Consider the following 71,559-nt stretch of genomic DNA (forward strand, 5'->3'; position numbering starts at 1 on the left):
CCTGGAGCCCAGGGCTTCCTGGTTTTAAAAGTCCTAGGCCTAAGCCTAACAGTAACCATAGGAAGGGAAATCGGCCGGGTATTAGGGTTCTTCCTAAGGAAAAAGCCGTGAAAGCAGCCATGTTGTGGCACTTCTGCACTCCCTTTGGGATGCCTTTGGCAGATGCAGTAATCCTGGAACTCAGGGCTTCCTGGTTAAAAAACTCCAAGCCCTAGGCTGAACCCTAACCCTAACCCTAGGCAGATAAATCAGCCTAGGTATAGGGATGGTGCCAAGGATAAAGCTGTGAAAGCTGCGATGTTGTTGCACTTTTGTACTCCCCTTGGGATGCCTTTCACAGCTGCCAGGTGCCTGGAGCTCAGGGCTTGCTGGTTTAAAACTCTCTAAACCTAGGCGTAACCGTAACCCTAACCCTAACACTGGACATTTAAATCAGCCAGTTTTTAGGAATTATCCCAAGGAAAAAGCTGTGGAGACAGCCATGTTGTGGCACTTTTGCACTCCCTTTTGGATGCCTTTCACAGCTCCAGTGTGCCTGGAACTCAGGGCTTCCTGATTTTAAAAATCCTAGCCCTAGGCCGAACCCCAACCCTTAGACGAGAAAGGCAAATCAGCCAGGAATTAGGCATGTCCCCAAGGAAAAAGCTGTGGAGGCAGGCATGTTGTGTCACTTCTGCGCTCATCTTGGGTAGTCCTTCGCAGCTGCTGTGTTCTTGGAACTCAGGGCTTTCTGCTTAAAAGACCCTACCCTAGGCGTAACTCTAACCCTAGGAAGGTAAATCAGCCTATGGTTACGGATGGTCTCATGGAAATATCAGTGGTGGCAGCCAAGTTGTGTCACTTTTGCGCTCCCCTTGGGATGCCTTTCTCAGCTGCAGTGTGCCTGGAGCCCAGGGCTTCATGGTTTTAAAAGTCCTAGGCCTAAGCCTAACAGTAACCCTGGGAAGGTAAATCAGCCGGGTATTAGTTTTCTTCTAAGGAAAAAGCCATGAAAGCAGCCATGTTGAGGCACTTCTGCTCTCCCTATGGGATGCCTATGGCAGCTGCCGTGTGCCTGGAGCTCAGAGCTTGCTGGTTTAAAAAGCTCTACAGATAGGCGTAACCCTAACCCTAACTCGAACACTGGTCATTTAAATCAGCCTGGGTTTAGGAATTATCCCAACGAAAAAGCTGTGGAGACAGCCATGTTGTGGCACTTCTGTACGCCCCTTGGGATGCCTTTCACAGCTGCAGTGTACTTGGAGCACAGGGCTTCCTGGTTTAGAATCCACTACTTTATCACTAACTGTAGGCTTCTAAATCAGCCTTCGTTTCGGGATGGTCCCAAGGAAAAAGCTCTGGACACAGCCGAGTTGTGGCACATTTGCTTTTCCCTTGGGATGCCTTTGGCAGCTGCAGTGCCCCTGGAACTCAAGGCTTCCTGTTTGAAAACATCCTATCCCTAGGCTGAACCCTAACCCTAACCCAAGGCAGATAAATCAGCCTAGGTATAGGGGTGTTCCCAAGGAAAAAAGCGCTGGAGGGAGCATGTTGAGGACATTTTTGCTGCCCTTGGGAAGCCTTTCGCAGCTGCACTGGGTCTGGAGCTCAGGGTTTACTGATTTAAAAACCCTCTCCCTTGGCGTGACCATAGCTGCAACTGGAGGCAAGTAAATCAGCCTAGGGTCCATGATGGTCCCAAGAAAAAAGCGCTGGATGCAGCCATGTTGTGGCACTTTTGCGCTCCTCTTGGGTAGTCCTTCGCAGCTGCTGTGTTCTTGGAACTCAGGGCTTTCTTGTTAAAAAAACACTAACCCTAGGCATAACTCTAACCCTAACCCTAGGAAGGAAAATCAGACTATGGTTCAGGATGGTCTCATGAGAATAGCAGCAGAGGGAGCAAAGTTTTGTCACTTTTGCGGCCTTCTTCGGATGCCTTGAACAGCTGCAGTGTGCCTGGAGCTAAGGGCTTCCTGGTTTTAAAAGTCCTAGGCCTAAGCCTAACAGTAACCCTAGGAAGGTAAATCAGCCGGGTATTAGGGTTCTTCCTAGGGAAAAAGCATTGAAAGCAGCCATGTTGTGGCACTTCTGCGCTCCCTTTGGGATGCCTTTGGCAGATGCAGTTGTCCTGGAACTCAGGGCTTCCTGGTTAAAAAAATCCTAGCCCTAGGCTGAACCCTAACCCTAACCCTAGGCAGATAAATCAGCCTAGGTATAGGGATGGTGCCAAGGAAAAAGCTGTGAAAGCTGCCATGTTGTTTCGCTTTTGTACTCCCCTTGGGATGCCTTTCATAGCTGTTGTGTGCCTGGAGCTCAGGGCTTCCTGGTTTAAAAAACCATGTCCATAGCTGAGACTGGAGGCAGGTAATTCAGCCTAGGTTTAGCATTGATGCCAATAAAAACGTGTGGAGGCAGCAATTTTCTAGCAATTTTGCGCTCCCCTAGGGATGCCTTTCACAGCTGCATTGTGCCTGGATCTCAGAGTTTGCTGGTTTTAAAAGCTCTACACCTAGGCTTAACCCTAACCCTAACCCGAACACTGGTCATTTAAATGAGCCTGGGTTTAGGAATTATCCCAAGGAAAAAGCTGTGGAGACAGCCATGTTGTGGCACTTTTGCACTCCCTTTTGGATGCCTTTCACAGCTCCAGTGTGCCTGGAAATCAGGGCTTCCTGATTTTAAAAATCCTAGCCCTAGGCCGAACCCCAACCCTAAGACGAGAAAGGCAAATCAGCCAGGAATTAGGCATGTCCCCAAGGAAAAAGCTGTGGCGGCAGGCAGGTTTTGGTACTTTTGCGCTCTTCTTGGGTAGTCCTTTGCAGCTGCTGTGTTCTTGGAACTCAGGGCTTTCTGGTTAATATAACCCTTACCCTAGGCCTAACTCTAACCCTAACCCTAGGAAGGAGTATCAGCCTATGGTTCAGGATGGTCTCATGGAAATATCAGTGGTGGCAGCGAAGTTATGTCACTTTTGCGCTCCCCTTGGGATGCCTTTTGCAGCTGCAGTGTGCCTGGAGCAAAGGGCTTCCTGGTTTTAAATCCTAGGCCTAAGCCTAACAGTAACCCTCGTAAGGTACATCAGCCGCGTATTAGGGTTCTTCCTAAGGAAAAAGCCGTGAAAGCAGCCATGTTGTGGCACTACTGCGCTCTCTTTGGGATGCCTTTATCAGCTGCAATAAGCCTGGAACTCAGGGCTTCCTGTTTGGAAAAATCCTATCCCTAGGCTGAACCCTGACCCTAACCCTAGGCAGATAAATAAGCCTAGGTATAGGGAGGTTCCCAAGGAAAAAAGCGCAGGAGGGAGCATGTTGAGGCAGATTTTCGCTGCCCTTAGGAAACCTTTGGCAGCTGCACTGGGTCTGGAGCTTGGGGTTTACTGATTTAAAAACACTATCCCATGGCGTGACCATAGCTGCAACTGGAGGCAAGTAAATCAGCCTAGGGTCCATGATGGTCCCAAGGAAAAAGCGCTGGAGGCAGCCATGTTGTGGCACTTTTCCGCTCCTCTTTGGTAGTCCTTCACAGCTGCTGTGTTCTTGGAACTCAGGGCTTTCTGCTTAAAAAAACACTAACCCTAGGTGTAACTCTAACCCTAACCCTAGGAAGGAAAATCAGCCTATGATTCGGGATGGTCTAATGAGAATAGCAGCAGAGGCAGCCAAGTTTTGTAACTTCTGCGGCCCTCTTGGGATGCATTTAAGAGCTGCAGTGTGCCTGGAGCACAGGGCTTCCTGGTTTTAAAAGTCCTAGGCCTAATCCTAACAGTAACCCTGGGAAGGTAATTCGGCCACTCATTAGGCTTCTTGCCAAGGAAAAAGCCGTGAAAACAGCCTTGTTGTGGCACTTCTGCGCTCCCTTTTGGATGCCTTTGGCAGATGCAGTAAGCCTGGAATTCAGGGCTTCCTTGTTAAAAAATCCTAGCCCTAGTCTGAACCCTAAACCTATCCCCAGGAAGGAAAATCAGCCTAAGTAAATGGATGGTGCAACGTCTAGAACACGATGGGAGATATTTTCTGTGATGGCAAAGTTTTTCCTTGCCAGACATAGTGGAAAAGCTTTCTGCTAAGATGTAGACTACAAAAGAGGCTTAACAAGAATGTACGATGCTCTCCGGAGCTAAGAGCCGCTCCCGGGCGTCTTTCGGCCACAACCCCGTTAAAAAGAGCACTGTGAGCGGTAAAATCATCTTTCCGCGAAGAAGCCGCCTCTTAGCCTCCAGGAGCCGGAGAGAGTGGCAGCTTCGGACAGGTGAAGAAGGAAGCTGTACAACATTGGGATTGTGTGGCGATCTTGCCAACTGATAGAAAACAGTACCTTTGCACTCTCCTGACTTTTCCAATCACATGAACATTCAATTGGAAGCTGTTTTGGACAACTTTTCTTTTCCTCATGCCAAGCACTTGGCTGACTTCCGTGCAATGTCTAGAACAAGATGGGACATGTTTTCTGTGCTGGCGCAGTTTGTCCTAGCCAGACATAGTGGAAAAGCTTTCTGTTAGGATGTAGACCACAAAAGACGCTAAAGATGATTGTATGACGCTGTCGGGTGATAAGCGCCGCTCCAGGGCGTCTTTCTGCAGAAGCCGCGCTAAGGAGAGCACTGTGAGCGGCACAATCGTCTTTGCGCGAAGAAGCCGCTTCTTCACCTCCGGGAGCCGGAGAGAGCGGCAGCGTCGGAAAGGTGAAGAAGGAAGCTGTACAACAATGGGATTGTGTGCGCAGCTTGCCAACTGATAGAAAACAGTACCTTTGCACTCTCCTGACTTTTCCAATCACCTGAATATTCGATTGGAATCTCTTTTGGACAGCTTTTCTTTTCTTCCTGCTAAATATTTGGCAGACCTCCGTGCAACATCTAGAACCCAATGGGAGATGTTTTCTGTGCTGGCACAGTTTTTCCTAGTCAGACATCGTGGCAAAGCTTTTTGCTAAGATGTATATCACAAAGACGCTAAAGACGAAGGTACAATGCTCTCCGGAGCTAAGTGCCGCTCCTTGTCGTCTTTCTGCAGAAGCCGCGCTCAGCAGAGCACTGTGAGCGGCACCATGGTCTTTTTGCGAAGAAGCCGCTTCTTGGGCTCCACGAGGTGGACAGAGCGGCAGCTTAGGAAGGGTGAAGAAAGAAGCTGTACAACATTGGGATTGTGTGTGCAGCTTGCCAACTGCTAGAAAACAGTACCTTTGCACTCTCCTGACTTTTCCAATCACATGAACATTTGATTGGAAGCTGTTTTGGACAGATTTCTTTTCGTCCTGCCCAAAACTTGGCAGAACTCTCTGCAACGTCTAGAACACGATGGGAGATGTTTTCTGTGCTGGCAAAGTTTTTCCTTGCCAGACATAGTGGAAAAGCTTTCTGCTAAGATGTAGACTACAAAAGAGGCTTAACAAGAATGTACGATGCTCTCCGGAGGTAAGAGCCGCTTCCGGGCGTCTTTCAGCAGAATCCACGCTAAGGAGAGCACAGTGAGCAGCACAATCGTCTTTGCGCGAAGAAGCCGCTTCTTCGCCTCCGCGAGCCGGAGAGAGCGGCATCTTCGGAAAGGTGAAGAAGGAAGCTGTACAACACTGGGATTGTGTGCACAGCTTGCCAACCGATAGAAAACAGTACCTTTGCACTCTCCTGACTTTTCCAATCACATGAACATTCGATTGGAAGCTGTTTTGGACAACTTTTCTTTTCTCCCTGCCAAACACTTGCCAGACCTCTGTGCAATATCTACAACACGCTGGGAGTTGTTTTCTGTGCCGGCACAGTTTTTCTAGCCACACATATTGGAAAAGCTTTCTGCTAAGATGTAGACGCGAAGAGACACTAAAGACGAAGGTACGATGCTCTCTGGAGCTAAGAGCCGCTCCCGGGCGTCTTTCGGCAGAACCCACGCTGCGGAGAGCACTGTGAGCGGCACCATCGTCTTGGCGCAAAGAGGGCACTTCTTCACCTCCGGGAGCCAGAGAGTGCAGCATCTTCGGAAAGGTGAAGAAGGAACATGCACAACACTGGGATTGTATGAGCATCTTGCCAACTGATAGAAAACAGTACCTTACCACTCTCCTGCCTTCTCCATTCACGTGAATATTTGATTGGAAGCATTTTGCACAACTTTCTTTCTCTTTTTCAAAACACTCGGCAGACCTCTCTTCAACTTCTAGAACACGATGGGAGATGTTTTCTGTGCCGGCACAGTTTCTCGTTGCCAGACATAGTGGAAAAGTTTTTTGCTGAGATGTAGATGAGAAGAGACGCTGAAGACGAAGGCACGATGCTCTCCGGAGCTAAGCGCCGCTCCCGGCCGTCTTTTGGGAGAATCCGCCCTGCGGAGAGCACTGTGACCGGCACCATCGTCTTGGCGCAAAGAAGGTGCTTCTTCGCCTCCGGGAGCCAGAGAGTGCTGCAGCTTCGGAAAGGTGAAGAAGGAAGCTGCACAACACTGGGATTGTGTGCGCAGCTTGCCAACTGATAGAAAACAGTACCTTTTTGTTCTCCTGCGTTTCCCGTTCACTTGAATATTTGATTGGAAGCTGTTTTCGACAACTTTCTAGCTCTTCCTGCAAAACACTCGGCAGACATCCCTTTAACTTCTAGAACATGATGGGAGATGTTTTCTGTGCTGCACGGTGTCTCCGTGCCAGACATAGTGTAAAAGCCTTTTGCTGAGATGCAGACGACAAGAGACGCTAAAGATGAAGGTACGATGCTCTCCGGAGCTGAGCGCCGCTCCCGGGTGTCTTTCTGCAGAAGCCTCGCTAAGGCGAGCACTGTGACCGGTACAATCGTCTTTTCGCCAAGAAGCCGCTTCTTCGCCTCCGGGAGCCGGAGAGAGCGGCAGCATGAGAAAGGTGAAGAAGGAAGCTGTACAACACTGGGATTGTGTGCACAGCTTGCCAACCAATAAAAAAGCCCCACTCCTCCCACTGGCAGTTCAACAGCCTAATTAGTGTCAATCAACCGCAATTAGCTTGTTAATAATCATTTGTGACCTAGCAATCAATCCCCATGGAATTCCCATAGGGGATCATGGGGATATCGGTGATCAATAACCCTCCCAAACCCCCCCAACCAGGCCACTTTCCTGCTCTTAATTAGCATTAATAACTCATTAGTGGCACTCATTAGCCTCAATTAACATTAATTAGCTCATTAATAATCGTTAATAACGCTGCAATCAATCCCCATGGAATTCCCATAGGGGATCATTGCGATATCAGTGGTCAACAACCCTCCCCTCCCCAAACCCCCCCAACCAGGCAACTTTCCCGCTCTTAATTAGCATTAATAACTAATTAGTGGCACTCATTAGCCTCAATTAACATTAATTAGCTCGTTAATAATTGTTAATGACCCCGCAGTCAATCCCCATGGAATTCCCATAGAGGATCATAGGGATATCGGTGATCAATAACCTTCCCCAAACCCCCCAACCAGGCCACTTTCCCCACTCTTAATTAGCCTTAATTGGTTCATTAATAGCCTGAATTACAGTTATTAACATTAATTAGTTCATTATTAGCCTTTAATAAATCTCTCATCAATCAATCGTTAATTCCGATAACGGATCAATAAAATATTGGTGATCAATAACCCTCCCCAAAGCCCCAGCGCACTTTTCCCCTCCCAATTAGCATTAATAATTCATTAATACCACTCCTTAGCCTTGATTAAAATTGATTAGCTCATTAATAATCGTTAATAACCCCCAATCAATCTGAACTAATTCTAATAAGGCATCAATAAAATATGGGTGATCAATAACCCCGATCCCACCCCCGTGACCCTTTTCCACTCCTAATGAGCCCTAATTGCTTCATTAAAACCCCTCATTAGGCTTAATTAGTTAATTGATAGCCCTCACTGCCCTCAATTAGCATTAATTAATTAATCAATAACCCGCCAATCATTCAATCAATCAATCAATCAATAATCAATTCTGACATTGGAGGGATCAAACGCCAGTGACCAATAACCCTTCCCTGCCTCTCCGGCCTCATTAGCGCTAATTAGCGCTCATTAGCTACTTAATTGTCATTAACAACCGTTAATAATCACTGACGGCAAGGATCAGTGGTTATTGATCGATTATCGGTTACTGATTATCGATCGGTTATCGGTGATCAATACGTCACCCGGGGCATTGATCAGTACTGATCGGTTATTGATCAGTTATCGATTATCGATCAGTTATTGATTATTGATCGATTATTGGTTATTGATTATCAATCTGTTATCGTTGATCAATACGTCACCCGGGGCATTGATCAGTACTGATCAGTTATTGATCAGTTATCGATTATCGATCAGTTAGTGGTTATTGATTACCGATCAATACTCACGTGACGACAGCATTGGGGTTTTTCTCGACGGCGTAGAGCCGCACGCGGGTCCCCGCCTGCTGCGCTGCCCTCAGCACGGCCGACACCAGCGGGCCCCGCCCGGCGCCCAGCACCATCAGAACCCTGCAGGAACGGGGCAAAAACACCCAAAATCGAGAAAATTCACCCCAAAAGCGGGGTGGGGACGCAAAAAACAACACCCCGAAAAAATCCCAGCAAAAAGAAACCCCAAAATTAGGAAAATTCACCCCAAAAGCGGGGCAGGGACGCAAAAAAATCCCCCAAAAGAATCCCAGCATAAAAACCCCCAAAAATCTTCAAAATCCACTCCAAAATCCACCCCAAAATCCACCCAAAAATTTCCAAAACCGTCAAAATTCACCCCAAAGCCACCAAATTCACCCCAAAATTCACCCAAAAGCCTCCAAAATCCCCCCAAAAGTCTTCAAAATTCACCCAAAAATCGGGTCAGGGACACAAAAAAACCCAAAAAAATCCCAGCGAAAAGAAACCCCAAATCCCAAAAAATCCACCCCAAAATCCCCCCCAAAAATACCCAAAAATCTTCAAAATCCACCCAAAATTCACCCCAAAATCAACAAAATTCACCCCAAAATCCCCCTAAAAATACCCAAAACCACCAAAATTCACCTAAAAATTCACCCAAAAACCCCCAAAAAATCCAAGCAAAAAAAATAACAACCAAATTCCAAAAATTCACCCCAAGAAATCCCCCGAAATTCAACCCAAATTGATCCCAAAATAGGCAAAATTCACCCCAAAATCGGGTCAGGGACGCAAAACCCCCCCCAAAAAAATCCCAGCAAAAAAAACCCCAAAATTCATCAAAATCCACCCCAAAATCCACCCCCAAAAATCTTCAAAATCCACCCCAAAATCCCCCCCAAAAATACCCAAAACCATCAAAATTCACCCCAAAACCAACTAATTCACCCCAAAATTCACCCAAAAGCCTCCAAAATCCACCCAAAAATTTTCAAAATTCACCCCAAAATCGGGTCAGGGACGCAAAAAAAGCCCAAAAATTCCCAGCAAAAAAAACCCCAAAATTGTGAAAATGCACCCCAAAATCGGGTCAGGGACACAAAAAAAAAAACAAAAAAAATCCCAGCGAAAAGAAACCCCAAATCCCAAAAAATCCACCCCAAAATCCCCCCCAAAAATACCCAAAAATCTTCAAAATCCACCCAAAATCCACCCCAAAATCCCCCTAAAAATACCCAAAACCACCAAAATTCACCCAAAAACCCCCAAAAAATCCAAGCAAAAAAAATAACAACCAAATCCCAAAAATTCACCCCAAGAAATCCCCCGAAATTCAACCCAAATTGATCCCAAAATAGGCAAAATTCACCCCAAAATCGGGTCAGGGACGCAAAACCCCCCCCCAAAAAATCCCAGCAAAAAAAAACCCAAAATTCATCAAAATCCACCCCAAAATCCACCCCCAAAAATCTTCAAAATCCACCCCAAAATCCCCCCCCAAAATACCCAAAACCACCAAAATTCACCTAAAAATTCACCCAAAAACCCCCAAAAAATCCAAGCAAAAAAAATAACAACCAAATCCCAAAAATTCACCCCAAGAAATCCCCTGAAATTCAACCCAAATTGATCCCAAAATTGTCAAAATTCACCCCAAAATCGGGTCAGGAACGCAAAAAACCCCCCCAAAAAATCCCAGCAAAAAAACCCCCAAAATTCATCAAAATCCACCCCAAAATCCCCCCAAAATCCCCAAAACCATCAACATTCACCCCAAAACCACCAATTTCACACCAAAATTCACCCAAAAGCCTCCAAAATCCACCCAAAAATTTTCAAAATTCACCCAAAAATCGGGTCAGGGATGCAAAAAAGCCCAAAAATCCCAGCAAAAAAACACCCAAATGCCAAAAATTCACCCCAAAAATCCCCCCAAAAATCCCCCGAAATTCAACCCAAATTGATCCCAAAATTGGCAAAATTCACCCCAAAATCGGGTCAGGAATGCAAAAAACCCCCCCAAAAAAATCCCAGCAAAAAAACCCCCAAAATTCATCAAAATCCACCCCAAAATCCACCCCCAAAAATCTTCAAAATCTACCCCAAAATCCCCCCAAAATACCCAAAACCATCAAAATTCACCCCAAAACCACCAAATTCACCCCAAAATTCACCCAAAAGCCTCCAAAATCCCCCCAAAAATCTTCAAAATTCACCCCAAAATCGGGTCAGGGACGCAAAAAACCCCAAAAATATCCCAGCAAAAAAACCCCAAAATTCCTCAAAATCCATCCTAAAATCCACCCCCAAAAATGTTCAAAATTCACCCCAAAATCCACCCCAAAAATTCCCTGAAATCTTCTGTGGTGGTTTGACCAGAAAGAAGTAGGAATTCTGGGATGTTCTGGTCAAACCAATGGGTGCTTGGATTTTGATATTGGCACCTGGGGTAGCCAGTGGGTTTTACGACACACCTCCGAGAACACCCTGGGGTTAAAAGCAGAGCTTCGGCCCTGGGAGGCTCTCTTGGGACTTCGAGGGACGGAGGTCAGAGCTCTCCCCTGTTCAGCCGCTGCCGCTGGGCGGGGGAGGGGCAGCCATGCGGTAGGCCTGGGCCTGGACAGAGATGGGAGTGAGGAGGCCTTGGATGATGGAAGGGTGGAGGAAGAGCCCCAAGAGACATCGGACAGCCTTTCCCCCCCGCCCCCCGGAGACAGAGAGAGAGAGAGAGAGAGAGTGCAGCCTGTGTCGTTACCTTGAAATTCAGTAAATATGTGCTGGCAGCAGGCAGCCCAGCTGAGGAGATGGGGGGGGGGGGGGGGTGTGCAGCCAGGAGTCCAGCCGCCTGGAGGAGTTTTTAACCCCTTTTGGACAATGAAAACCCTACAGAACATTAACCCTTCCTAGATGTGTGATAAGAGTGAAGGAGGACGAAGGAAATGAACCAGTGATGGGGGTCTGGACCGGAGAGAGAGAGAGTGAGAGATGTTGAAAGAAGGGAGAAGATGGAGTGGCATTTTATGCTGGACTCTTTTGTGTAGCCATGGACAGAGCTATGTTTCCGTGAGATACAGAGACTGAGTCCAGGGGGAGAAATGTCCCAGTGCCAGAGAAGATTCAGTGTGGGTACCCCTCGGCCCCAGGGGGTATATAAAATATGGGGGGGACGGATGTCCCAAAGGTGAGAAGGTGAGATACTGTGTTTTTCTGGAACTGGACAAAGCATCCTTAAAAAAAGACAACCCTGGAAACAGCCCTGATCCCTGTTCGGTGGTGAGAGCACCGGAACAAGGACGGAAAAGGCCACCACGACACACAGAAGGACTCCCTCTCCTCTTGAGGAGCTGAAAGTCTGAGCAATCTGAAGGGTGGTGTTGGACCTAGAATTGGTGATTTTGGAGGATGTATTGTATTGGGAATTTAGGGGGGAGGAGGAGGAGAGTGTTTTTGTGAGGTTTTCATTTTCCTTGTTGTTTTTTTCTTTTGTGTGTAGTTTAGTAATTGTTTGTGTGTAGCTTAGTTAATAAGATTTTCTTTATGTTAAGTTTGGAGCCTGCTTTGCTTATTCCTGGTCACATCTCACAGCAGACACCGGGGAGAAGGTGTACCCATGAGGCTCTGGCTTTGCCAGGCCCAAACCATAACATCTTCATAATCCACCCCAAAATCACCAAAATTCACCCCAAAATCCCCCCGAAAAATACCCAAACCCTTCAAAATTCACCCCAAAATCCAACACAGGTATTGACCAAAATCCAACCCAAAAATACCAAAAAATGACCCAAAATTCACCCCAATATCGGCTCCAGCACCCCCAAAACCCAAACCTCAAAAATGGGAAAATTCACCCCAAAAATGGAAAATTCACCCCAAAAATGGGAACCACTGGGACAGATTTTGGGGTGAATTTGGGGGATTTTGGGGTGGATTTTTGGATGGATTTTAGGGTGAATTTTAGGGTGAATTTTGGGGTGAATTTTGGGGCATTTTGGGGTGCACTTTGCGGTGAATTTGAGGGATTTTGGGGTGAAATTTGGGGTGAATATTGGGGTGAATTTGCGGGACTTTGGGGTGAATATTGGGGTGAATTTGGGGCGAATGTTGGGGTGAATTTTGGTGATTTCGGGGCGAATGTTGGGGTGAACTTGGGGGATTTTGGGGTGAATTTTGGGGTGAATTTGGGGGATTTTGGGGTGAATTTTGGGGCATGTTAGGGTGAATTTTTGGGTGAATTTGGGGGATTTTGGGGTGAATTTTGGGGGATTTTGGGATGAAATTTGGGGTAAATTTGGGGCATTTTGGGCACTCACTGCACGTTGGTCTCGCCCTCCGCCTCGGGCACTCGGTCCTGCAGGCACTTGAAGATGCCCTGAAATCATGCAAATTTATGCAAATTTATGCAAAGACACACCAATTTATGCAAAACAGGGGCACGGCATCACCCAAACCACCCCCACTGGCCCTAACCCAGACAGTGGGCGTGGCCATGCTAATGAGAGCAGCAGCCACAACCACCATTCAGCCAATTAAAAAAACAAATCTATGCAAATGAGGAGCTCTTTTATGCAAATCGCAGCTACATTATGCAAATTAGGGGTGCTTCGATGCAAATTACGCATATATATAGCTTAAATGGACTCTAAAAGAGGCGTGGCTATGCAAATTAGGACCATTTTAGGCAAATCAGGGACCTTAATGTAAATTAAGATCATACCACAGCAAATAGCGCTGCGGTATGTAACTATAATAATTAATATGCAAATAAGGTCATGAATATGGAAATAAGGACTGTCACGTGCTTGCATTTAATGGTGTTTATGCAAATTAAAGCAGTAATTATGCAAGTCACCTGTTAAATTATGCAAATTAAAAGAAAACCACACAAAAAGCTGACTAAATTATGCAAGTCAACAATTAAATTATGCAAATCACTCACAAATACATGCAAAATAAACACATTATGCAAATCAGCAATTAAGGTATTCAAACCTATAACTAATCAATAATTAACACAAATCAACACCGATTAAATAATGCTAAATACCCCCTAATTTATACAAGTAATTATAATAATTAAAAATTAAAAAAAAATTTAAAAAGCATTAAATATGAATATAAAATAATAATAACAAATTATTTTATTAATATTATAATAATAAATATTCTATTTTTATTTTACCGCAATATCGATTATTGCGCCGCCGATTAATTCAGCATTGGTTAATTTGCATAAATCAGTGATTCATTTATGCAAAATTTTTTTCATAAATCAGTGATTCTGTTATGCAAATTAAGGCTGAGTTGGATCCAAGGAGATGAATGAGAAGGGAGGCGCCCATGCAAATTAGCTGCATTAATATGCAAATGAGGGGAAAAGAGGGCGGAGCAAAGGGGGAAGGAAGGGGTGGGGTATGCAGATGAGATGCAAATGAGGGGGCGGTACCTGTTGGTATTGGCAGTATTTGATTGGATCCTTCTCGAAGACCTCGTAGGTCTGAGCTGTACAACACTGGGATTGTGTGCGCAGCTTGCCAACTAATAAAAAACAGTACCTTACTAATCTCCTGCCTTCTCCATTCACGTGAATATTTGATTGGAAGCATTTTGCACAACTTTCTTTCTCTTTTTGCAAAACACTCGGCAGACCTCCGTGTAACTTCTAGAACACGATGGGAGATGTTTTCTGTGCCGGCACAGTTTCTCGTTGCCAGACATAGTGGAAAAGCTTTTTGCTGAGATGTAGACGAGAAGAGACGCTGAAGACGAAGGTACGATGCTCTCCGGAGCTAAGCGCCGCTCCTGGCCGTCTTTCGGCAGAAGCCTCGCTAAGGCGAGCACTGTGACCGGTACAATCGTCTTTTCGCCAAGAAGCCGCTTCTTCACCTCTGGGAGGCGGAGAGAGCGGCAGCATCAGAAAGGTGAAGAAGGAAGCTGTACAACACTGGGATTGTGTGCACAGCTTGCCAACCAATAAAAAAGCCCCACTCTTCCCACTGGCAGTTCTCCAGCCTAATTAGCGGCAATCAACAGCAATTAGCTCGTTAATAATCGTTAATGACCCGGCAATCAATCCCCATGGAATTCCCATAGGGGATCATTGGGATATCGGTGATCAATAACCCTCCCCAAACCCCCCCAACCAGGCCACTTTCCTGCTCTTAATTAGCATTAATAACTCATTAGTGGCACTCATTAGCCTCAATTAACATTAATTAGCTCGTTAATAATTGTTAATAATGCTGCAATCAATGCCCATGGAATTCCCATAGGGGATCATTGGGATATCGGTGATCAATAACCCTCCCCAAACCCCCCAACCAGGCCACTTTCCCCACTCTTAATTAGCCTTAATTGGTTCATTAATAGCCTGAATTACAGTTATTAACATTAATTAGTTCATTATTAGCCTTTAATAAATCTCTCATCAATCAATCGTTAATTCCGATAACGGATCAATAAAATATTGGTGATCAATAACCCTCCCCAAAGCCCCAGTGCACTTTTCCCCTCCCAATTAGCATTAATAATTCATTAATACCACTCTTTAGCCTCGATTAAAATTGATTAGCTCATTAATAATCGTTAATAACCCCCAATCAATCTGAACTAATTATAATAAGGCATCAATAAAATATGGGTGATCAATAACCCCCATCCCACCCATGTGACCCTTCTCCACTCCTAATGAGCCTTAATTGCTTCATTAAAACCCCTCATTAGGCTTAATTAGTTAATTGATAGCCCTCACTGCCCTCAATTAGCATTAATTAATTAATCAATAACCCGCCAATCATTCAATCAATCAATCAATAATCAATTCTGACATTGGAGGGATCAAACGCCAGTGATCAATAACCCCCCCCTCCCGCCTCTCCGGCCTCATTAGCGCTAATTAGCGCTCATTAGCTCCTTAATTGTCATTAACAACCGTTAATAATCACTGACGGCAAGGATCAGCGGTTATTGATCGATTATCAGTTACTGATTATCGATCGGTTATCGGTGATCAATACGTCACCCAGGGCATTGATCAGTACTGATCGGTTATTGATCAGTTATCGATTATCGATCAGTTATTGATTATTGCTTGATTATCGGTTATTGATTATCAATCGGTTATCAGTGATCAATACGTCACCTGGGGCATTGATCAGTAGTGATCGGTTATTGATCAGTTATCGATTATCGATCAGTTATTGACTATTGATCAGTTATCGGTTATTGATTATCGATCAGTTATCGGTGATCAATACTTCCGTGATGACGGCGTTAGGGTACTTCTCGACGGCGTAGAGCCGCACGCGGGGCATTGATCAGTACTGACCACCTATTGATCCGTTATCGGTTATCGATCAGTTATTGATTATTGATCAGTTATTGGTTCTTGATCGGTGATCAATACTCACGTGACGACGGCGTTGGGGTTCTTCTCGACGGCGTAGAGCCGCACGCGGGTCCCCGCCTGCCGCGCCGCCCTAAGCACGGCCGACACCAACGGGCCCCGCCCAGCGCCCAGCGCCATCACCACTCTGCGGGAACGGGGCAAAACCACCCAAAATTGGGAAAATTCACGCCAAAAGCAGGGCGGGGCCGCAAAAAACAACACCCCGAAAAAGTCCCAGCAAAAAGAAACCCCAAAATTAGGAAAATTCACCCCAAAAGCGGGGCGGGGGACGCAAAAATAAACCCCGAAAAAATCCCAGCAAAAAAACCCCCAAAATTCATCAAAATCCACCCCAAAATCCACCCCAAAAATCTTCAAAATTCACCCCAAAATCCACCCAAAAATCCACAAAAAAACCACCCAAAAATTTCCAAAACCCTCAAAATTCACCACAAAACTACCAAATTCACACCAAAATTCACCAAAAAGCCTCCAAAATCCCCCCAAAAATGTTCAAAATTCACCCTAAAATCGGGTCAGGGACGCAAAAAAAGCCAAAAAAATTCCCAGCATAAAAACCCCCAAAATTGTGAAAATTCACCCCAAAATCGTGTCAGGGACACAAAAAAAAAAAAAAAAAACCCCAAAAAATCTCAGCGAAAAGAAACTCCAAATCCCAAAAAATCCACCCCAAAATCCCCCCCAAAAATATCCAAAAATCTTCAAAATCCACACAAAATCCACCCCAAAATCACCAAAATTCACCTCAAAATCCCCCTAAAAATACCCAAAACCACCAAAATTCACCCAAAAACTCCCAAAAAATCCAAACAAAAAAAACCCCAACCAAATCCCAAAAATTCACCCAAGAAATCCCCTGAAATTCAACCCAAATTTATCCCAAAATTGTCAAAATTCACCCCAAAATCGGGTCAGGGATGCAAAAAACACGCAAAAAAAAAATCCCAGCAAAAATCCCCAAAATTCATCAAAATCCACCCCAAAACTCTTCAAAATCCACCCCAAAATCCCCCCCAAAAATACCCAAAACCATCAAAATTCACCCCAAAACCAACTAATTCACCCCAAAATTCACCCAAAAGCCTCCAAAATCCACCCAAAAATATTCAAAATTCACCCCAAAATCGGGTCAGGGACGCAAAAAAAGCCCAAAATTCCCAGCAAAAAAACACCCAAATGCCAAAAATTCACCCCAAAAATCCCCCCAAAAATCCCCCGAAATTCAACCCAAATTGATCCCAAAATTGGCAAAATTCACCCCAAAATCGGGTCAGGAACGCAAAAACCCCCCCCAAAAAATCCCAGCTAAAAACCCCCCAAAATTCATCAAAATCCACCACAAAATCCACCCGAAAAATCTTCAAAATCTACGCCAAAATCCACCCAAAATACCCAAAACCATCAAAATTCACCCCAAAACCACCAAATTCACCCCAAAATTCACCCAAAAGCCTCCAAAATCCCCCCAAAAATCTTCAAAATTCACCCCAAAATCGGGTCAGGGACGCAAAAAACCCCAAAAAAAATCCCAGCAAAAAAACCCCAAAATTCATCAAAATCCACCCCCAAAAATCTTCAAAATTCACCCCAAAATTGGGTCAGGGACGCAAAAACAGCCCAAAAATTCCGAGCAAAAAAACCCCCAAAATTGTGAAAATTTACCCCAAAAATCCCCCAAAAAATCCCCTGAATTTCAACCCAAATTGATCCCAAAATTGGCAAAATTCACCCCAATATCAGGTCAGGGAGGCAAAAAACCCCAAAAAAATCCCAGCAAACAAACCCCAAAATTCACCCCAAAATCCACCCCCAAAAATCTTCAAAATTCACCCCAAAATCCACCCCAAAAATCTTCAAAATCCACCCCAAAATCCACTCCAAAATCCACCCCAAAAATCTTCAAAATCCACCCCAAAAATCTTCAAAATTCACCCAAAATCCACCTCAAAATCCACCCCAAAAATCTTCAAAATTCACCCCAAAATCCACCCAAAATCCACCCTAAAATCCCCCCCAAAATTTCCCAAAAATCTTCAAAATCCAACCCAAAATCCCCCCCAAAATCAACAAAATTCACCCCAAAATCCCCCCAAACATACCCAGAAATCTTCAAAATCCACCCAAAATCCACTCAAAAATTTCCAAAACCAACAAAATTCACCCCAAAACCACCAAATTCACCACAAAATTCACCCAAAAGCCTCCAAAATCCCCCCAAAAATCTTCAAAATTCACCCCAAAATCGGATCAGTAACGCAAAAAACCCCCAAAAAAATCCCAGCAAAAAAACCCCAAAATTCCTCAAAATCCATCCTAAAATCCACCCCCAAAAATGTTCAAAATTCACCCCAAAATCCACCCCAAAAATTCCCTGAAATCTTCATAATCCACCCCCAAATCCACCCCCAAATCCACCCCAAAATCACCAAAATTCACCCCAAAATCCCCCCGAAAAATATCCAAACCCTTCAAAATTCACCCCAAAATCCAACGCAGGTATTGACCAAAATCCAACCCAAAAATACCAAAAAATGACCCAAAATTCACCCAAAATTCACCCCAAAATCGGCTCCAGCACCCCCAAAACCCAAACCTCAAAAATTCACCCCAAAAATAGAAAATTCACCCCAAAAATGGGAACCACTGGGGCAGATTTTGGGGTGAATTTGGGGGATTTTGGGGTGGATTTTTGGATGGATTTTAGGGTGAATTTTGGGGCATTTTGGGGTGAATTTTGGGGTGAATTTGGGGGTTTTTCGACGGAAGGAGACCCGGACATCAATTTGATCATCACAGGCCCCTAAAGTAGCTAACACTCTCTGGTTTGCTGGATTGGTGTTTTGCAAGGCACACTGCTTCAATAGCGCCCCCTTCATGTAGTCTGCAACACCAGCCCAATCTATGGCAGTAGCTGCTCTATCAATAACATTTCCAAATGATTCTTCCCTTCCTTGCTTAATACCCATATAAGCCGGTAACCCTCCTGGCTCTTTAACCATGTCTATTGCAGCACGCACTAACCACATAGACTCTCTAAGTTTATCAGCTCCCGATATCGTCTGTGCCTCTGTACGCAAATACACCCCTAAGCCCATCAGCTCCTCTACTGTCACTCCATGTAATGGGTCTCCCTGGGCTCGTTGTACAGCAACCGACTCATTTACCAACGCTTGCCAATGTGCGTTAAACAATAACTGCTGATGCTGAGTGAATATCAACCGAACTATTCCTCTTAAATCATTAGGACATAAAACCTGAGTATTAAAAAGATAATCTAACATTTGCCTAACAGGTTCACTTTTTACTCCAAACTGACTAACCGTAGAACATAGCTGAGTTAACAGTTTCCAATCTAAGGGAGTATATTCTGCTATATTATGCGTAAGGTTCCCCTGTGCATCATACTGTGGTGTGTATGTGACCGGACATGCAAGACTAGAAGCTATTTCCACCGCTTCACCATCCCCCATTTGCATTACTTCTTTCGCCAAAGCAGCCCAAGCTTCCCTCCTTTGTTTAGCCATCTCCCCCCATGGATCACGGTGTGCCCCTGGGATGGGATCTGGCTCTTTAAGGGTGCTATGCTGCTGGCGCTTCGGTGCAGACACCGAGTTTTCGTACGGGGAAGGCAGTGAAGCAGAGGCTGGCTCGAGCGGGGGAATCAGGGGCCCCCCCGCTGGAGCTGACAGTGAAACCGGAGCCGGCTCGAGCGGAGCCGGCCTGCAGGGGCGAATCGACCCCCCCGCTGGAGCCGGCTCGGGCGGGGGAAAGGGCCCCCCCCCCCCGCCGAAGCTGTAACCGGAGCCGGCTCGCACGGGGGAAGCGGCGGAGGCAAGGCTGGCGGCGGAGGCGAAGCTGGCTTGCTCCCACCCCCACCATCTGACCCGCCTGAAGCTGGTGGCGGAGCCAAAGCTGGTTTGCTCTTACCCCCACCATCCGACTCGCCCTCCCCCTCTGACAGGAAAGGTGCAGACAGTTCCACTGCGCCTATAGGAAAATCCTCCACACCACTTTGCTGGGGACTCTTATGCATAAGTACCTTAGTTACAGAAGGTGCCAGGGGATCATCCTCACGACCATACCCTATATTCCTCTTATGAGCTTCTGTCGCCCTTTCTGCTGCCTTTCTCTCAGAGACCTGCTGAAGTAACGTGTTATACACCACCCGCCATAACTTCCCGAATTTCTTTGCTGACTTATCATCGTCTAACACTGTATCCCACAATATTTCCCCAAACTTCTTCCACTCTGCTAGCTCATGAACTGTATGAGGATTAGAAAAGATACCCTTAGCATGGCCATAAGCTAATAACCCTGGTAACTCCTTTTTTAAATCTATCCCTTTTATCTCTTGCCACTCTAAATATGGGGCGAATAAATCATATGCCGCTTGCCTATCCATACCTATTAATCAGCGCGCGCTGTTGCAGCTCTCCAGGCTCCGGCGGACACGTATTGGCTTAAGTCACCGTTGTGAACCTTAAGGGTGCTTCAAATTCCGGCACCGTCCCGGCTGCAAGGACCCAAACCCAACTTCCTCGACCATGGCGTAATCCCTTTTTCTTTTAATTCGAGAAAAAGGGCAGAGATTCGGTTATGCCCGCATTCTCCACCATTTGTCGACGGAAGGAGACCCAGACATCCGTTTGATCATCACAGGCCCAATTTTATTGATCAGTACGGCGGGTTAAATACAGTTCATAATGAGCTTCATACATATTGCAAAAATTGAGCTCAGGATTGGTCAGTTACATATCAGCACCTACGCCTACTTCTGCATTCCTATGGTTCTACTTTTGATACTTTTCACATATTCTCAGGATATATTCAGGACTAATCTCTACTCCCTTTCCTCATGTTGCAGCAAGGTCACTGCTGACCTTTCCTTTTAGCTTGCTGACTGCTGGCTTTTCTCCTTCAGCTTAACCAGCGGCATTATTTCAGCGTGGCCTTTCTCAGCTAACCAATTATTAATAATACTCTCCACATTCAATCACTTAACACCTCTTTGCATTCTCCTCCTGAGGAATTAGATCTTTTTGGAAGTTCAAACGCCAGTATATCTAACACTACAGCTAGCGGATGGTTTAGCTTCAAATTTTCGGCTGCTCAGAATTTAAACCAACCTAAAGAAACATGGGCCACACTAGATTCATCCCTGAATGTGAGTGAATTCTCTCCACAGCATTACAGTCAATGTAACGGCACAAATATCACGGCACCAATGAAATTACCCACAGGAATATTTTTGATTTGTGGAGACAGGGCGTGGAATGGTATACCAGCTAAACCACAGGGTGGACCCTGTTTTTTGGGAAAATTGTCACTGTTTCACCCTAATGTGTCCTTGCTAATGCAGCTGAGTCAAAATTCAAACAGGAAAAAACGTAGCATACATGACTTAGACTGCAGCCAGATAGGAGATCCACAGTTTTGGGGTACATTCAAACAGGGGTTTGGGGTGAATTTTGGGGCATTTTAGGGTGAATTTTGGGGTGAATTTTGGGGTGAATTTGGGGTGAATTTTGGGGTGAATTTGCGCGATTTTGGGGTGAATTTTGGGGTGAATTTTGGGGCATTTTGTGGTGAATTTTGGGGCATTTGAGGGTGAATTTTGGGGTGAATTTTGGTGATTTTGGGGCGAATGTTGGGGTGAATTTGGGGGATTTTGGGGTGAATTTTGGAGCATGTTAGGGTGAATTTTGGGCTGAATTTGGGGGATTTTGGGGTGAATTTTGGGGCATGTTAGGGTGAATTTTTGGGTGAATTTGGGGGATTTTGGGGTGAATTTTGGGGGATTTTGGGATGAAATTTGGGGTAAATTTGGGGCATTTTGGGCACTCACTGCACGTTGGTCTCGCCCTCCGCCTCGGGCACTCGGTCCTGCAGGCACTTGAAGATGCCCTGAAATCATGTAAATTTATGCAAATTTATGCAAAGACACACCAATTTATGCAAATCAGGGGCACGGCATCACACAAACCACCCCCACCGGCCCTAACCCAGACAGTGGGCGTGGCCATGCCAATGAGAGCAGCGGCCACACCCACCAAAGCCTCATTCAGCCAATTAAAAAAATGAATCTATGCAAATGAGGAGCTCCGTTATGCAAATCGCAGCTACATTATGCAAATTAGGGGTGCTTCGATGCAAATTACGCATATATATAGCTTAAATGGACTCTAAAAGAGGTGTGGCTATGCAAATTAGGACCATTTTAGGCAAATCAGGGACTTTAATGCAAATGAAGATCATACCACAGCAAATAGCGCTGCGGTATGTAACTATAATAATTAATATGCAAATAAGGTCATGAATATGGAAATAAGGACTGTCACGTGCTTGCATTTAATGGTGTTTATGCAAATTAAAGCAGTAATTATGCAAGTAATCTGTTAAATTATGCAAATTAAAAGAAAACCACACAAAAAGCTGACTAAATTATGCAAATCACCAATTAAATTATGCAAATCACTCACAAATACATGCAAAATAAACACATTATGCAAATCAGCAATTAAGGTATTCAAATCTATAACTAATCAATAATTAACACAATCAACACCGATCAAATAATGCTAATTACCCCCTAATTTATACAAGTAATTATAATAATAAAAATTTTAAAAATTTAAAAAAGCAATAAATATAAATATAAAATAATAATAACAAATTATTTTATTAATAATATAATAATAAATATTCTATTTCTTATTTTACCGCAATATCGATTATTGCGCCGCCGATTAATTCAGCATTGGTTAATTTGTATAAATCAGTGATTCATTTATGCAAAATTTTTTTCATATCACGGTGATTCATTTATGCAAATTAAGGCTGAGTTGGATCCAAGGCGATGAATGAGAAGGGAGGCGCCCATGCAAATTAGCCGCATGAATATGCAAATGAGGGGAAAAGAGGGCGGAGCGAAGGGGGGAGGAAGGGGTGGGGTATGCAGATGAGATGCAAATGAGGGGGCGGTACCTGCTGGTATTGGCAGTATTTGATTTGATCCTTCTCGAAGACCTCGTAGGTCTGAGACTCCAGGTTGTCCATCAGGGGCTGCCGAGACCCAAAATCCGCGGAATTCACCCCAAAATTCACCCCAGAAATGGGCAAAAAGTCACCCAGAATTCACCAAAAAATTCCCAAAAATTCACCCCAAAAACTACCCTAAAAATGGAGAAATTCGCCCAAAATTTCACCCAAAATTCCACCCAAAATTTCCCCAAAATTCCCCCAAAAATCGACACCAAAATTTCCCAAACTGTCCCCAAAATTCCTCCAAAAATTGACACAAAAATTTCTCAAATTTCCCCCGAAATTCCCCCCAAAATTCCTGCCAATATTTCCCCAAAAATTGACACAAAAATTTCCCTAATTTCCCCCAAAATTCCCCCCAAGATTTCCCCAAAATTGACACCAAAATTTCCTAAATTTTCCCCAAAATTCCCAAAAACTTTCCCCAAAAATTGCTCAAAAAAATCCCAAAATTCTTCCAAAGTTCTGGAGGGACTGGGCGGGACTAGTTTATACTGGTTTATACTGGTTTGTACTGGGAGGGACTGGGATCAAACTGGGATGTACTGGGAGGGACTGGTTTATACTGGTTTGTACTGGGAGGGGACTGGTTTATACTGGTTTGTACTGGGAGGGACTGGTTTATACTGGTTTGTACTGGGAGGTTACTGGGATGGACTGGGATGAACTGGGATCAAACTGGGATCAAACTGGGATGGACTGGGATGAACTGGGATCAAACTGGGATGAACTGGGATGGACTGGGATGAACTGGGATCAAACTGGGATGAACTGGGATGGACTGGGATGAACTGGGATCAAACTGGGGTGAACTGGGATGGACTGGGATGAACTGGGATGGACTGGGATCAAACTGGGATGGACTGGGATGAACTGGGATGGACTGGGAGTTACTGGTTTGGGGTTTTTGGTTACTGGGAGTTACTGGTTTGGGGTCAGGGCTTACTGGGGGGTTACTGGTTTGAACTGGGACGGGTTTTGGGGTTACTGGGAGTTACTGGGAGTTACTGGTTTGGGGTTTTGGGGTTACTGGGATGGACTGGGATGGACTGGGAGGTTACTGGGATGAACTGGGATGAACTGGGATGGACTGGGATGGACTGGGATGGGTTTTGGGGTCACTGGTTTGAGGTTTTCCCTTACTGGGTTGGGGTTTTTTGTAACTGGGAGTTACTGGTTTGGGGTCAGGGCTTACTGGGCTGTACTGGGATGGACTGGGAGGGACTGGGATCAAACTGGGATGGACTGGGATGAACTGGGATGGACTGGGAGTTACTGGTTTGGGGTTTTTGGTTACTGGGAGTTACTGGTTTGGGGTCAGGGCTTACTGGGGGGTTACTGGTTTGAACTGGGACGGGTTTTGGGGTTACTGGGAGTTACTGGGAGTTACTGGTTTGGGGTTTTTGGTTACTGGTTTGAACTGGGATGGACTGGGATGGACTGGGACGGGTTTTGGGGTTACTGGGAGTTACTGGTTTGGGGTCAGGGGTTCCCAGTGGGTTACTGGTTTGAACTGGGCTGTACTGGGATGAACTGGGATGGACTGGGATGAACTGGGATGGGTTTTGGGGTCACTGGTTTGAGGTTTTCCCTTACTGGTTTGGGGTTTTTTGTAACTGGGGGGTTACTGGGATGAACTGGGGGGTTACTGGGATGAACTGGTCCATACTGGTCTCACCTGGAGCGGGCTCTGCAGGTAATCCTGGGTACTGGGAGTTACTGGTTTGGGGTTTTTGGTTACTGGGGAGTTACTGGGCTGCACTGGGGGGTTACTGGGATGAACTGGGATGAACTGGTCCATACTGGTCTCACCTGCAGCGGGCTCTGCAGGTAATCCTCGTAGCCCCTGGCATAGAGCTCGTAGGCCGAGGGCGGCGGCCGGTGCTGGCCCAGGTGCTCCAGGTACTGCAGGTACGCGGCCAGGGGGTGCCCGCCGTGCCAGGGGCTGCCCTGCACCACGATCTGCACGTCCAGCTGCGGGGGAAACCAGTACAAACCAGTACAGACCAGTACAAACCAGTACAGACCAGTACAAACCAGTATGGGCACAAACAACAGAAAAAAACCCCAAAAAAATCCCCCAAAAATCCCAGTTTTTCACCATTTTTTGCCCATTTTTTGCCACTTTAAAGCCCCAAATCCACTCCCAGCTCATCCCAATCCCAGTACAAACCAGTACAAACCAGTACGGACCAATATGCTTACAAAAAGCAGAATAAACCCCGAAAAAATCCCCAAAAAATCCCAGTTTTTCACCATTTTTTGCCCATTTTTTGCCATTTTAAAGCCCCAAATCCGCTCCCAGCTCATCCCAATCCCAGTATAAATCAGTATAGACCAGTATAAACCAGTATGGTTACAAAAAAGAGAAAAAACCCCAAAAAGTCCCCCCAAAATCCCATTTTTGGCAATTTTTCGCCATTTTAAAGCCCAAAATCCGCTCCCAGTTCATCCCAATCGCAGTACAAACCAGTATAAAACCAGTATGGAGCAAAATATCCCAAAAAAACCCCCGAAAAAATCCCGAAAAAATCCCATTTTTTTTTCCCACCATTTTCCAGTCATTTTTTCACCGTTTTATCCCCATTTTTGGTCATTTTTTCATCATTTTTTCACAGTTTTTTCTCCATTTTTCCCCATTTTTTGGTCACTTTTTCACCATTTTCCCCCCAATTTTTTGGTCACTTTTCACCATTTTCCCCCCATTTTTTGGTCACTTTTTCACCATTTTACCCCCATTTTTTGGTCATTCTTTTCACCATTTTTCCCCCGGTTTTGGTCATTTTTTTCACCATTTTTTCCCCGGTTTTGGTCATTTTTTTCACCATTTTCCCCCCATTTTTGGGCATTTTTTTCACCATTCCCCCCCCCCATTTTTGGTCATTTCTTTCACCTTTTTTTCCCCCGTTTTTGGTCTTTTTTTTTACCATTTTCCCCCCATTTTTGGTCATTTTTTCCCTATTTCCCCCCATTTTTTCCCATTCCCCCCCCCCCCATTTTTTGGTCATTTTTTCATCGTCTTTTCCCCTTTATTTTGGTCATTTTTTCCCCCCCATTTTTTGGTCATTTTTTCACCCTTTTTTCCCCATTTTTTTGGTCATTTTTTTCCCCCCATTTTTTGGTCATTTTTTCACCGTTTTTACCCATTTTTTGGTCTTCCCCCCCCCCCCCCCTCCCCCCCCCCATTTTGTGGTCATTTTTTCACCGTTTTTTTCCCCTTTTTTTGGTCATTTTTCCCCCCTTTTTTTTGGTCATTTTTTCCCCCATTTTTTCGCTCATTTCTTTGCCATTTTTCCCCCATTTTTTCCCCACATTTCCCCCATTTTTAACCCTTCAAGTCCCATTTTTCTGGGTCATTTCCTCACTGTTTCTCCCCGTTTTTTCACCGTTTTTCGCTGTTTCTTCGCCCTTTTCCCCCATTTCCCGCCCTCCCGGTCCCTCCCAGTACAAACCAGTACAAACCAGTACAAACCAGTACAAACCAGTACCTTGAGCAGCTGTCCCAGCAGGCGCTGGTGGCCCCGGCCCAGCACTGGGAACCCTTTCTTGTTGGTGAGGAAGAGGCAGGTGGGGAGGAAGGCCGCGCGCACAAGTTCGCCCAGCCAGCGCGCCAGGGCCTCGGGGGACGGCAGGTCCGGCCCGATCTCCAGCGCTGGAAACCAGTACAGACCAGTACAGACCAGTATGGACCAGTACAGACCAGTACAGACCAGTATGGACCAATAACGATAAAAAAAAACCCAAAAAAATCCCATTTCCCCACCAATTTTTTGCCCATTTTTCATGATTTTAAAGCCCCAAATCTGCTCCCAGCTCATCCCAATCCCAGTATGGACCAGTACAAACCAGTATGGGCCAGTACGAACCAAAAAAGCAGAAAAAAACCCAAAAAGAATCCCATTTTACACTCATTTTTAGCCATTTTAGAGCCCCAAATCCACTCCCAGTTCATCCCAATCCCAGTATAAACCAGTACAAACCAGTACAAACCAGTACAAATTGGTACAAACCAGTACAAACCAGTATGGACAAGTACAACCCCCCTAGGTGAAGCCACACCCATTCTGGTTTAAGCCCCACCCCACTCCTGTAGGCCCCGCCCATTTCCCGGTTAGCCCCGCCCCTTACCCAGCGCCACCCATTTGTTGTAGTGCATGCTAAGCCCCGCCCATCTGGGCCAAGCCCCCGCCCCTTTTTGCCAAGCCCCGCCCCTTACCCAGTGCCACCCGTCAAGCAGGGTGCGGAAGTTGTGCCACCTGTGGGGAACGGCCCACAACAGCCCCAATTCACCCCAAATTCACCCCAAAATTCTCCCCAAAATTAACCCCAAAATGCCCCAAATTCACCCCAAAATTAACCCCAAAACAGCCAAAATTCACCCCAAAATCCATCCAAAAATATCCAGAATTCACCCCAAAATTCACCTCAAAACAGCCAAAATTCACCCCAAAATTCACCCCAAAATAGCCAAAATTCACCCCCAAAATCCACCCCAAATTCACCAAAATTCACCCCAAAATCCACCTGAAATTCACCCCAAAATTCACCCCAAAACAGCCCAAATTCACCCCAAAATTCACCCCAAAATCCATCCAAAAATATCCAGAATTCACCCCAAAAATCCACCCCAAATTCACCAAAATTCACCCTAAAATTCACCCCAAAATTCACCCCAAATTCACCCCAAAATTCACCCCAAAACAGCCCCAATTCACCCAAAATTCACCCCAAAACAGCCCAAATTCACACGAAACTCACCCCAAAATTCACCCCAAAACAGCCAAAATACACCCCCAAATTCACCCCAAAATAGCCAAAATTCACCCCAAAATCCACCTGAAATTCACCCCAAAATTAACCCTAAAATAGCCCAACTTCACCCCAAAATTCACCTCAAAATCCACCCAAAAATATCCGGAATTCGCCCCAAAATTCACCCCAAAATTCACCCCAAAACAGCCAAAATTCACCCCAAAAATCCACCCCAAATTCATCAAAATTCACCCCAAAATCCACCTCAAATTCACCCCAAAATTCACCCCAAAATACCCAAAATTCACACCAAAATTCACCTCAAAACAGCCCAAATTCGCCCCAAAATTCACCCCAAATTCACCCCAAAATCCCCTGATTTCCCCCCCAAATTCCCTTTTTTCCCCCCAAATCCCCATTTTTATTCAAAATCCCCATTTTTATCCCCAAAATCCCAAGTTTTTTTCCAAAACGCCCTTTTGGTTTTTTCCCTCTACATTCCCAAATTTTCTCCAAATTTTCCTTTTCCTCTCCCCAAAAACTCCCAACTTTTCCCCAAAATTTCCATTTACCCCCCAAATTTCCCCTTTTTTTCCCCCCAAACCCCCAAATCCCTCCCCCAAATTCCCATTTTGCCCAAAATTTCTCATTTTTTCCCCAAAATTTCCCGTTTTTTCTCCCCAAAAATCCCCAAATTTTTCCCCGATTTTCAGTTTTTTCCCCCCAAAACTCCTGTTTTTCCCCCAAATTTCCACTTCTTCTCCCCAAATCCCCAAATCCCGGCCCCAAATTCCCATTTTGCCCAAAATTTCTAATTTTTTCCCCAAAATTTCCCCTTTTTTTTCCCCAAAATTTCCCATTTTTTCTCCCCAAAAATGCCCAAATTTCTCCCCGACTTCCACTTTTTTTCCCCCCAAAACTCCCATTTTTACCCCAAATTTCCACTTTTTTTCCCCCCAAACCCCCGAATCCCGGCCCCAAATTCCCGTTTTGCCCAAAATTTCTCATTTTTCCCCAAAATTTCCCCGTTTTTTGCCCAAATTCGCCGTTTTTTGCCCCGTTCCCCCTCACCACTCCCACGTGTTCTCCTCGTCGCCGCCGGTGGGCGGGGCCTCGTTGGCGATGACGTCATCGCGGCCGTCCTCCGGCGGGACCAGCGGGACCTGGACCCAGAACTGCCAAGAAAAACCAGTTTAAACCAGTTTAAACCAGTACAAACCAGTATAAACCAGTACAAACCCGTAAGGACCAGTAAAAGCAGAAAAAAACCCACCAAAAATCCCATTTTTTCACCATTTTGTGCCCATTTTTGAGCCCCAAATCCACTCCCAGTTCATCCCAATCCCAGTATGGACCAGTACAAACCAGTACAAACCAGTAAGGACCAGTACAAACCAGTATAAACCAGTACAAACCAGTAAGGACCAGTAAAAGCAGGAAAAAAACCCCAAAATATCCCATTTTTGCCCATTTTTTGCCCATTTTTCGCCATTCTAGAGTCCCAAATCCACTCCCAGTTCATCCCAATCCCAGTGTAAACCAGTACAAACCAGTAAGGACCAGTAAAAGCAGAAAAAAAACCACCAAAAATCCCATTTTTTCACTCTTTATTGCCCATTTTTTGCCCATTTTGCACCACTTTAAAGCCCCCAAATCCACTCCCAGTTCATCCCAGTTCATCCCAGTAGAAACCAGTCCAACCCAGTAACCCCAAATCCCATTTTAACCCTTTCCCCCGCATTTTCCACCCTATTTTCCCCATTTTTCACCAATTTTCACCCAATTTTCACCATTTTTTCCCCATTTTCCCTCTCCCAGTCCCTCCCAGTACAAACCAGTCCAACCCAGTAACCCCATTTCCCATTTCCCCCATTTTTAACCCTTTCCCCCCTATTTTTAATCCCATTTTCCCCATTTTCCACCGATTTTTACCCAGTTTTCACCGTTTTTCCCCGTTTTTTCCCCATTTTCCCCCTCCCAGTCCCTCCCAGTACAAACCAGTAACCCCATTTCCCATTTCCCCAATTTTTCCCATTTTTAACCCTGTTTTCCCCATTTCCCGCCACACTTTCCCCATTTTCTGCCATATTTTCCCATTTTTTTCACAAATTTTCACCCAATTTTCACCATTTTTTCCCATTTTTCCCATTTTTTCCCCATTTTTCCTCTCCCAGTCCCTCCCAGTACAAACCAGTCCAACCCAGTAACCCCATTTCCCATTTCCCCCATTTTTAACCCTTTCTCCCCCATTTTCCACCATATTTTCCCCATTTTTTCACTGATTTTCGCCGTTTTTTCACCGTTTTTCCCCATTTTCTTACCTTCCCAGTACAAACCAGTCCAAACCAGTAACCCCATTTCCCATTTCCCATTTCCCACATTTTTAACCCTGTTTTCCCCATTTCCCACCACACTTTCCCCATTTTTTGCCATATTTTCCCATTTTTTTCACCGATTTTCACCCAATTTTCACCGTTTTTTCCCATTTTTCCCCCATTTTCCCCCTCCCAGTCCCTCCCAGTACAAACCAGTAACCCCATTTCCCATTTTCCCCATTTTTAACCCTATTTCCCACCACACTTTCCCCATTTTTTGCCATATTTCCCCATTTTTTCACCCAATTTTCACCATTTTTCCCCATTTTTCCCCCATTTTCCCCCTCCCAGTCCCTCCCAGTATAAACCAGTACAAACCAGTGACCCCATTTCCCATTTCCCCCATTTTTAACCCTTTCCCCCCCATTTTCTACCATATTTTCCCCATTTTTTCACCGATTTTCACCGTTTTTTCACCGGTTTTCCCCATTTTTTCCCCGTTTCCTCACCCTCCCAGTCCAAACCAGTATGGCCAGTTACCTGTGTGGCGTGGTGGCCGCTGTGCAGGTGGGCACTGAGCCCCTGGGCCAGGTTGGGGATGTGGCTGCCCCTGAGCGGCACCAGGTGAGTGGCCAGGCCCAGGTAAGCGCCGAAATCCAACTCCTGCCGCAGGGCCTGGCCCCCAAAAACGCCAAAATTACACCCAAAACCCAGAATTTATCAAATTCACAACGTTCATTAAACACCCCGCAAAATTTCCTCAAAATTTCCCCCAAAAATCTGGGGAAAATTCAAAAAATTCCCCAAAAAATTCCCCAAAATTCTCTCAAAATCTCACCCAAAAATAATAAAAAAAAAAACCTAAAAAATTCCTAAAATAATTCCCAAAAAAAATCCCAAAAAAATCCCCAAAAATTCCCAAAAAATTCCAACAAATTCAACCCAAAACCCAGAATTTATAAAATTCACAACGTTCATAAAAGAATCCCGCAAAATTTCCTCATAATTCCCCCCGAAAAATCTGGTAATTCCTCAAAAATTCCCCACTCTCCTCCCCTTTCCAATCCCATGAACATTTGTTTGGAAGCTATTTTGGACAACTTTTTTTCTCTTCTTGCAAAACACTCGGCAGACCTCCCTGCAACTTCTAGAGCACGATGAGAAATATTTTATGTGCCAGCACAGTTTCTCCTTGCCAGACAGTGGAAAAGCTTTTGCTAAGTTGTAGACGAGAAGAGATGCTAAAGACGAAACTATAATGCTCTCCGGAGGTAAGCGCCGTTCCTGGGCGCCTTTCATGGAAGCCACGCTGCGGAGAGCACTGTGACCGGTACAATTGTCTTGGCGCGAAGAAGGCGCTTCTTTGCCTCCGGGAGCCGGAGAGAGCGGCAGCTTTGGAAAGGTGAAGAAGGAAGCTGCACAACACTGGGATTATGTGCACATCTTGCCATGTGATAGAGAACAGTATTTTACCTTTCTACTGCCTTTTCCAATCTGCTTTAGAAGGAAATAAATTTAAACCTGATCTCCGCACAGAGTGTCACTAATTTCTGTTAATTTATAATACAAAATACATTTAGGAAATGTTGGAAGTTAGTATTTTGGGAAAGAAATTGCAGTTCCACAGAACATTCCATTTAACAGAGGTTCTTGGAATGATTTATTTTGTACCTGCTGTCACTGCAATCAGTTGGTGTTTCGGCCTTGAAATGTGCACTTGCCCTTCTATAAAGCACTGTTTCATTTGCCTTTCAGTGGTATGAGTCTTGATAAATTGGAGAAGAGCCCAAGAGAAATTTATCATCCTGAGCTACAAAAGGTCAGAAGTTACTTTTTTTGGTTTGGTTCTTTTTCTTTATAATTTTCTGGAAATAAAAGTAATTAAGTATAGATACTACCGGGTTTTTTTCTTCCAGTAGCAAATGATAATAACAGTAGCAGTAGTAATAATAATAATAGAAATGTAATACTACTTAAACTGTCTTTACCCATTGAATTGGCCATTTCAAATCAAAACTTCTAAACACAAATCAAACCATCATCCTTATAGAATCTCTAGTAGGAGTGGACTACAGATCCTGGTTTTGTTGACAGGATTTATTGGTTCTGGAAGAACAAGAGGGAAGTACAAGCCTAACTACTCCTAGCTCACAGACCCATCCAGTGAATACAGCTTTGTATTTTGATGGGCTTATGATGACTTTGAAATCAATTGCTCATTGCAGAAAAAAATTAATGTTTTTTTTTATGTGACAGCAGAAATAACTTTAGGCACCAACTTAATAATAACAGATTACCAATTTAAGTTCATAATTTTATGCTATACTATCAAAGTTTAAAGGTAAATTTTTACATATTTGGAGATGGTATAAAGCGTCTGTTCCAATGTGTAGGATGTATGCAAAGATACGTACATACCTGGAAGTCCTTAGAGGAAACAAAATTTTACATCTGTTGTTTGACTGTTTATCATATTATATTTGGTTTTATTTCCCAGGGATCGGTGAATTTTAACTTTGGAGTCCTCTATGCTAAGGATGGTCAACTTACAGATGTTCAGTAATGGTGAGTTTTTCACATTCTCCTTAATTGCTTTGTTCATCTGCATTAAAAAAAAAGAAGAGTAAAAAAAAAAAAATGTTTATTATTTTTTACCCTGTTATACCTGTTTCGTCAGTATTTGCTGGAGCTCTGCTTACCGAAGCTCTGGGTTCCTTCTGTCCCACTGGGAGTTGCCCAGTTTGGTTGCATCTGGTGAAATTCACCCTGAGACCTTACAGAAGTAGCTCAAACTACGTGAGAGCTATTTGCAGTTCTCTCCACACACCTGGAGAATGGGTGACGTTTCTGAGGATCCGGCAAGTGTACTTCTATCAAAACTCAGTGTGTGAAATTTCTGGGGAAAACCTTTCTGTGTCCTGAAGGGTTCAAACTCTGGTGAGGATCCACTTATCAGTTGCTCACCTGGATGGCTCCAGCTCTTAAAGTTAACACTTGTACTCTTGCCCTGTAGTTTATATCTATTGTATTTTTGTTATTTTGCAAGATTTTACAGCTTTGCAAAATATTGTGCATTTCACTCTGGAACCTCTCAGATGGTTCTTTGGTGCAGCAACACCTCATGGGACACTTGGCTGCTGTTCTGAAGGGATTGGTCTCTAGAATTATAAATCCAGGAGAGTTTGTAAGTCTTCTGTCCCCAGGGAGGTATCATGCTTTGTTTACTTTTGTTCTGTTTGTTAGGTGCTGCTTCTCATTGGAAGTATGAATTTCAAACTACCCTGTTCTTTTTTTAACTGTTTTCCCGGTTCTCTCCGTACAGCAGGGAAAGACTCTCGTATCCTTGTCGTCGGGCTCGGTACTGTCCAAGAAGATGCAGAGACTAAAAAAATCATAAGAAGCAAAATATGACTGCAGAGAAAACAAGCTGGAGAGAACAAAAGGTGATATTGTTATCCTTACCCTGTATTAGAAACATCCGCTGTGCTTTGATGCTGGCAGCTGCCAGGGGCTTGTTAGCTCTTTGTAGGCAGGTGTAGGTGTTCACTTGTATTTTTTTTTCTCTGGACAAGTCAATTCAAACTTTGCTAAGCTTATATTTGCAGATTACTCTCTAGCACAGTCCAGCATGACATTTTGTAAAATTAATGTTGTAAAAATACCATGTTACTTGGAAATTGCTAATGATGAGAAGCCTTAGGGAAAAATAAGATGTCAGGGTTGGGAGATATGAGAAGAATGTTGTGGGGATGTTAGACTGAAATAAAGCACGCTTTAAGCTGGACTGGCACGCTGGCAGGTCCCCTATTAAACAGTAGTGCTGAGATTAGCCTGGGGGTTGCCGATTGTTTCTGTAGAAATCAATGTTTCCGGGTCTTCAGAAGTAAGCTGCTTTGAAAAGCTGGAAAGTGCAGTATACTGACAATCCCCGTGCTTCAGATTAAAAGTAGATTTCAGAAGGGTGATAGGCTTTTGTCTTTTCCTAGAAGTCTATGTAATCCTATCGAGGAGGTTTTAATTCTGTGTTGCCATGTCATCCATCAGGGCCCTGTCGTACTAATCGCCATACAAGTACAAAACAAAAAATCACACCCTGTCCCAACCACTTAGAGCCCAGAACACGATTTCCTCGGGCTGCCATTTGTGTGCCCTCGGTACTCACCACGGAAGCGAGCTGGGGATTGTTGCAGCTGTTGGGAACAAACTGCTTCTCATCACACAGAAATGGAATTGGGACAATGCCTCAGCCAGCCCCTCTCTGCCATCGTCTCCTGAATCTGCAGCAGAGCAGTTCCAGTCCATCCGGGCACGTGTAATCCAGTTCCTGATGATCTGAGCACACGGAGCAGTGCTCAGCTGCTGTGGGGGGCTCAGGGAAGGCAGAGTGTGTGCATTGTCATCTTCCTGAACCTACAGACAAATCAAAGTGAGAAACCACAGGGTGGAAATCAGTCGCATATATGCTAAACAAAACTTGCAGATTTTTTAAAGAGTTGTTTCTGCTTGTTCTTTGTTGTGTTTCTGTGCTTAGAAAACATCCCTTTAAAATCAGCTCCGTTCATCAGTTGAACCTTTGTTTGCAGACACTCCCTGAGCAGAATTTGTTGCAGACTCAGTGCATGCTGTGCTTGCCTCCCGGGAGTGTGAGGAGCTCATGTGTGCTACTTTTTGCTTTAGGACGCTCTGCGGTATTTATTCCTTTTGGGATACATGATGAGAATTCCCAAGAGAGGTAGTTATAAGATACGACATTGGGAAAAAGCCTGTGTGGTTGCAATGTTGTTGCTGTCAAAAGTTAATTTTTTCTTAGCCAGTAGTTAGATTTTTGCTTTATTTTTGTGGTATCAGTATTGTATTGTTTAAAAAATTGCTTCAAAATCACTTCACTGGTCGCCCACCAGTTCCTTGTTCAGATTTGCCAATTTGCTTGTAGCTAAAATGTTCACATCTTGTTTATCCTTCTATTTAAGAAACTGCTGCCCAGCCAACTAATAACTGAATATCCATCTGTCTAGGACACGGGGAGAGGATTTAGGTAATGTCTTTGTTTCCAGAAAAAAGTTCCAGTGTAGTTTCTAAATAGAGGAGAAGGGGGTGGAGACTCGGGGCTCTGATGCCATTGGGGCACCCCAAGGTCCCCAGGAGAGGGAGCTCTACTGGGGCGCCGGAGCAGGTGTGTTCTCATGTAATTTAGAACAAATTATAAATATGAATATAAAAATTATAAATAAAGAAATATTTTTTAAATAGTTAAATAAAGCGGGTTTTTTTAATGTGTCAAAAGGCAGGGTTTTGATTGTAAAAATTATAAATACAAATAATATAAAAGTAGAAATCTAAGTTCAGAAATATATAATAAATACAGAGAAATATAAAATTTAAAAATTAAGAAAAAATTAGTTGCAGCAATAAATATTATACATAATTTAAATAATAATTTAAATATATTAAAATTTTATATATATTATATATCATTATTAATGTAATACATCCAAAGAAACAATAAATTAAACTATGAATGTATAATTATACAAAGTATAAATAAAAAAAATTTCAATATCCTTTAAAAGAAGGGTTTTTTTTATTTATTTGGTTAGAGATGGGGTTTTTATTTGGAATAAAAGAAGTATTATAGAAGTATAAAACTAAATATAAAAATATACAATCAATATGGAAAGATATTTATAAAAACTCAACCGAATGATGCCGCCTTCGGCCGAATCGAACGAGCTCAGCCAAACCAAGGCGAGACCAATCGAACCTGACGGCCTCGAGCGAACCTAGGCCAGGCTTCCGAGGCTGCCTGAACCGAGCCGAGCTCAGCCGCACCGTGCCGCCTGCTCTCGTGCGCATTAATTAGCATGAGTGCGGACACAACCTAGTGAGCTCCTGTCCCACCCGCGCTCCCGGTCGGGTCTGTGCCATGGGCGGGCCACCCGCGGGACGCGGCAGCAGGAGAGCCCTGAGCCGGGTGAGTTTAACGGGAGGCGGCGCCACTTGCCCGCCCTCAGGGAGCTGAGCTGAGCCTCGCCGAATGCACAGAGAGCGGCTCCGAGTTTGGCTGAAGGGAGCCAAGGTGCGCCGAAGAGCTGACTATAGCCGAGTGTCTCCGGAGCGAGCCAAGCTCCACCGAGCGCAGCATCCCAGGCAGGGCGAGGCACTGAGCCGGACTCAGGGTGCAGGCCGGGCTCAGTGAGGCTTCCCTGCCTGTCCCTCTCCCTAGCCCTCCTTCCATCTCCCCGTATTCGCCTTCTGTTGCTCCCTTTCCCCCATTCTGCATTGTGCAGGATGCCTCCCGGACCCAAACTGCCACCACCACAAAGTCAGCCTGGTTTGAGGGTCCCAAGTGGCTCCGGCAATCTGCCATCAGGAAACTGGACTGTTGAATTTTGCTTACCTGGGAAAAGGGTTAGCACTAGTGTTCAGGAGCCTGTGGCCCCGAGTGGCTGGCTGTCTTCGCAAATTCTGCCTTGCGCAGGATGCCTCCCAGACCCAAGGTGACACCACCACAAAGTCAGGCTGGTTTGAGGGTCCCAAATGGCTCCAGCAATCTTCCATCAGGAACCTGGGTTGCTGAGTTTTGTTCTTCTAGGAAAGGTCTGGCAGTGGTGTTCAGGAGGCCTCGCCTGGAGTAGCTGGCTGCCTGCTGAAATTCTGCATTTCCAAATGTGCCTCCAGGACCCAAGCCTGCACCAGTTCCAACTCCTGCTGCTTTGAACACAGCACGTGTCTCCTGCCATCTGCCATCAGGAACCTGGGCGGCTGAGTTACACTTCCCTGTGTAAAGGGCGGCATTGGTGTCCAAGGCCCAGGGGCACTTAGTGTCCCGCTGTCTGCTGAAATTCTGCACTGCACAGGATGCCTCCCAGACCCAAGCTGCCACCACCTCAAAGTCAGGCTGGTTTGAGGGTCCCAAATGGCTCCAGCAATCTGCAGCAAGGAACCTGGGCTGCAGAGTTTTGCTTACCTGGGAAAAGGGTCAGCACTAGTGTTCATGGGCCTGTGGCCTGTAGTGGCCAGGCGCCTGCTGAAATTCTGCATTGCGCAGGATGCCTCCCGGACACAAGCTGCCACCACCACAAAGTCAGGCTGGTTTGAGAGTCACAAATGGCTGCAGAAACCTGCCATCAGAAACCTGAGCTGGTGAGTTACACTTCCTGGTGTAAAGGGTGGCATTGGTATCCTGTGCCCCGGGGCCCTTAGTGGCTGGCGGCCTGTTGAAATTCTGCCTTGTGCAGGATGCCTCCCAGACCCAAGCTGCCACCACCTTTAAGTCAGGCAGGTTTGAGGGTCCCAAGCGCCTCCAGTAATCTGCCACACGAACCTGGGCTGCAGAGTTTTGCTTACCTGGGAAAAGGGTCAGCACTAGTGTTCAGGAGCCTGTTGCCAGGCATGGCCGGCTGTCTGCCTGCTGAAGTTCTGCATTGTACAGGATGCCTCCCGCGCCTACACTGCCACCACCTTTAAGTGAGGCAGGTTTGAGGGTCCCAAGTGGTCCCAGCAGTCTGCCATCAGGAACCTGAGCTGGTGAGTTACACTTACCTGTGTAAAGGGTGGCATTTTTATCCTGTGCCCAGGGGCCCTTAGTGGCCAGCTGCCTGTTGAAATTCTGCATTGCGCAGGATGCCTCCCGGACCCAAGCTGCCGCCTGTGCTGTGTTGAGCTCGTTTGAGTGTCCCAAGCACCTCCAGCAATATTCCACACGAACCTGGGCTGCAGAGTTTTGCTTACCTGGGAAAAGGGTCAGCACTAGTGTTCAGGAGCCTGTTGCCTGGCATGGCCGGGTGTCTGCTAAAATTCCACATTGAGCAGGATGCCTCCCGGACCCAAGCTGCCACCACCACAAAGTCAGGCTGGTTTGAGAGTCACAAATGGCTGCAGCAACCTGCCATCAGAAACCTGAGCTGGTGAGTTACACTTCCTTGTGTAAAGGGCGGCATTGGTATCCTGTGCCCAGGGGCCCTTAGTGGCCTGCTGAAATTCTGCATTGCGCAGGATGCCTCCTGGATCCAATCTGCTGCCTGTGCTGTGTCGAGCTCGTTTGAGAGTCCCAAGCGCCTCCAGCAATCTGAAAGCAGGAACCTGGAATGCTGAGTTTTGTTCCCCTGAGAAAAGGGTCAGCCCTCATGTTCAGGGGCCTGTGGCCCAGAGTGGCCGGCTGTCTGCCAGCTGAAGTTCTGCGTTGTGCAGGATGCCTTCCGGACCAAAGCTGCCACCACCACAAGGTCAGGCTGGTTTGAGAGTCCCAAGTGCCTCCAGCAATCTGCCACACGAACCTGGGCTGCAGAGTTTTGCTTACCTGGGAAAAGGGTCAGCACTAGTGTTCAGGAGCCTGTTGCCCGGCGTGGCCAGGTGTGTGCTGAAATTCCGCAATGTGCAGGATGCCTCCCGGACCCAAGCTGCCACCACCTCAAAGTCAGGCTGGTTTGAGGGTCCCAAGTGGTTCCAGCAGTCTGCCATCAGGAACCTGAGCTGGTGAGTTACACTTACCTGTGTAAAGGGCGGCATTGGTGTTCAGGAGGCCTAGGGGCTCTTAGCGGCCGGCTGTCTGCTGAAATTCTGCATTTCCAAATATGCCTCCAGGACCCAAGCCTGCACCAGTTCCAACTCCTGCTGCTTTGAACACAGCACGTGTCTCCTGCCATCTGCCATCAGGAACCTGGGCGGCTGAGTTACACTTCCCTGTGTAAAGGGCGGCATTGGTGTCCAAGGCCCAGGGGCACTTAGTGTCCCGCTGTCTGCTGAAATTCTGCACTGCACAGGATGCCTCCCAGACCCAAGCTGCCACCACCGCAACGTCAGGCTGATTTGACAGTGCCCAGTGTCTTCTGGAATCTGCCATCAGGACCCTGGACTGTTCAGTGTTTTTTCCCAGGGCAACGGGTCAGCATTTTTTTTCAGGTGCCTCAGGCCCGGAGTGTCCCGCTGCCTTTTGAAATTCCCTATTGCACAGGATGCCTCCAGGTCCTAAGCTGGCACAACTCGCAGGTCAGGCTGGTTTGAGCGTCTTAAGGCACTCCTGCAATCTTCCATCAGGAACCTGGTCTGTTGTGTTTTCTTTCCAGGGAAAAGAGCTGGCTTTGGTGTTTGGGGGCCTGTGGCCTGTAGTGGCTGTCTGGCTCCTTAAATTCTGCATTGCACCAGATGCCTTGCAGACCCAAGCTGGCACCAGTGAACACTCAGGCCGCATTAACAGTACCAAATGCCCCCTGCAAAGGGACGCCAGGAACCTGGAATGGTTAGTTTTGTTTACCTAGGAAAAGGGCTGGCATTTTTGTCAAGGGCTCATGTGCCATGAGTGCCCGTCTGGCTCCTGATATTTTGCATTGCACAGGATGCCTCTCCAGCCCACACCGCCACCACTGCAAAATCAGGCTGCATAGTCAGTGCCAACTGCTTCCTGCGAACCTGGCCTGGTGAGTTTTGTTCGGCAGGGAAAAGGGACGGTGTTTGTGTTCACGGGCCTGTAGCCCTGAGTGGTGTGCTGCCTGCTGAAATTCTATTTTGTGAAATATGCCTCCCAGATCCAAGCTGGCACCAGTGACAACTCGAGGTACTTTGGTAGTGCTAAGTGCCTCTTGCAAACTGCCATCTTGAACCTGGAGTAGTTAGTTTTCTTTGATAGGGAAAAGGGCCTATAGGCCCTTCTGAACACACTGGTGTTCAGAGGTCTATGGCCCAGAGTGGCTGGCTGCTTGCTGAAAATTGTGCATCGAGCCAGATGTCTCCCAGACACAAGCTGCCACCACCGCAAAGTCAGGTTGCTTTGTGAGTCTTAAGTGCCTCCTGAAAACCTTCCCCAGCTGTCCCTCGTTGTTAAGGGTTTTGATTGATGAAAAAAATTCTGGTTTTTTATTGCTGGAGGGATTTAAATTGAGGACAACCCTTCTTTTCACAATATTTTTGGAAAATAAATTATAGGGTAGAATCGGTTTATTTGCCATTTTATCAGTTTCAGCAGAGCTAACTGCCCTGCTTTCTAATTTTTACAGGTTCGCTGGAAGGAAGCTCTGTCTTTTTCAGCATTTTTAGGATTTAAATATTAATTTCTGGCCACTTTTTTCTGTGCCTTTGGACCAGCTATCTTAGACAAGAGCGAGCCTGGAGTGTACTTAACACATAAGCCGCCCAGGAGGTTTTTCTTCTCATTTTTCTTTCTAATGTAGATAGGCCTAATTAGAAGTCCAAATGAGACTTAGGCTATTTATGTCATTATCATTCTTCTCCATTCTACTTAGTCATACTTGATGTTCTACTTAGCAATCACCAAATAATAATTATGTAAGGTAGCAGCAAATGACCCAATCTATCCAGCTATGTAACCTTAATACAAAGTTTTATGTCTTACCAGTTTTTTGTTCTTCTGCTGCAAGTAGTCGTTGTGAAAAAAGAAAGCACTGTTGTTTTTCTGAAGAGTTTTCTTCTAAAACAAGCCCTTTACTCCCCTTGAATCTGAGTCAGAGGAGCAAAACTGCTGCAGCTCTTCTAAGGGCTTTTATGCCCAGTGGGATTAGCCCCCTCCTTTTCCCAGGCATCATGGGAATGAGAGGCGGGCACAATCAGGGGTATATTAACCCCAGCCTTGGCTAAGGGGCTTCATTCCCTCTGTGGGATGTGCTGGGGTAAAAGCTCTCCTCTCATTTCAGTGAAGAAGCTCTTTCAGCTCATCTCAGCTTGTTTTCAGCAGGTGTTTCTGGGCATCTAAAGCAACCGAGGCTTGGAAAATACTGTGAAGAAAACACCATGGAATACAGGGAGTATTTAAGTTTGTGATTTTGGGTTTTGTGTGTAGGGGTGATAAAGCATAATTGTAATTTCTGGTTTTGTTATGTTTTTTAATTGTTTTTAGGAGGAGTGCAGCTTCCAGAGATTCCAGGTGGTGTCAATTACATTACTTCTTTCAGCCGATTGCTTCTGTCACAAGAGCGATCTTCCCAGTGTCCAAGAAGATGTTTGAGATTGAGGCTTCGGGTGACTTGAGGATTGTGAGTAGGAGAAGGGAGGGTGAGCAGGAATCCAGTTGAGAGTTCTTGGGGGGGGGCTTGAAGGCCGCAGGGTGAGAAAGGGTGTTTATTTGAGGGCTCCCTCACACCAGGTTTTTCAGAAGCATAGCAGAGGCATTCTCATGTCTTCCTCACACAAGGTCATCCACTGCACTCATGGGAATGCCATTTAACTTTGGTTTTTTCAAATCCAGGTGCCACTCCTAATAAAGACCACAGCCTTGGAGTCAGGATGAACTTGGAGCCTGAAAGAGCCAGGCACAATCAGGAGAGGGCAAGTAGTTCCCTTGCTGGGATTTGGCCCACATAACTCTGAACTCATGCTTTGGTTTTGGTTTTCTTTATTGTAGCTGACTGAGAGGCTATCTGGCCATCACAGGGCCCTCTGAGGCAGACTCATATCAGGTGCAAAGTGGATTCCCATCACCGATAATTCAAAAGATAAATTGTGGGCCACAGCCTGGAGATGGGAGGGTAGTGGGTTGGGAGTTATTGGGACAGATTTAAAAGTTAGCAGAGGGAAAAGAAATTTTCTCCACAAGGGGGTCTTAGGACAGCTAAAGGGAGACGCTCTACTTTTGATGGCAGCTTTCAGGTGGGCAGTGCAGAACAGCTCTGGCCTGTGTCGTGTTGTCTGGTGTGCCGTGTTACCTAGTATGTCTTTGGGGTCCCTTTTGCCTTCTCCCCTCAAGGCCCTCAACACAAGCATAATGTGTCGTGTTTAATGTCCCCGTTTGTCACGTTCTGTGTCATGGGTGTCTGCAAACATTGGTGCCAGAGCTGTTCTGCCCTGCCGCATAGCCTGCTGCAATAGGACAAGCCCTGGGGAGTTGGAATTTGTAATGTGGGGTTTACTTTGCCTCTAGATGCTATTCCTAGATTGACATAAGGTGTTTGCAGCTTGTGAGTTATCCTGGTGGTGTTTGACATACGTTCTAGCTTTCTTTCAGGTGCAGATCCATGGCAGAGGGTTAGGGTTAGGAGGTGCCAGGTCTGCTTAGTAGCACGGTGAGCAGCAGACTGGTGGGGTTTTGGCTGATATGGTGCCAGGATCAGGCACTGATGTTTGGTTTTCTTTACTACAGCTGTTTGAGAGACACCAGCCCGGTGCCAGCAGGACCTTCCCAGCTGACGAGTTGGCCTTTCTTTGCACCTGACATGGACCAGCATCCCCAGATGTCTGAGAGATAAGTAGAGGGCTACAACCCACAGAGGGGATGAAAGCAGGGTGCTGGTTTGGGAATTACTGGGAGGGGTTTTTGAGTCCGCTTTGGAGGTGGGGGGTGTTCATGAAGTGGCCCCTTAGGCCCCATAAAAGCAAAGTCTTTTTGATCCCAGTGCTGAGGTGTGCAGGGCAGAGCAGTCCCGGTGTGTCTCGTGTCACTTGTCTATTTTGCATTATGTGTTGTTTGTGTGTCTCATGTCTTTTACCTTAGCCCTTTGAGGGGCCTGTCAGAAATCCTGGCATCATTCTTAGCATCTTTGATCTCTGCATTCTTTGGCCTGGCACCCAGGCCATAGTTATCATTCTGATGCCTGTCTGAGCTCCCCAGTCAAAAGCTATCTCTTTGAAAGCATCCAGTCAGGTGTCTTGTCAGGTCTTGTTCTGAGCTGTATGGGCAGCTATGCCCCACCTGATCCACTATGGCAGATTAGGACTTGAAAGAATGTGAGGGCAGGTAGAGGATTCTGACCGTAGGATTCTCGGGCATCCATCTTTGCAGTTCTTGGAATAAATCATTCAGTTAGCATCTTCTTCCTTCAGGGTTCTCTGAGCCTCATCAGCTCACCATCGGTCTCAGCTCGGTCATCTCCTTTTGCATTCTCTCAGTCCTTGCAGCCATTTTCCTTGCCAAGAGATTTCTGTCTGTGTCTTGTGCCCATTGTTTGTCACGTCCTGTCTGTCCTGTGTCACGGGTGTCTGCACATATTTGTGCCGGAGCTGGTCTGGCCTGCTGCATAGCCTGGTGTAATAGGACAAACCTTGTGGGGTTTAAATTTGTAATGTGGGGTGTACTTGGACTCTAGATGATATTCCTAGATTGGTATAAGGTGTTTGCAGCTTTTGAGTTATCCTGCAGGTGTTTGACATGTGTTCTAAATTTCTTTCAGGTGCAGATGCATTGCATCCATGGATGAGCACCCCATCCTGTGTGAGGGGGTTCCCACAATCAGGTCAGTCACCATTTGTCTGTGCAGGGCGTTTGTCAAGTGTGACCCTGTTACAGCACTGCTCTTTGTCTTTGTTTTTAGGAAGCATAGCTGGATCTCAGCAGTCAAGTTGAAGAAGGCAAGGTGAGCAGTGACCAGTAGCCTTTGTTGCTGAGGTCTCAATTCCTGGGGCAAGTCCAAGTCTCCATTCTCATTTTGTGCCCTAGGCAATCCACTCTGAGCATGTCAAGCTCCCATCCCCAACCAGATGACAGACCGTGTTTGCCGCCCTTGCGAGCCCCGTCTTCCAGGTAGCCGTCAGGAACTGCCGAGGAGTTGCGGTGAGTCAGGGAAGTAGGGAGGAGAAGCGAGGGTCCACTCAGTTTTCAGCAATGCCATATCATCTCCTGTCCTCTTCACCCAGGCGTACTCCATGACAACGGCATCGGCATCTGAGCACGGCTGAAGCGTGCGACTTGAGGAGCTGGGCCATTGTTAGGAGAATGGTGAGTAGCAGACTTGTGGGGTTTTTGCTGATGTGGTGCCAAGATCAGGCACTGATGTTTAGTTTTCTTTAATCTGTCTGAGAGACAACAGCCCGGTGCCAGCAGGAACTCCCCAGCTGGCGAGGCGGCCCTCCTTTGCACCTGATACAGACCAGCATCACCAGATGTCCGAGAGGTAAGTAGAGAGCTATGACCCACAGAGGGGATGAAAGCAGGGTGCTGGGTCAGGACTCCCTGGGCAAGGGGTTTGAGTTGGCTCTGGAGATGAGGGTAGCCAAGCCGTGGCCCCTTAGGCCCCATAAAAGCCAAGTGTCACTTTTGGTCACAGTGCTGAGGTAGGCAGCGGGGCAGAGCAGTCCTGGTGTGTCTTGTGTCACTTGTCTATTGTGCATTATGTGTTGTTTGTGTATCTCCTGTCTTTTACCCTAGCCCTTTGAGGGGCCTGTCAGAAACCTTGGCATCATTCTTAGCATCTGTGATTTCTGCCTTCCCTGGCCTGACACCCAGGCCATAGTTATCATTCTGATACTTGTCTGAGCTCCCCAGTCAAAAGCTCTCTCTTTGGAAGCATCCAGTCAGGTGTCTTGTCAGGTCTTGTTCTGAGCTGTATGGACAGCTATGCCCCACCTGGATCCATTATGGTGGATTAGGACTTGTAATAATATGAGGTTGGGTAGAGGATTCTGACCATAGGATTCCTGGGCATCCATCTTTGCAGTCCTTGGACTAAATAATTCGGTTAGCATCTTCTTTCTCCAGGGTTCTCTGAGCCTCATTGGCTCACCATCGGTCTCAGCTCGGTCATCTTCTTTTGCATTCTCTCAGTCCTTGCAGCCATTTTCCTTGCCTAGAGGTTTCTGTTCCTGTTGTTTCCCCATTGTCTGTCACATCCTGTCCTGTGTCACGGGTGTCAGCACACATTTGTGCCGGAGCTGCTCTGCCCTGCCCCATAGCCTGGTGCAATAGGAGCAGTCCTGGGGACTTGGAATTTGTAATGTGGGCTGTATTTAGACTCTCTATGGGATTTGTTGATGGACACAAGATTTGTGGAGCTGTTAAGCTATTCTGCAGCCCTTTGACTTTTGTCCTAACTTTCTTTCAGATGCAGAAGGATAAAAACTGGGCAGAGCCCTCATCCCGGGTGACGGGATTCCCCCAAGCAGGTCAGTCACTGTTTTCCTCGGTAGAGGAAGCAGAAATGATGGCTGTTACAGCAGTGTTCTTTGTCACTCTTTTTAGGAAGTCCAGGCAGAGAGCAGCAGTCAAGGCCAGCGGGCAAGTTGAGCATTGAGTAGTGCACAGAAGCAGTTTTATTGTTGAGGTCTCAGTTTCTGGTTCAGTTCTAAGTATCTCCTCTTGTTTTTTTTTTAATTTTAGGTGGTCCACTTGCGATCTATCCTGGCCGAGCATGCCCATGCCAGGTGGGTGCAAGCTTAAGGTATCAGTGTGGCACACTTGTCACAGTAGGGAGGCTCTGTTTTCACAGTATCTCAGCATGCTTTTCTGCTTTGTGTCCTTGCAGGTGCTGTCACTGCCTTAGGCATGCCCAGGAACCGAGGAGGGCAGGTGAGTCGGGGTATAGGCAGGCTGACTCCTAGGTGAGTGTTACGCAGCAGCATGCTAAGCGTGTCTCTTTTCTTTTTGCAGGTACCTTCTGGGCACCCTCCAGAGTCAAATCAAGATTTGAGGTGAGCTGGGGCAGGGGTGCGGAGGAATCCCGGGGATTACTCTTTTTGAGGGCAATAGTCACCTTTTCTGTTTTTTCTTAGGTACCCTGAGGAGGCTCTTAGCCAAAGCTTGGAAGCGGCAGCACCGAAGCACACACATTGAGAACATCTCAACATCCATGTCCAACCGAGGATGGATTTTGTCCGCTCCTCCTCCAAAAGCTAAGTGTTGGGGCCAGCGGTCGGGAGAAGGGGAAAAACCTTTACTGTCACAGGGGGCAGTTTCATGTCAGCTTAGCGGAGAGGTCTGTAGCAGGATGGGCGCTCTGGAAGTAAAGAGAGAGGGTTTCTCCTCAGCCTCACCAGAGCCTTTGCCGGGCACAGCAGTTCCGACCCCTTTCCGCAGTCTCGTGAACTTTGCGTTCTCAGCCTTCCTCGACTCGGCATCGTCATGGCTCTTTCCCCCAAGGAGCTCACCTTCAGGTCCGGAGATACAGCCACGGTCACCCGGCAGTCCGCTTCCTTCTCTAGCCTTGCCGAGCCTCTCGAGCACCTTCCTAACTGCTTTGACACTAACTTCTTTTAGCGAGCTACATTTCATCATCACATGCCGTAGTCATGGGGCTTCCTTTCTTTTGGCATCATCAGCCTCTGGCTCATCTTGCGCTAGCAATCTCAGATCCCTCAGGGGAAAGGTGCCACTTTTCTCTGTGTTATGTCATCTGTGTCTATGTTATGTCATCCGTGTCTGTGTTATGTAGTCTGTGTCCCTTGTCTTCCATGTCATAGGCCTTTGTTACATCTTGACGCTTTGTTGGCACTATTCTGTGCCATATCGCCCATATTCTACTCACGTTCCTTTCTGGATCTGCCTTATTCCGGCATCTTTATATTTTTAGTCTTTGAGCCAGGAAGGATTACAGAAGATGTTCTCATCCGTCTTCCTTCTCACTACCAGCTTTGGTAGTGCCTTTTTACCCACACCATTCTCTTGGACTTCTAGAGAGAGCATCTTACACCCTCCTGACGTGATTGCAGTAGTTCTATGGGTTCCATCTTCTCAAAGGGTATAGGCCTCAAGAATTCATCTTCCAGAGAGTTATCTTAAGTCCTGGTTTATATTGTATGTATCTATGTTGGCTTATATTGTATCTACCTATATTGTGTGTACCTATGCTGGCTTATACTCTTTGTACTTACATTGTATGTACCTATGTTGGCTTATATTGTATCTACCTATATTGTGTGTACCTATGCTGGCTTATACTCTATGTACTTACATTGTATGTACCTATGTTGGCTTATACTGTATGTACTTACATTGCATGTACCTATGTTGGCTTATATTGTATGTAGCTGTGTTGGCTTATACTGTATGTACTTACATTGCATGTACCTATGTTGGCTTATACTGTATGTACTTGTGTTGGCTTATACTGTATGTACTTATACTGTATGTAAGTGCATCGCCTTATATTGTCTGTACTTACACTGCATGTAAGCATGTCGCCTTATATTGTGTGTACTTACAGTCTATGTACACTTGCACTGTATGTGTTAGCTTATATTGTGTGTACTTACGTTGTACCACTTATGGTCAGAGCTGCCCTGCCCTGGCACGTAGTCACAGTTAGGTAGAACAGTTATAGAAGTTTTCCTGTTCATCTGTCTTTTGTGGCATTTTGGGTAGAAAATTTATTGGTCCAGAGCGCGGACAAGTCCTGGCTGTCAGATAGCCCCTCGTTGACCACTTCCTGTTGTCTCACAGGTCCCTGAGGGTACCGATTTCCCCAATCTACCATTTGACGTCAGGGAGCAGCAGCCAGAAGATTTGTCGAAGTATGTTCTTCAGCATCTCAGGTAAGGGCCGCAGTGAGCGTGTAAGTGGGAAGAGTGTGTGAGCATGTGTGAGAGCCTGTGACTGTGTCTGTCTGTCTGCTCGTCTCTGCATGTGTGAGCACATGCTGACTGGATTTAACCTTGTCTGTGTGACTTTTGCTTTTCAGGGTTTTCAACTAATTTTTAAATTTAGAATAAAAAATCCCCAGCCTTTTTTTTTTTTTTTTTCCCCCTGGCTGGGTTTTTTTTCCCTCGGTCCCGGTCGGTCTGCGAGGCAACGTTCATCGCCAAAGTCTGGGCACAGACTGTCCAGGGACCGGGGTTTTCGTCAGGCAGGAGGATTTTTTTTTGAGGCTCCCGGGAACCATGTTCCTGAGGATCAATGATTGCTGGGGTGTAATTTAGCAGTTGTGATGAGAGGGCTGCTGAGTTTGTGTGCCATCTGAAGGGAGTGTGTGTGGTAGGTGAGTGTTGTTGTCTCTGTGCTTTTGTTGTTTTGGGTTTCCTGTAACCATAAATTAACATGTAATGGAAATAGAAAAAGGTTATCCCTTTGTGTTAATATGTGTATTGCTCTGTATGTAAATTAGACTTTTACCAGTGTGTGTATGGCTTGTATCTACATTTACATTTGTATATACTGTTTCCATGTATTTTGCTGATGCATAAATAAAAACATTCATTTAATAAAGTAAAATCCCCACTAATAAAGATACCCTCTGCCCTTCCCTACCCCCACCGTGGCTCCTGTGTTGTTTTTGGTGTGGTTTTGTAATTTCTTTCCACTGTATTTCTTCCTGTTGCTCCTCACTTTCCTTGTCTATTTCTAACTTCCATCTGTCTCTAACCTTTTGTTTCTGTTTCTCACTCTTTCTGACACTGTGTCTCTGCTTCTGTAACTGTGTTTCCATCCCCTTCCTTTTCTTATTTGTCCATTTCCATCTTTCTGTCTGACTGTATTTATTTTGCTCTCTTTTGTCTATACTTTGCACCTTATAAAGAAAAAGAAATAACTTTCAACCTTGCTCTTCTTGCTTCTTTTACTCTCTGTGTTACCCTTTTCCTGGGTTTGTCTTTTTTTGCTGTTAGTCTTTTCCTTCTTCACTCTACCCTGAGTTTTCACTTTAACACTAATCCTGACCACTTTTTTTTCCCTCTAACTCCTGTCCTTCAGTTTTCCCACTCTCATTTTCTTTTTGTCTCTGTCTTGGTTTCTATCTCTGTGTTTTCTTCTCCTCTGTCTCTCTGTCTTCTTTTTTTCTCTGTTTTCTTTTTTCTCTGTCTTTTCTTCTGTGTCTCTGTCTTTTTTTCTCTTTCTGTCTCTGTCTTCTTTTCTGTCTCTCTCTTCTTTCTTCTCCCTCTTTCTTTTCTCTCTCTCTTCTCTCTGTCTTTTCTGTCTCTCTCTTGTCTGTATTTTTCTTTTCTCTCTCTCTCCTCTCTGTCTCTTTCTTTTGTCTCTCTTTCTTTTCTGTCTTTCCTCTGTCTTTTCTCTCTTGTCTGTCTTCTCTCTCTCTTCTCCTTTTTCTGTCTCTTCTCTTACTTTCCTCTCTTCTCTTTCTTCTCTCTATCTCTGTCTGTCTGTCTGTCTCTCTTCTCTTTCTTCTTCTATTTCTCACTTTGTTTTCCTTTCTAGCTTTAGTTTAAAAAAGCAGCAGTAGAAATTTTCAGGCTCCCTGGGAGTAAAGGAAAAAAAAAAAAAAAGGAATTAAAAACCCAAACCATTTACTCCCTGGAAGCCTGAAATTTTCTACTGCTGCACAAGACATATAGTTTTTCTTCTTTTTGTGTATAGGACCCAACCCCCTAATTAGTACCCCCCACCCAGGTGCCACGAATAAGCCCTGATCACTAGCCACCCCTATACAGTGAGCCCCCACCCATACACACCACCCCATACCCAAGACCCCACCCCTAGAAACCACCCCCTTCCCCTGCACACCACCTGAACCATGCACAAGCACCCAACCCAAGAGCCGCCATTTTGCCAGAAGTGACATTTTCAGTCAGCAAACGCCATCGTGCCCCATGTCACATGACCACGCAGGGCTCTGCCATTTTGCACAATACTACGTGACTGCCGCAATCCTGGAAAACCACCACATGAGCGCATGGGGGAAACCATCTTGGACTAGAGTTCATTTAAAGGATAAATATTCACAATTAGGGCCACCTTTAAGGAGGGTCATGGGTTAGCATGAGGGTTTTGTAAACGGGAAGCCCTGAGCTCCAGGCAAACGGCAGCTGCGAAACACATCCCAAGGGGAGCTCAAAAGTGCAACAACAGGGCTGCTTTCACAGCGCTTTTTCCTTGGCATCATCCCTATACCTAGGCTGATTTATCTGCCTAGGGTTAGGGTAAGAAATATGCCAAGGTATAGGGTTTTTTAAACCAGGAAGCCTTGAGCTCCAGGCACAGTGCAGCTGCCAAAGGCATCCCAAGGGGAGCGCAAAAGTGACACAACATGGCTGCCTTCAGCGCTTTTTCCTTGGGACCATCATGGACCCTAGGCTGATTTACTTGCCTCCAGTTGCGGCTATGGTCACGCCAAGGGATAGGGATTTTAAATCAGTAAACCCTGAGCTCCAGACCCAGTGCAGCTGCCAAAGGCTTCCCAAGGGCAACGAAAAATTGCCTCAACATGCTCCCTCCTGCGCTTTTTTCCTTGGGAACATCCCTATACCTAGGCTGATTTATCTGCCTAGGGTCAGGGTTCACCCTTGGGATAGGATTTTTTAAAAAAGGAAACCCTGAGTCCTAGGGGCACTGCAGCTGCCAAAAGCATCCTACGGGGAGCACAAATGTGCCACAACATGGCTGTCTCCACAGTTTTATCCTTGGAACCATTCCTAAACCTAGGCTGATTTAAATGACCAGTGTAAGAGTTAGGGTTACGCCTAGGTTTAGAGCTTTTTAAACCAGCAAGCTCTGAGCTCCAGGCACACGGCAGCTACCAAAGGCATCCCAAGGGGAGCACGAAAGCTCCAGAAAATGGCTGCCTCCACACGTTTTCATTGGCACCATTGCTAACCCTGGGCTGAATTACCTGCCTCCAGTCTCAGCTAGGGACATGGTTTTTTAAACCAGGAAGCGATGAGCTCCAGGCACACTGCACCTGTGAAAGGCATGCCAAGGGGAGTGGAAAAGTGCAACAACATGTCAGCTTTCACAGCTTTTTCCTTGGCACCATCCCTATACCAAGGCTGATTTGCCTGCCTCCAATTAGGTCTAGGGTAAGGGTTTTTTAAACCGGGAAGCCCTGAGCTCCAGGAACATGGCAGCTGTGAAAGGCACCCAAGGGAGAGAGCAAAAGTGCTACAAGATGCATGCCTCCACCATATTTTCCTTGGCACAATGCCTATACAGAGTCACATTTATCTGCCTTGGGTTAGGGTAAGGAATACGCCTAGGTTTAGGGTTTTTTAAACCAGGAAGCCTTGAGTTCGAGGTACAGTGCAGCTGCCAAAGGCATCCCAATGGGAGCGCAAAAGTGCCACAACATGCCTGCCTCCACAGCTTTTGCCCTGGGACCATGCCTACCCCTAGGCTTATTTACATGCCTCCAGTTAGGGTTAGAGATAGGCTTTTTAAAGCAAGAGGCCCTGAACTCCAGGAACACTGCAGAGCTACGAAAGGCATCCCAAGGCGAGCTCAAAAGCGCAACAACATGGCTACTTTCACAGCGCTTTTTCCTTGGCACCATCCCTATACCTAGGCTGATTTCTCTGCCTAGGGTTAGGGTTAGGGTTCAGCCTAGGGCTTGGATTTCTTTAACCAGGAAGCCCTGAGTTCCAGGCTTACTGCAGCTGCGAAAGGCATCCCAAAGAGAGCGCAAAAGTGCCACAACATGGCTGCTTTCAATGCATTTTCCTTGGGAAGAACCCTAATACAAGCTGATTTACCTTCCTAGGGTTTTTGTTAGGCTAAGGCTTTGGGCTAGGATTTTTTAAACTAGGAAGCCCTTAGCTCCAGGCACACTGCAGCTGTGAAAGACATGCCAAGGGGAGCGCAAAAGTGAAACAGCTTGGCTGCCTCCACTGCTGTTCTCATGAGATCATCCTGAATCATAGGCTGATTTACCTTCCTAGGGTTAGGGTTAGAGTTTCACCTAGGTTGAGTGTTATTTTAACCAGAAAGCTCTGAGTTCCAAGAACAGAGCATCTGCGAAGGACGACGCAAGACGAGCGCAAAAGTGCCACAACATGGCTGCTTTCACAGCTTTTTCCTTGGCACAATGCCTATACAGAGTCACATTTATCTGCCTTGGGTTAGGGTAAGGAATACGCCTAGGTTTAGGGTTTTTTAAACCAGGAAGCCTTGAGTTCGAGGTACAGTGCAGCTGCCAAAGGCATCCCAATGGGAGCGCAAAAGTGCCACAACATGCCTGCCTCCACAGCTTTTGCCCTGGGACCATGCCTACCCCTAGGCTTATTTACATGCCTCCAGTTAGGGTTAGAGATAGGCTTTTTAAAGCAAGAGGCCCTGAGCTCCAGGAACACTGCACAGCTGCGAAAGGTATCCCAAGGGGAGCGCAAAAGTGGCGCAACATGGCTGCCTCCACCGCTTTTTCCTGGGCACCATCCCTATACCTAGGCTGATTTATATGCCTCTATTTAGGGCTATGGTTAGGGTTTCTAAAACCAGGAAGCCCTGAGCTCCAGGCACATTGCAGCTGCCAAAGGCATCCCAAGGGGAGTGCAACAAAGCCACAACATGGCTGCCTCCACACGTTTTCATTGGCACCATTGCTAACCCTAGGCTGAATTGCCTGCCTCCAGTCTCAGCTAGGGACATGGTTTTTTAAACTAGGAAGCCCTGAGCTCCAGGCACACTGCAGTTATAAAAAGCATCCCCAGGGGAGCGCAAAAGTGACACAACTTTGCTGCCTCCGCTGCTATTTCCATGAGACCATCCCAAATCATAGGCTCATGTACCTTCCTAGGGTTAAAGTTTGAGTTATGCCTAGCTTTAGTGTATTTTAAACCCGGACGACCTTAGTTCCAAGAACACAACAGCTGCAAAGGACTACCCAAGAGGAGCGCAACAGAGCCACAACATGGCTGACTCTACCTCTTTTTCCTTGGGAACATCCCTATACCTAGGCTGATTTACCTGCCTCCAGTGCGGGATAGGGGAAGGGTTTTGTAAATGAGTAAGCTCGGAGGTCCAGGCCCACTGCAACTGCAAAAGGCTTCCCTAGGGCAGCGCAAAATTGCCTCAACTTGCTCCTCCAGTGCTTTTTCCTTGGGAACATCCCTAATCCCAGCCTGATTTACCTTCCTAGGGTTAGCCTAAGGGATAGTCGTAGGATTCCGATTTTTAAAATGAAGAAGCTCTGATCTCCAAGCACACTGCAGCTGCAAAAGGCATCCCAAAGAGAGCGCAAAAGTGCTACAACATGGCTGCTTTCACAGCTTTTTCCTTGGGAACAACCCTAATACCAGGCTGACTTACCTTCCTAGGGTTAGTGTTTGGCTTAGGCCTAGGGCTAGGATTTTTAAAACTAGGAAGCCCTGAGCTCCAGGCACACTGCAGCTGTGGAAGGCATCCCAAGGGGAGTGCAAAAGTGACAAAACTTGGCTGCCTCCGCTGCTACTTCCATGAGACCATCCCGAATCATAAGCTGATTTACCTTCCTCGGCTGAGGGTTAGTGTTTTTTTAACCAAAAAGCCCTGAGTTCCAAGAACACAGCAGCTGCGAAGGACTATGCAAGACAAGCGCAAAACTTCCACAACATGGCTGCTTTCACAGCTTTTTCCTTGGGAACATCCCTATACTGTTTTGCGGATAAAAGAAGAAACCTCACAACTTTATAAATGTTGTAAAGCCCGGTATGTTTATTTTACGACACGCACCGGACGCAAGTCCCCCAACAAGGCATGTGTACCTCTGAAGACCTCAGGTCGTCTTTTATCCCCCTCCCAAATGCATATGCATACAGTTTCACAATAAGTTCATACATATTCATTCCGCGTGACATTTAGCACTAGTTCTTCTTTATCAGAGGAATTCCTAGGTCTGGGGCAGATCGACCTTGCGGTAATTTCTGTTTTTCTTTCTCTGTCTCCTTGCTGTCTCCGGAATGCGGCTTTTCTTTCAGCTTTGGCCCTACAGACCTCTCACCTCTTCCAGGCACTTCACCTAATTCAGAATGGATCTCCACTCTGTCTCATTCCCCCCTTTCCTAGGAAATAAGTAAATTCTTTTACTTAATGAAAACTTTCACAACAGTAAGTGTCTTTTAGTGCTTCACCGTGTGCTTTTGACAAAGATGTTAGTACAGCTATTTGTTGTAGCATTCTCCAGTACCAAATTAACAATATAATAGATAGTCCTAAACTTATCCCAACTAATATTAGTAAGACTACAATGGGGTGACACAACTTATTAAAGATTCTATTTGCAGTTGGTGACCACCCAAAGATCACATCCAATAATCTTAACAAAATTACATATACAGAGATTAGAATGGTTTCTACTAGACAGAATAACATCATTGCTATCAATTTTTACAGCAGCACAAGCAGTTCTCAAGCATACACCCTTTTCCAGTATATACGAGCACAGTTTTCTGGTCAGTGACTGGATGGACTTTGAAGGGACAAATACTCTGTTCAGTGTCCAAACACACATCCTGAGCGTTAATAGTATTGCTTTCGCAAATGATTCCCATCTGTTCTCTAGTAATGCAGGATTCTAAGTTTACTGTCTGCCACTTTCCATTCATCTTTCGTGCCCATACTCTATGTTCTGAAGGATAGAATATTGTTTTTTCATGGTTTGATCCTAGAGCAATGATGGGATGGACAACATAAACAGTGGCATTATGTATGGTAAGCACAAAGGCAGTTGCCACATTAGAAACAGGATCATAGGTGAAATTCACCATAGTCTGCCAGGATTGAAACTTCCTTTCAATATCAATTGCATTATCCCACACAATTTCTTGAATTTTAGCTGGAAAATTACCTTCGCCCCTTTCCCATATGATCAGAGCTGCTGTTGCTTGTATCCATAACTGTGCTTGTATACAATTGAAAGTTAAAGACCCATTATCTTGTACTATACTAAGTGTTTCTACTATCAACTTGTGGTCTTGGTCCCCGGCCTTTTCATACTTCCTTACTTTGGCAGTACTTTTGAAATCTGTCACTGGCTAGTTCCTAATGCCAATAGAGATTACTATAAAGGCTGCTTCAATTTTGTTAGGCTACCTGCTGCAGTGGCCAGTTTATTCACCAGTATTTCTGAATCAATTCCATTTAAAACTCCTAATCTTGTCCCTAATATGCCAGTTAGATGTTTGTTATGGGGAACAGGAACTGCTTTCTGTTTATGACCATCCCTCCCTGCCAGAGGGATGTGCTGGCTCACACTGCAAATTCAGACACACTTCACAAGTGTATCTGACAGAGGTTTAGGTCATATTTGAGGCACATGTTTGTTCTGAAATGTAGAGACCTCAGGAATCTCCTTCCCCCTCCAGAGCACCTGATTTCCCAGATGTGTGGCAAACAGGAATGTCTCTCTTGGTCTACGAAACTTCACCCACCTTGCCCCTAGCTTCAGGTCCAAGCCTCAAGTAAATAATGAAGGGGAAGTCTGAGAGAAGAGCCTAAATTCATTGCAGTGCCTCAGAAGAAACTGGGATCAGGTTTCTGCTACTTGAAACACTCAGCACAAAAGTGATGCTCAAAATCTTACAGCCTGCTGCTGAGCTCTGAGGGGGGTCTCTCTCTACCTCTTTTAAGCAGAATCCAACTGCCTCAGACTGGGACAATCACTGATCCAAATCTCAGTAGGAAAAGGGATAGCTATAAATAAAGAAAATCACCTTTCTTGCTTGGGTTAATTTACCACCTGCAGTTCAGCACCCTTTACCAGTCATTGCCTGAGTGTTCAGCCAACCGGCTTGGAAAATGACCTAAGGAAACTGATTTCTTGGTGTTCCTGGTTTTAGGCACCAGGAGAGCTGGCTCCTTCCTTTCTTGTTCTGCTCCTGAGATATGCCTGTTTTAGTCTGAACTAGTATGGGGTGTATAAGGCCCTGCTGTGGTAAAAAGTGCAGTGTCCAGCCCTCAAAGGGAGTTTTTAGGAAGGAGGAGCAGGCTGGTTGGATTTTTGAGATGTTAATTTGCATTATCAACTCCACACATTTGAGAGACCATTCTGGATTGAATAATAGCTGTTGTTCAGTCACATCCACTTTGAATTCAAATGAAAGTCTGATATTAATTTGAGCTCAAAGGCAGGTCACTTCTACAGGCTGTATCAAGGTGAAATTACACCAACAGTCTGATTCACTTAGGTTATCACAGACTTCCTGGTGTTCATATACACCAGGGGAGGTTCAGACACTAATTACATCTGGTCTCTCATAAGCTACCCTATTGATGACCTGGCACCCTACTTTGATTTCTTCTCCTCTGATTCCTTGAAGAGTCCACAGTTCCTGTTCTTGCCATTCTTGCTCCTCACATATCTGATTCTCGTGGATTACTACAGTAGATATGTTTCAATCTTTTATCTCAGAAGGTTTTCCTATGGATCCAGTATACTGATTAAATGCCAGGGACCAAGGCCATTTAGCATTACTTTGAACAGAGGTACTCTCAAGTTCTGAAACTTCAGTTATGATTACACACAATACAATTCTACAAACTAAAATATGAGCTACTCCCGACCGCAATATACTCATTTTGCCCGAGTAAGTTTTAATCTCAGTTCATTGTCTCCTGGCATCACTCCTGAAGGGGTTTCTGGGCCTTCTTCACCCGAGAGTGATGGATCCAGGCATTCTGCTCCTTGTTTTTGATTGCAGTGAAGGTGGTGAGAAGTACTTGCAGTGGTCTCTCCCACTGTGGTTCCGAAGTCTTCTCTGTAAGAGACTTAACATATACATCATCCCCAGGCTATCTAACTCCCTGCTCCGAGTTCCAGCCACATGTTTCTCAATTACTCTGAGCTGTTTGCTTAATTCCACCATGTAGGTGGACATTCTGGACATTCCCTTTGTGTTCTATATGGTCTTCTATAAGGCATTCCAAAAGGACTCAGCATTCCTTTAGCTCAAGGTTTTAGTTTGAATTTGCAATATTGCTAGTGGAAGAGCTTGGGCTAGGGTAGATTAACTTCTTGCCCCAGTCTTATGATTTGCTGCTTAATCAAATGATTCATTCTCTCCACCTGGTTGCTTGATTGGGGGTGGTATGGGGTGTGAAGTTCCTAATCTGTGCCCAGATGGCTACTAATCTGTTGCACTATTTTGGAAATGAAATGTGATTCTTTATCTGAGGATATCGTGGCTGGAACTCTGAAGCGTGGTATTATTCCTTATAAAAATAATCTGGTCACCTCTTGAGCTTTGACAGTTCTGGTGGGGAATGTTTCTGGCCACCCTGAAAATGTATCTATCAATACCAGTAAATACTGATACCCCCCTTTCCTTGGGAGTTCTGAAAAGTTAATTTGCCACTGCTGTACAGGCCCATGGCCTCTCCCAGTCTGACCGAGTTTTGGCCGGGGGCATATTTTGGGGTTAGTCTGGAGGCAAGGATCACATTGTTGGCTTACCTGAGTGATAGTGGCATATAAATTCCTGACAACGATACAACGATTGTTTCAATCAGATTTGTGTAATGCACTCTGTATCACTCGCAGCCTTGGTCATCTCGAAAAAGGAGCCACACTCTATAAAAGGCTTCTAAGTAGTTAGGCCCTAGTGTGTTTTCTAGTGCCCTTCCTTCACTAGTAACCACGAAAATGGGAAGGGATTCCTAGCTCTCTTTCAATGGTAGCCCACCCCTTGCAGTTGTACGTCTCTTTTGGTTAGTATTATTGTATTATGGCTTACCTTCGAGGAAAATCTGTACCTCACCCTTTGCTGCTTTCTTTGCCTCTCCGTCCGCCAGCTCATTTCTTTCCTCCAATTTTAAGCTCACTCTCTAGTGTGCCTTAATATGCCTTTTCAGGTAGCTGAACTGCTTCCAGCAGCTGGATTGTCTCTTCTTTCCCTGTGAGGTCAGCAGTCCCCTCTCTTTCCAGATGGCTCCATGTGCATGTATGACTCCAAATGCATTCCTTGGGTCTGTGTAGATGGTTATTCTCCTCCCTTTTGCCCTTTCCAGGGCACGGGTCGGGGCAATTATCTCAGCCTTCTGCGCAGAGGTCCCTGTTGGTAAGGGTCCAGACTCTATTACCTCTCTGCAGGTAGTCACTGTGAACTTTGCAATGTCGCTTTCCTGTCAGTGAACCAGGTCTCTGCATAGTCCGGAGGAGTGTCCCTTAAGCCTGGGCAGCAGGAGTAGGTAGCTTCGGTGGTCTCTAGGCAACTATGGTGTCCACTGAGAAAAGAAGCTGGGTTGACAATATTAGTCACCACTATCTCTACATCGTCTTGCTCTACCATGATGGCCTGGCATTTCAGAAACCTCTGTGGTGAGAGCCAGTGGCCACCCTTTACTTCCAGTGCTGCGGACACTGTGTGGGACATTAGCACAGTCATTTTTGTCCCAGGGTAAACTTGCATGCCTCTTGAATATTCAGCACAACTGCTGCTACAGCTCTTAGGCAACCTGGCCATCCTTTGGCTGTTGCATCTAGTTGCTTAGAGAAGTAAGCAACTACCCTTCAGTAAGGGTCCAAGTCCTGAGCCAGTATTCCCTGGGCAATTCCTTGCGTGGAAAAATAGAAAGAATGGTTTACTTACATCTGGAAGTTTCAAAGCTGGAGCCGACATGAGGGCACTCTCTGTAGCTGGCGAAAGGCCCGTGTGGTGTCTTTTGTCCACTGGAGATCTCAGTTTCCATTGGCAATAAGAGCATAGAGGGGTCTGGCGAACAGTCCATAATTATAAACCCACAGCTGGCACCACCCTGCCATGCCTAAGAAGGTTCGGAGCTCCTTCGTTGTCTGGGGTTTCAGGGTTTGGCATATGGCTTCCCCGCCTTAAAGTCTGCTGCTCAGCACTCACTTCTTACCCCAGGTAGATTACCTTCTGTTTCACTACCTTGTAAGGTTTTCTGTGTTGCTGTTTAGGTGTTCTGGAATTCTCAGGGATGGCCTTGGAGAGCCGACGCTTCAAAGGACGAGGAGAGACTTCTGATCTTGTCTCGGTCTTGGTATTTATTAATTGTTTATCTAAAAGATTTTCTTTCAGCCCGACAGAGGTCTGCACAGCAAGTCAGCCATGGGCACACTCCCCAAGCCCCCGGGCGGTCACTTATCTTTATACCCTAAGTTACGTGTACAATATTTATCATTTTTCTCCAATACTTTCTACTCTTATTAACCGGTGCACTTTTAGTAATAACCAATCCCCAAGTGCCACCACCACCACAGAAGATGGAGGCCAAGAAGAAGAAGAAGAAGGACAGGACACGCCCCAATTCCTCCATCTTACTTCTTTAGACCCCCCTGTACCAAAATCCTAAACCCTGTGTTTTACACTTTAACTAACTTATCCCTTCACCATTCACCCAGTGAATTCTTCCCAGTCCTCATACAGGTCTCATCTCCTGTGTAGGATCAAAATCCTGCCACCAGACACTTCTGGCAACATTCCAGGATTCCCGAGCCCCCCAAGGGTGGTCTCGGCCTCTCTGCACCTCCATCCTGAGGTGCTGAGATCCCACACTACCTGTGCCTTTTCTTTGAGACTCTGCGTCCTTGGAGTCCTAGGAAATTCAAAAGGCTTACCGTCCAGGCTTCTTTTGCTTCCCTCGTCCGAGTGGCTACTAGAAGATCGTCCACATACTGCAACAGCCTCCTTTCCTCTTGTGGATCTTCCCAGGACTCTGGGTCTTTGCAAGCTGTTCTCCAATCGGAGTGGGGAATCTTGAAGCCTTCAGGCACATGGACTATGTGAGCTTGAGTTTGAATGCAAAAATTTCCTGGCTGGCTTCGTGGATAGGGAGGCAAAAGAAGGCATCTCTTAGGCCTAAAACAGTGAACCAGGTTAGCTCAGGTGTTAAACAAGTTAGTAAGGTATATGGATTTGCTACCACAGGGTATAAATTCTGTGTTATCTTATTGACAGCCCTTAATCCAGTACTATCAGTTATTGGGCTGATTCCTTCCTTATCTTCCTTTTGAGGGTACTACTCAGTTCTCACTAGTTGTGTTCTTTCCTTAAACTTGATGTTCATGGGGGAGCATCTTTCAGTCTACCTGGTAGAGCAGAGGCCCATACCCTTGAAAACACTTGTTTACTTATTCTAATATCTCCTTACTAATGTCTTTCTTAATTTCAGTGTCTGTTAATGTTAAGCCTAACATCTTTATATAATTTGCCTCCAGAGTAACCTTTCTCATTTGAGAATGTTTAGCAAATTGAACGAATTGTACAAAAGCTTTTAGGTACACATAGTACACATGTTACTTTAAAGGTTTGCACAAGTATGCCTTCTCAGACTGGCCAGTTGTTCATTCCCCACACTACAACATAAACATTCTCCACAGGTACTAAAGTTTTATTTAAAACTGAGTATATGGCCCTTGTGTTGACAAAAATTCTTCCCTTTTGGGGAGGTCATCTTTACCCTTCCTCCCTTACCTTGGGAGGAGCCTTTAGCAAATCATATGTACTCATTTTGTGAACTGTGATTGCTTTGCATTTCAGCATGATGATCCTTGCCTGGTTTCATACGTTGCTATCTTATGCTGCATGCTGAACAACATGTTTGATTTGCTTTCTCTTTGCCTTGTTTTCCCTTTTCAAGAAATCTGGGTGATTTCTTAAAACACAAAGACATTTCAGCATACAAAACTCTATCCCATTTATCCTCCTACTTTAAAACAGTACTAACAGCAATGAAGTATTATAAATCTTTTTATTTTCTGAGCTGCTCCTACTGGCAGCCTTCTCCCAGTGAGCCCCTCCCAAAAGGGGCTAATTTAGGAACCTCTTTGCTCTGGTCAGTTCTCATTATTTATTTCTCCTTGCCCTATCTCGCTTCCACTCAAACCTTTTTACAGACCTTCACAGTAGTTTCTCAGTTTTCCTCCCATACACACAGCTCCAGGTGGCAGGTATCAGATGTGGTTCCCACACACACAAGTTCTAAGACCTTAGGTTCTGAATCCGCTTGACCAGAAACCTCTAATTTACATGTGCCCTAACACTTATTAGAACAGCAAAACCAGTGTTTCTCAAAAACAACGCACTGCAATAATAACTGCACATCCAGCTTTTGCTCACAGGCCAATCACGTGTTCCCTGGGGAGACGGGGCAGCCAGAGCTGTCCCTGTGCCCAGGGGACAGCCACTGTCACCTCACACAGCATGCTAATCAAAAACGTGATATAGACACTATATTCTGATCAGACAAAATATCAGTCTTTTCTAGTTCTTTCCTTGCACAATCTAATTAAGCACTGTGCCTACTTACACTTGTTTTACTGCTTTGCAAAAAGGCTGTGCTAGTCACAGCCGAAACTCTGATATGCCTTCAGACAGAAACACTCGCACCCGCACCCCCCTTTATCTCAAATTCCCTAGAGCCAAGGCTTGAATTGCTGTGAGGGGGGGAATTCTTAGAATTCCTTTAACTCTATCGTAGTTAAGCATAAATCACTGTACTATAGTTCTCCTATGTAAAATGCCACTCTTGTTGCAACAAAATCTTAAAATCTCCACAAACACTACTATACAATGAAAATCAAATTACCACAATGCAGCGGAAGAAAATCACCACACAAAACCACTGGGCAAGGGCATATCTCTCAAAGTGCTCGCTTTTCTCAACACAACATAGCATACCATAATTCAGCATTTACTCACATCAATTTTCTTGGACACAATCAAAATAACATCATACAGTCTGCAGATCAAAATCAAACATCCAAGGCAAAGGAACTCTCTGAGCTCATACTCACGGTTAAAATGTACCAGATCTACACAAATCACTACATTTAAACACGATAAATACCATCACTGACATTCTTCTACTCGCTTCTCTGTGAGGCACTTCTGTCCCTGCCCTGGCAGCCTGTTGCAGCCGGCGCCTCAGGCCTCACTCGGCTGCTTCAAACACGGGTAGTACTGACCCCCCCCCCACTGTAGATTTATTCCTTTTATACACCATACACTTATACACTTGCACGATTAGAAACACAGTGCACCGACCACACAATGCACACATTAACCATACAGCAACACAATGTCCGGACATCACACACACATACAAACAAAGCACACACGGGCTCAACAGTTCTGCTCTATCAGAACTATGAACCCCCAACACACATACACGGGTTCACCCGGCTCACCCCCAGAGCCTCTAGCGGTTCTGCTCTATCAGAACTATGAACCCCCAACACACATACATGGGTTCACCCGGCTCACCCCCAGAGCCGCTTGCGGTCTGCTCTATCACAACAATGAACCCCGTCTCTAATACAGCTGCTCTATCAGCTGAACCCAGACGTCTCCGGGTGGTTTACTCCCTTGCTCTCCTTTCCCTCCCCCAGGGGCCCCTCAGTACATACCATATCTTCCTCCGCAGGCCAGCAGGTCCTTGTCTGTCCTCGCAGGTGGCAAGTTGAGACGAGCGGAGCCCCACCAGGAAAAAATCCTAGGGCGCGCCTTGGAGTCCGCCTATCCCCCCTGCCCCTGCGGGGACAGAGAGCTCCTGGCTGGCTCGCCATAATGTTTTGCGGAGAAAAGAAGAAACCTCACAACTTTATAAAAGTTGTAAAGCCCAGTATGTTTATTTTACGACACACGCCGGACGCAAGACCCCAACAAGGCATGCATACCTCTGAAGACCTCAGGTCGTCTTTTATACCCCTCCCAAATGCATATGCATACACTTTCACAATAAGTTCATACATATTCATTCCACGTGATTTTTAGCACTAGTTCTTCTATATCAGAGGAATTCCTAGGGCTGGGGCAGATCGACCTTGCGGTAATTTCGGTTTTTCTTTCTGTGTCTCCTTGCTGTCTCAGGAATGCGGCTTTTCTTTCAGCTTTGGCCCTACAGACCTCTCAAGTCTCCCAGGCACTTCACCTAATTCAGAATGGATCTCCACTCCATCTAAATACCTAGGCGGATTTATCTGCCTAGGTTTAGGAAAAGGAATACGTCTAGGTTTATGGGTTTTTGAACCAGGAAGCCTTGACCTCCAGGCACAGTGCAGCTGCCAAAGGCATCCCAACGGGAGCACAAAAGTGACACAACATGGCTGACTTCAGTGCTTTTTCCTTGGGACCATCATGGACCCTAGGCTTATTTACTTGCCTCCAGTTGTGGCTACGGTCACGCCAAGGGATAGGGTTTTAAATCAATAAACCCTGAGCTCCAGACCCAGTGCAGCTGCCAAAGGCTTCCCAAGGCAGCCAACAATTGCCTCAACATGCTCCCTCCAGCGCTTTTTCCTTGGGAACATCTCTATACCTAGGCTGATTTATCTGCCTAGGGTTAGGGTTAGGTTTCAGCCTAGGGATAGGATATTTTAAAACAGGAAGCCCTGACTTCCAGGGGCACTGCAGCTGCCAAAGGCATCCTAAGGGGAAAGCAAATGTGCCACAACTTGGCTGTGTCCAGAGCTTCTTCCTTGGCACCATCCCGAAACCTACGCTGATTTAGAAGCCTCCCGTTAGGGCTAAAGTTAGGATTTTTTAAGCCAGGAAGCCCTTTGCTCCAAGCACAGTGCAGCTGTGAAAGGCATCCCAAGGGGAGTGCAAAAATGCCACAACATGGCTGTCTCCACAGTTTTTTCCTTGGGACCATTCCTAAACATAGGCAGATTTAAATGACCAGTGTTAGGTTTAGGGTTAGGCGTAGGGCTAAGTTCAAAGCTTTTTAAACCAGCAAGCTTTGAGCTCCAGGCACACGGCAGCTACCAAAGGCATCCCAAGGGGAGCACAAAAGTGCCATAAAATGGCTGCCTCCACACGTTTTCATTGGCACCATTGCTAACCCTAGGCTGATTTACCTGCCTCCAGTCCCAGCTAGGGACATGGTTTTTTAAACCAGCAAGCTCTGAGCTCCAGGCACACTGCAGCTGTTAAAGGCATCCCAAGGAGAGTGCACAAGTGCAACAACATGGCAGCTTTCACAGCTTTTTCCTTGGCACCATCCCTATACCTAAGCTGATTTACCTGCCTCTAATGAGGTCTAGGGTAAGGGTTTTTTAAACCAGGAAGCCCTGAGCTCCAGGCACACGGCAGCTGAGAAAGCCATCCCAATGGGAGCGCAAAAGTGCCACAACATGCCTGCCTCCACAGCTTTTGCCCTGGGACCATGCCTACCCCTAGGCTTATTTACATGCCTCCAGTTAGGGTTAGAGATAGGCTTTTTAAAGCAAGAGGCCCTGAGCTCCAGGAACACTGCACAGCTGCGAAAGGTATCCCAAGGGGAGCGCAAAAGTGGCGCAACATGGCTGCCTCCACCGCTTTTTCCTGGGCACCATCCCTATACCTAGGCTGATTTATATGCCTCTATTTAGGGCTATGGTTAGGGTTTCTAAAACCAGGAAGCCCTGAGCTCCAGGCACATTGCAGCTGCCAAAGGCATCCCAAGGGGAGCGCAACAAAGCCACAACATGGCTGCCTCCACACGTTTTCATTGGCACCATTGCTAACCCTAGGCTGAATTGCCTGCCTCCAGTCTCAGCTAGGGACTTGGTTTTTTAAACTAGGAAGCCCTGAGCTCCAGGCACACTGCAGTTATAAAAAGCCTCCCCAGGGGAGCGCAAAAGTGACACAACTTTGCTGCCTCCGCTGCTATTTCCATGAGACCATCCCAAATCATAGGCTCAGGAACCTTCCTAGGGTTAAAGTTTGAGTTACGCCTAGCTTTAGTGTATTTTAAACCCGGACGACCTTAGTTCCAAGAACACAACAGCTGCAAAGGACTACCCAAGAGGAGCGCAACAGAGCCACAACATGGCTGACTCTACCTCTTTTTCCTTGGGAACATCCCTATACCTAGGCTGATTTACCTGCCTCCAGTGCGGGATAGGGGAAGGGTTTTGTAAATGAGTAAGCTCGGAGGTCCAGGCCCACTGCAACTGCAAAAGGCTTCCCTAGGGCAGCGCAAAATTGCCTCAACTTGCTCCTCCAGTGCTTTTTCCTTGGGAACATCCCTAATCCCAGCCTGATTTACCTTCCTAGGGTTAGCCTAAGGGATAGTCGTAGGATTCCGATTTTTAAAATGAAGAAGCTCTGATCTCCAAGCACACTGCAGCTGCAAAAGGCATCCCAAAGAGAGCGCAAAAGTGCTACAACATGGCTGCTTTCACAGCTTTTTCCTTGGGAACAACCCTAATACCAGGCTGACTTACCTTCCTAGGGTTAGTGTTTGGCTTAGGCCTAGGGCTAGGATTTTTAAAACTAGGAAGCCCTGAGCTCCAGGCACACTGCAGCTGTGGAAGGCATCCCAAGGGGAGTGCAAAAGTGACAAAACTTGGCTGCCTCCGCTGCTACTTCCATGAGACCATCCCGAATCATAAGCTGATTTACCTTCCTCGGCTGAGGGTTAGTGTTTTTTTAACCAAAAAGCCCTGAGTTCCAAGAACACAGCAGCTGCGAAGGACTATGCAAGACAAGCGCAAAACTTCCACAACATGGCTGCTTTCACAGCTTTTTCCTTGGGAACATCCCTATACCTAGGCGGATTTATCTGCCTAGGTTAAGACAAGGAATATGTCTAGGTTTATGGTTTTTTGAACCAGGAAGCCTTGAGCTCCAGGCACAGTGCAGCTGCCAAAGGCATCCCAAGGGGAGCACAAAAGTGACACAACATGGCTGACTTCAGTGCTTTTTCCTTGGGACCATCATGGACCCTAGGCTTATTTACTTGCCTCCAGTTGCGGCTACGGTCACGCCAAGGGATTGGGTTTTAAATCAGTAAACCCTGAGCGCCAGACCCAGTGCAGCTGCCAAAGGCTTCCCAAGGGCAGCCAAAAATTGCCTCAACATGCTCCCTCCAGCGCTTTTTCCTTGGGAACATCCCTATACCTAGGCTGATTTATCTGCCTAGGGTTAGGGTTAGGTTTCAGCCTAGGGATAGGATATTTTAAAACAGGAAGCCCTGACTTCCAGGGGCACTGCAGCTGCCAAAGGCATCCTAAGGGGAAAGCAAATGTGCCACAACTTGGCTGTGTCCAGAGCTTCTTCCTTGGCACCATCCCGAAACCTACGCTGATTTAGAAGCCTCCAGTTAGGGCTAAAGTTAGGGTTTTTTAAGCCAGGAAGCCCTGTGCTCCAAGCACACTGCAGCTGTGAAAGGCATCCCAAGGGGAGCGCAAAAATGCCACAACATGACTGTCTCCACAGTTTTTTCCTTGGGACCATTCCTAAACATAGGCAGATTTAAATGACCAGTGTTAGGTTTAGGGTTAGGCGTAGGGCTAGGTTCAAAGCTTTTTAAACCAGCAAGCTTTGAGCTCCAGGCACACGGCAGCTACCAAAGGCATCCCAAGGGGAGCACAAAAGTGCCATAAAATGGCTGCCTCCACACGTTTTCATTGGCACCATTGCTAACCCTAGGCTGATTTACCTGCCTCCAGTCCCAGCTAGGGACATGGTTTTTTAAACCAGCAAGCTCTGAGCTCCAGGCACACTGCAGCTGTTAAAGGCATCCCAAGGAGAGTGCAGAAGTGCAACAACATGGCAGCTTTCACAGCTTTTTCCTTGGCACCATCCCTATACCTAAGCTGATTTACCTGCCTCTAATGAGGTCTAGGGTAAGGGTTTTTTAAACCAGGAAGCCCTGAGCTCCAGGCACACGGCAGCTGAGAAAGCCATCCCAATGGGAGCGCAAAAGTGCCACAACATGCCTGCCTCCACAGCTTTTGCCCTGGGACCATGCCTACCCCTAGGCTTATTTACATGCCTCCAGTTAGGGTTAGAGATAGGCTTTTTAAAGCAAGAGGCCCTGAGCTCCAGGAACACTGCACAGCTGCGAAAGGTATCCCAAGGGGAGCGCAAAAGTGGTGCAACATGGCTGCCTCCACCGCTTTTTCCTGGGCACCATCCCTATACCTAGGCTGATTTATATGCCTCCATTTAGGGCTATGGTTAGGGTTTCTAAAACCAGGAAGCCCTGAGCTCCAGGCACATTGCAGCTGCCAAAGGCATCCCAAGGGGAGCGCAACAAAGCCACAACATGGCTGCCTCCACACGTTTTCATTGGCACCATTGCTAACCCTAGGCTGAATTGCCTGCCTCCAGTCTCAGCTAGGGACATGGTTTTTTAAACTAGGAAGCCCTGAGCTCCAGGCACACTGCAGTTATAAAAAGCATCCCCAGGGGAGCGCAAAAGTGACACAACTTTGCTGCCTCCGCTGCTATTTCCATGAGACCATCCCAAATCATAGGCTCATGTACCTTCCTAGGGTTAAAGTTTGAGTTACGCCTAGCTTTAGTGTATTTTAAACCCGGACGACCTTAGTTCCAAGAACACAACAGCTGCAAAGGACTACCCAAGAGGAGCGCAACAGAGCCACAACATGGCTGACTCTACCTCTTTTTCCTTGGGAACATCCCTATACCTAGGCTGATTTACCTGCCTCCAGTGCGGGATAGGGGAAGGGTTTTGTAAATGAGTAAGCTCGGAGGTCCAGGCCCACTGCAACTGCAAAAGGCTTCCCTAGGGCAGCGCAAAATTGCCTCAACTTGCTCCTCCAGTGCTTTTTCCTTGGGAACATCCCTAATCCCAGCCTGATTTACCTTCCTAGGGTTAGCCTAAGGGATAGTCGTAGGATTCCGATTTTTAAAATGAAGAAGCTCTGATCTCCAAGCACACTGCAGCTGCAAAAGGCATCCCAAAGAGAGCGCAAAAGTGCTACAACATGGCTGCTTTCACAGCTTTTTCCTTGGGAACAACCCTAATACCAGGCTGACTTACCTTCCTAGGGTTAGTGTTTGGCTTAGGCCTAGGGCTAGGATTTTTAAAACTAGGAAGCCCTGAGCTCCAGGCACACTGCAGCTGTGGAAGGCATCCCAAGGGGAGTGCAAAAGTGACAAAACTTGGCTGCCTCCGCTGCTACTTCCATGAGACCATCCCGAATCATAAGCTGATTTACCTTCCTCGGCTGAGGGTTAGTGTTTTTTTAACCAAAAAGCCCTGAGTTCCAAGAGCACAGCAGCTGCGAAGGACAATGCAAGACAAGCGCAAAACTTCCACAACATGGCTGCTTTCACAGCTTTTTCCTTGGGAACATCCCTATACCTAGGCGGATTTATCTGCCTAGGTTAAGACAAGGAATATGTCTAGGTTTATGGTTTTTTGAACCAGGAAGCCTTGAGCTCCAGGCACAGTGCAGCTGCCAAAGGCATCCCAAGGGGAGCGCAAAAGTGACACAACATGGCTGACTTCAGTGCTTTTTCCTTGGGACCATCATGGATCCTAGGCTTATTTACTTGCCTCCAGTTGCGGCTACGGTCACGCCAAGGGATTGGGTTTTAAATCAGTAAACCCTGAGCGCCAGACCCAGTGCAGCTGCCAAAGGCTTCCCAAGGGCAGCCAAAAATTGCCTCAACATGCTCCCTCCAGCACTTTTTCCTTGGGAACATCCCTATATCTAGGCTGATTTATCTGCCTAGGGTTAGGGTTAGGTTTCAGCCTAGGGATAGGATATTTTAAAACAGGAAGCCCTGACTTCCAGGGGCACTGCAGCTGCCAAAGGCATCCTAAGGGGAAAGCAAATGTGCCACAACTTGGCTGTGTCCAGAGCTTCTTCCTTGGCACCATCCCGAAACCTACGCTGATTTAGAAGCCTCCCGTTCGGGCTAAAGTTAGGGTTTTTTAAGCCAGGAAGCCCTGTGCTCCAAGCACACTGCAGCTGTGAAAGGCATCCCAAGGGGAGCGCAAAAATGCCACAACATGGCTGTCTCCACAGTTTTTTCCTTGGGACCATTCCTAAACATAGGCAGATTTAAATGACCAGTGTTAGGTTTAGGGTTAGGCGTAGGGCTAGGTTCAAAGCTTTTTAAACCAGCAAGCTTTGAGCTCCAGGCACACGGCAGCTACCAAAGGCATCCCAAGGGGAGCACAAAAGTGCCATAAAATGGCTGCCTCCACACGTTTTCATTGGCACCATTGCTAACCCTAGGCTGATTTACCTGCCTCCAGTCCCAGCTAGGGACATGGTTTTTTAAACCAGCAAGCTCTGAGCTCCAGGCACACTGCAGCTGTTAAAGGCATCCCAAGGAGAGTGCAGAAGTGCAACAACATGGCAGCTTTCACAGCTTTTTCCTTGGCACCATCCCTATACCTAAGCTGATTTACCTGCCTCTAATGAGGTCTAGGGTAAGGGTTTTTTAAACCAGGAAGCCCTGAGCTCCAGGCACACGGCAGCTGAGAAAGCCATCCCAATGGGAGCGCAAAAGTGCCACAACGTGCCTGCCTCCACAGCTTTTGCCCTGGGACCATGCCTACCCCTAGGCTTATTTACATGCCTCCAGTTAGGGTTAGAGATAGGCTTTTTAAAGCAAGAGGCCCTGAGCTCCAGGAACACTGCACAGCTGCGAAAGGTATCCCAAGGGGAGCGCAAAAGTGGCGCAACATGGCTGCCTCCACCGCTTTTTCCTGGGCACCATCCCTATACCTAGGCTGATTTATATGCCTCTATTTAGGGCTATGGTTAGGGTTTCTAAAACCAGGAAGCCCTGAGCTCCAGGCACATTGCAGCTGCCAAAGGCATCCCAAGGGGAGTGCAACAAAGCCACAACATGGCTGCCTCCACACGTTTTCATTGGCACCATTGCTAACCCTAGGCTGAATTGCCTGCCTCCAGTCTCAGCTAGGGACTTGGTTTTTTAAACTAGGAAGCCCTGAGCTCCAGGCACACTGCAGTTATAAAAAGCCTCCCCAGGGGAGCGCAAAAGTGACACAACTTTGCTGCCTCCGCTGCTATTTCCATGAGACCATCCCAAATCATAGGCTCAGGAACCTTCCTAGGGTTAAAGTTTGAGTTACGCCTAGCTTTAGTGTATTTTAAACCCGGACGACCTTAGTTCCAAGAACACAACAGCTGCAAAGGACTACCCAAGAGGAGCGCAACAGAGCCACAACATGGCTGACTCTACCTCTTTTTCCTTGGGAACATCCCTATACCTAGGCTGATTTACCTGCCTCCAGTGCGGGATAGGGGAAGGGTTTTGTAAATGAGTAAGCTCGGAGGTCCAGGCCCACTGCAACTGCAAAAGGCTTCCCTAGGGCAGCGCAAAATTGCCTCAACTTGCTCCTCCAGTGCTTTTTCCTTGGGAACATCCCTAATCCCAGCCTGATTTACCTTCCTAGGGTTAGCCTAAGGGATAGTCGTAGGATTCCGATTTTTAAAATGAAGAAGCTCTGATCTCCAAGCACACTGCAGCTGCAAAAGGCATCCCAAAGAGAGCGCAAAAGTGCTACAACATGGCTGCTTTCACAGCTTTTTCCTTGGGAACAACCCTAATACCAGGCTGACTTACCTTCCTAGGGTTAGTGTTTGGCTTAGGCCTAGGGCTAGGATTTTTAAAACTAGGAAGCCCTGAGCTCCAGGCACACTGCAGCTGTGGAAGGCATCCCAAGGGGAGTGCAAAAGTGACAAAACTTGGCTGCCTCCGCTGCTACTTCCATGAGACCATCCCGAATCATAAGCTGATTTACCTTCCTCGGCTGAGGGTTAGTGTTTTTTTAACCAAAAAGCCCTGAGTTCCAAGAACACAGCAGCTGCGAAGGACTATGCAAGACAAGCGCAAAACTTCCACAACATGGCTGCTTTCACAGCTTTTTCCTTGGGAACATCCCTATACCTAGGCGGATTTATCTGCCTAGGTTAAGACAAGGAATATGTCTAGGTTTATGGTTTTTTGAACCAGGAAGCCTTGAGCTCCAGGCACAGTGCAGCTGCCAAAGGCATCCCAAGGGGAGCACAAAAGTGACACAACATGGCTGACTTCAGTGCTTTTTCCTTGGGACCATCATGGACCCTAGGCTTATTTACTTGCCTCCAGTTGCGGCTACGGTCACGCCAAGGGATTGGGTTTTAAATCAGTAAACCCTGAGCGCCAGACCCAGTGCAGCTGCCAAAGGCTTCCCAAGGGCAGCCAAAAATTGCCTCAACATGCTCCCTCCAGCGCTTTTTCCTTGGGAACATCCCTATACCTAGGCTGATTTATCTGCCTAGGGTTAGGGTTAGGTTTCAGCCTAGGGATAGGATATTTTAAAACAGGAAGCCCTGACTTCCAGGGGCACTGCAGCTGCCAAAGGCATCCTAAGGGGAAAGCAAATGTGCCACAACTTGGCTGTGTCCAGAGCTTCTTCCTTGGCACCATCCCGAAACCTACGCTGATTTAGAAGCCTCCAGTTAGGGCTAAAGTTAGGGTTTTTTAAGCCAGGAAGCCCTGTGCTCCAAGCACACTGCAGCTGTGAAAGGCATCCCAAGGGGAGCGCAAAAATGCCACAACATGACTGTCTCCACAGTTTTTTCCTTGGGACCATTCCTAAACATAGGCAGATTTAAATGACCAGTGTTAGGTTTAGGGTTAGGCGTAGGGCTAGGTTCAAAGCTTTTTAAACCAGCAAGCTTTGAGCTCCAGGCACACGGCAGCTACCAAAGGCATCCCAAGGGGAGCACAAAAGTGCCATAAAATGGCTGCCTCCACACGTTTTCATTGGCACCATTGCTAACCCTAGGCTGATTTACCTGCCTCCAGTCCCAGCTAGGGACATGGTTTTTTAAACCAGCAAGCTCTGAGCTCCAGGCACACTGCAGCTGTTAAAGGCATCCCAAGGAGAGTGCACAAGTGCAACAACATGGCAGCTTTCACAGCTTTTTCCTTGGCACCATCCCTATACCTAAGCTGATTTACCTGCCTCTAATGAGGTCTAGGGTAAGGGTTTTTTAAACCAGGAAGCCCTGAGCTCCAGGCACACGGCAGCTGAGAAAGCCATCCCAATGGGAGCGCAAAAGTGCCACAACATGCCTGCCTCCACAGCTTTTGCCCTGGGACCATGCCTACCCCTAGGCTTATTTACATGCCTCCAGTTAGGGTTAGAGATAGGCTTTTTAAAGCAAGAGGCCCTGAGCTCCAGGAACACTGCACAGCTGCGAAAGGTATCCCAAGGGGAGCGCAAAAGTGGTGCAACATGGCTGCCTCCACCGCTTTTTCCTGGGCACCATCCCTATACCTAGGCTGATTTATATGCCTCCATTTAGGGCTATGGTTAGGGTTTCTAAAACCAGGAAGCTGTGAGCTCCAGGCACATTGCAGCTGCCAAAGGCATCCCAAGGGGAGCGCAACAAAGCCACAACATGGCTGCCTCCACACGTTTTCATTGGCACCATTGCTAACCCTAGGCTGAATTGCCTGCCTCCAGTCTCAGCTAGGGACATGGTTTTTTAAACTAGGAAGCCCTGAGCTCCAGGCACACTGCAGTTATAAAAAGCATCCCCAGGGGAGCGCAAAAGTGACACAACTTTGCTGCCTCCGCTGCTATTTCCATGAGACCATCCCAAATCATAGGCTCATGTACCTTCCTAGGGTTAAAGTTTGAGTTACGCCTAGCTTTAGTGTATTTTAAACCCGGACGACCTTAGTTCCAAGAACACAACAGCTGCAAAGGACTAC

At 46.3% G+C, this 71,559-nt stretch overlaps 1 protein-coding gene across 1 annotated transcript; it reads right to left on the bottom strand.

Annotated features, from left to right (window-relative positions):
- Nucleotides 1–8,306: 8,306 nt before the first annotated feature.
- Nucleotides 8,307–37,444, bottom strand: LOC131569952 (protein arginine N-methyltransferase 5-like). Its single transcript, XM_058822283.1, has 14 exons — nucleotides 37,372–37,444; nucleotides 35,596–35,666; nucleotides 30,370–30,504; nucleotides 28,586–28,689; nucleotides 26,998–27,018; nucleotides 26,891–26,919; nucleotides 26,251–26,414; nucleotides 24,575–24,736; nucleotides 22,706–22,783; nucleotides 21,567–21,625; nucleotides 15,723–15,845; nucleotides 14,274–14,325; nucleotides 12,627–12,685; nucleotides 8,307–8,433 (listed from the first exon to the last, which is right to left on the bottom strand). Exons 1-14 carry the CDS (start codon nucleotides 37,442–37,444, stop codon nucleotides 8,307–8,309), a joined length of 1,257 nt encoding a protein of 418 aa, XP_058678266.1.
- Between the last annotated feature and the right edge of the window lie 34,115 nt (nucleotides 37,445–71,559).

Source organism: Ammospiza caudacuta, chromosome 32, assembly GCF_027887145.1.
Source record: "Ammospiza caudacuta isolate bAmmCau1 chromosome 32, bAmmCau1.pri, whole genome shotgun sequence".
Lineage (NCBI taxonomy): Eukaryota > Metazoa > Chordata > Aves > Passeriformes > Passerellidae > Ammospiza > Ammospiza caudacuta.

What these genes read in the sequence shown, in the direction of transcription:
- LOC131569952 (XM_058822283.1), bottom strand. Translation starts at nt 37,444, where the DNA reads ATGCAGAATTTCAACAGGCAGCTGGCCACTAAGGGCCCCTGGGCACAG. An exon ending in GCGGCCACCACGCCACACAG is followed by an intron (nt 28,690 to 30,369) that starts GTAACTGGCCAT and finishes TTTTCTTGGCAG; the next exon opens with TTCTGGGTCCAGGTCCCGCT. An exon ending in GAGGAGAACACGTGGGAGTG is followed by an intron (nt 27,019 to 28,585) that starts GTGAGGGGGAAC and finishes CGTTCCCCACAG; the next exon opens with GTGGCACAACTTCCGCACCC.